Genomic DNA, 71,894 nt, shown 5'->3' with positions numbered 1-71,894 from the left:
GCCGTCCTGCACTCACACATCATCAACGTAGAGGGGGAACTCATCCATCATCTCATCATGCGTCGTTCAGCTGGAGTTTCCCTGCAGAGATCAGTGTGTTAACCGGCACTGGGACACTCCAGCTCCCTCTGATCAATAATGCTACATATGTAAATGTGTTCAGGAGGCATCGGCCTCATGTTCAGGACCCAGCCCGGCTGTGTGTATGACACTAGTCTCAGACTCTTTGTTGCCTTCGGGCAGCCTAATCAACTAAATAACTCTGGATCTGCAAATGTTTACTCCTCCACAGGAGCAAAGAGTCGTAACACGGGGGGGCCCGGCCAGCATCCCGTTGCTTCTGATTAGGAATTCATTACTTTCTACCCGCCTGCCTCTCTGCCCAGTGCACAGGCTGATTAGCAAGCCGGGGAAGGATGGTAATGACGATAACACTGAACTCAATGGCTGTTTTATAGCAGCGGTGCTTTATGATGCTTGTGCTAATTGCCGGTGTGATTAGTGAGGTGTCTGTGCCCTCTGCGGCCGTCCTGTGAACCCGGCGCAGGAGGTGGAGGAGGTGGAGGAGGAGGTGTGGGTGTGCGGCGGATCGGAGGAGGAAGACACGGGGGCATAATCCACTTTTTTCCGGTCCTGTCAGCCCTTTCCTGTGAGCCGCAATAAAGACAAATTAACTTAGAGCCAATCAAAGGATTTTTTTCCCCTCAGTCACTCGGCAATGAAATAACCTTCTTCTAACTGGGAGTGAGAGGAAAAGAGAATTAAAAAAGAGCCTGAGAACAGCTGATTTGATAAAACAAACAAAAGGATCACGTCCCTGTGGCGCTGAAGACGTTTCAGCTGAAAAACCGAAGCAAGAAAAAAGCAAATTATCCAGAAGGCTGTAATAAAATCACAAAAACTATGTTGAAGATATAAATTTATTTAAAAAACAATGGTGAGAAAAAAGTTTGTGAGAAAATTGTACCAAAAAACTCAAACGTTTGTGAAGAAAACTTGAATTTGCATTTGTGTTGATATGTAAATACTTCATGCATCAAGGTGTTTGTCCTCGAACGCATCATTCAGCATCAGACCCACGAAAACACAGTCGGCTGCTTTTGTAAGCTGTGTGTGTGTGTGTGTGTCACAGTGAAGCGTCTCCTCCCATGCCCTCCCCTCCTCTCAGACTGTGATTTGCATAGGCTTCAGGTCGTGTTTGCGTACTTATCTGTGACCTTTCGTGCGGCTCTCAGTGCTGATGTCTGTTTTCTTTTGTCTGTCTGTGTTTCTAAAGATATCTCTGAACAGTCACATACTGTATGTTTACCTTTGCTCTGTGTCCCAAACAGCTACAGCCGCCAAGCTGAAATGATCTGAAATGAAAGGAGCAGACTGGAGATGTAAAAACTTGGCTTCATGCAAATATACAGTTAAAGTTGAGGGAACAGCCCTCTGTGGTCACCTTGGCCATCAGGTGCTGCACTCTGAAACACCTCCATTGATTTTTAGCCGTCTGGGAGCAGCAACAAGCTGTAAAAGCAGGTCAGAGCCTGTTACCCTGTGAGGCTGCTGAGCCATCACACACGTTTTAATTCCGACTCCAAACTTGTTTCTGTAGCTGCTGGAGCTGCGCTCTGTGCTAATGGCTAAGCGCGCTGTGGTTCAGCCAATCTGTGGCCGACCTGTTTATGGCCTGTCCTGTTCAGGCAGGGGTTTGGAGACAGGGTCTGGAGCTTGGTCTCTCCACACTGAGAGGAGCCAGCTAAGGTGGTTTAGTACCTGGTTCAGAGCCCCACAGCCCTGGTGTCTGCCTGTTGGGGTGCTCTGGGCGTGTCCATCCAGGAGGAGGCCCCATGGCCCCCAAGGTCTGGGTCTTCCTGCTTGGGCTGCTGAGACGTAGACAGGTAGCTCTAGATCTAGATCTTCAGGCAAGTGTGTGACATATTTTGTTGGGACTTTCACTAAATGTGTCTTTTTGATGATTTGAAATCCTTGTGGTGTGACTTTCTGTTCTTTCTGAATTCATATCTGGTCGACGGTCTATGACCACCTGTGACAGATCAGTATTATTATGGGTGTTTAACAGATCCATAAAGTTGTTGGATCTGTGTGGATGCAGGCTGTTGTTGTGCAGTGGTTCTGGCTGCTTCTGTTTGTCTTCCTGCTTCAGTCCCCTGGAGATGATAATAATAACGACCAATTAATGCTGGCATAATGTAATAAGTTTCTCTTGAGTGTCATCAGCAGAGTCCAGAGAAGCATCATCACAGTGAGCTGTTACTGAACCTTCCCAGGGCCATCAAGAGGCCCAACACTGGTCTGTAGTATGCACTGCTCTCATAAGCCCATCTAAGTACTCAGAACACACACACACACACACACACACACACACTGAAGTGGAATTTATGATATGATAAGCTCAGGTGATAAAACGCAGGAGGAGGAGGTTGTGGACAAGGCTGATGTGATTTGGAGTAAATCCGTAATTCTAACCACACATGGCAGGGCTTATTGTTCTGAGGAAGCAGGACGACTCCACAGATCCAACTAAAGGAGGCAGCACAGGGCTCAGATGAGATTCTCAGCCTTACCAATTTAGCCAGTGTCCTGGATCAGAGCTAAAGCCCTCTGTCCGCTGCACTGTCCACTCTCCTACGATCCTCACATGCCCCCGGGGAGCCGCTGCTTTATTTACTTACCACAACACAGAGAGATAAATCCACAAACCTTATGTGCCTCTGACTTCCTCCCCTCAGGCACAGCACTGGAAAGCTCTACTCTGACATAAGCAGAGCTGCTTTTATTCCAGAGGAAAGCAAGTAATTAGGAGGCGAGGTTATCTCTCTGAGACGCTCGTCAGCTCTGCGAGCCAGAATGGCAGCCGCGTGTGTTACAGCCAGTCAGTGTCCTTGACTTAATAAGGCGCTAATCAGCTGCATGTTTCTCTGTCCGCTGCGTAATGACATCCCTCATGGACGCGAACACATATCAGCTCCTGCAAAACATCTGCCCCTTCTCTGCTGCCCGTCAGCGGCGCTCTGCCACCCGGCACACAGCTTGATGGATGGAGCTGATGGACATGGCTGCCTGCCCGACTCCGGCCCGACTCCACCGGCACATCAAAGAGGGAGCGAGAGAGGGGGAGGCAGAGGGAGAGAGGGGGAGGCAGAGGGAGGGAGCAGTAACTGCTCCACACTATCCTGCCAGCATGAGTTTGAAGGACAGGAACATGGAGGGAGCTCGATGGCAGCCCGGATGAGAGGACTTCACCAGCGGAGGAACATGACGACCGGACACTGTGAAACACTCATTGATTGGTTTAAGGCCATCAGCCCAGTGCACACTGCAGAATATGACGGTTTGATCCACAGAACCATCTGGAAAATGTTCGGTCACAGAGTCTAAGTCTGTGTGTGGACGAGGCCGAAGGCTGTGAGCTACGAGGCCGAGCGATGGCGTCGTGTGTTTGAGGGGCTGCTCCCTCACATTTGATGTTGGCCTCAGTTCATGTTCATAAGACACATGATCGTATTTATAGAGCGTTTCATCAGCATGTAAAAAACATGCACAACAGTGCATCGCATCAGAGTGTCTCTGAGGTCCTGGGCTGGGATGAGTTCACTGATGGAGGCAGAGTGGAGGTGAACTCGGGGTGAACCTCCGTCCGCTGACCTTTCCAGAGATCGCTTGTAAACTTCCAAATAAAGTGGTTAAAACAATTTGGTTGAACGTCGCTGCAGTAATGTCACAGTGTGCCCCCCCCCCCCCCCCGCGTGGCTAACCTGTCATTTGCATTATGAATAACCAGCCGGTATGGAAGGAGACGTGCCTGCCGGTGCTTCCCCTCTCCTGGCTGCCTGTGAGTTGCTCTCAGTTGTCTCTGCCTTTGCCTGGCAGTGGAGCTGACACACTCTCCATTTTTCTGCCTTCACCAAGTGTCGGGTCCAGTTTAGCACTTGAAGGCAGGATGTGTCCGAGTTGCAGCCTCCTCTCTCTCTCTCTCTCTCTCTCTCTCTCTCTCCCTCTCTCTCTCCAGGCTGTCTCGCTCCCAAGGTGAGTCAGGCCTCGTCACTGCTCCTGTGGAGACATAACCCGTCACATGGTGCTGGTAGACGGCCAGCAGTTAATAGCCCTGTCGTGATTTGTCAAGGAAAATACTCATCTACTATAGAGAGCAATCACTTAGAGCAAGGTTAGAGTGTTTATGGAGAGGAAGGGAGGCGGAGGCTCGGATGGAAATGGTGTCTGAGCCTCGGCACAAACTGACTGGATAAAACCTCATATTCATATTGACGGCTCACAGTCAGGATCCATGGAGAGCTCTGGAACAGTGAAGCATGACACCCTTCAACGCTGAACAGCTGATTTGATCATTTCCAGTCAGGGTTTGACTCACTCACCTGATGTTCGCCTGGTTCTTGGTCTGTGTTGTTGCATCTGAGTCAAAAGCAGGAAGTGCTCTGTCTCCATGGGTAACCGTGACCATACAGCCGTGACGCGGGGTTCCTCAGGGGTCCGTCCTGGGTCTGCTTTTCTTTAATGTTTACGTTCTTCCATTAAAGAATCCCACCACAGCCATGCAGATGGAACCGAGGGTTCTGGTGTGTGTGCCTGGATCTGGCTGTGTTGGAGGTTTTGTTGCGTCCTCCTCTGCTGGACATGTGAGAGACGGAAGCAGCCTCTCCTCATCCATGGTGGTTGTTCTTCATCGGTTACAGTGTTGTGTCGATGTAGAGGTGTCCGGGACGAGCTAGAGGTCGTGTGTGGTGTTTTATTTTGAAAATTAAGCTGACAACAAAGTAGACTGGTGTATTTGTAGCGACAGCTTGGAGGGTCACTGGTGGAACTATGCAGCCTGGAATAAGGTGATCATACACGGCCTCTGAGAACATTCAAGTCACACTGTGATGATTTTTTAAACTTTTTCTTCGGTTTAAAAGATGAATTTGATCCGTCTGTGTCTGACATTGTGTCTTATGTGTGTCCTGTAAAGCACATGCAGTGAATCAGCCTCGGTGTCTCACAGACAAATTCCTGCACATGCCACTGACTTGACGTGCTCGTCCTCTCGTTCTCTCTGCAGAAAGAATTCCTGGCAGCCACGACTGAGGAGGACATCTTTGCCCATCTGGGTCTCGAGTACATCGAGCCTTGGCAGAGAAATGCGTAGGCCTCTGCTGGATGATGCCCGACACGTACAGCAGTGTGTCCCAGCGGCCGCGGCGCTCCGGCTTTTGATTTCCATACACTTTTGTGTTTTTGTTGCCAATATTGTTGTTGTTGTTGTTGTTGTTGTGTTGGATTACGTGCTGATGTATGATTCATAATTCTGCTTATTCACTATTGTCTGCTGGCAAATAAACATTCGGATCTTGCCTGTGTCTGAGTGCTGTAATCACAGGCAGGACAGAAATCAGCGCTGACAGAGGTGACCACTGAGAGAGGAAGACAGGAAACGGCGAGGGGGGGGGGCTTTGTCGAGCAAAATGTTGTAATCACCCTCCTCCTGGCAGGAAAGTGCTCGACGTGAAGCTGAGCCAGGTCTGCGGGGAATAGAGAGGCGGGTAATGAGCTTCAGATAGAGGAGCGCTCCACGCCGCCATTTAGCCTCCATTCAAGCCCGCCCCCCGCCCCCCCCCCCCCCCCCCCCCCCCCCCCCGTCCACTAGAGATCCTTTAGCTGGCGTCCCCCTATCTGAGGACCCAGAGTGTCCTCTCTTTGTTCCAGCATGAATCCCCTGAAATTAGAGGCAATCAGCTGCAGCAGGAAATCGGGGAGTAGGTGAATGAGTCCACGCGGCCGGCGTGCAGAGTGCATCTTCTGATGTTTGTGTACGACGGCTGTTCTTCAGGATTCGTGTCCTCATTCATCCGCTAATGAAGAAACTTCATCGGCCCCTGAGGGCCGCTCGGGTAAGTCTGATTCCACTGATGACACAAAGTGCCCTGCTGTCCACACAACAACCCACTTTCCCATGATGCTCAGCCCCGAGTTCATCCCATGGAGCCTGGACGAGAGCAGAGACGGATGAGAGCAAGGCATTCTCCTGAATCACCCTATTTAAAGATCTTTAAGTAGAACAGTCCGGCACTTTGAGAACTCAACCCAGGCCCGCTCCTCCTCCTCCTGCTCCTCTTCCTCCTCCTCTTCCTCTCTGTCTTTATTTCCTGCTGTTTCAGCCTCACTGACACAAAACAAACTTTCAAGTTTGACCAGATGGCGCAGCGCCCGCGTCTCCTGGGTTTATCTGTGTAGAAACGTTTTTGAACTGAAGCTGACCTCCATCCCTCTGCATCCATCCCGCTCTCTATTTCTCCTAATTGTTTTTCAAGTGCAAATATGCTCTCATTCCTATTTCACATGAAATATTCAGCAGTGTAAAGGGATTTAAAGGCTGTGGCACTCAATTTAAAAAATTTACACGTTGTTTAGATTTAAGAGCAGCACAGAGTGCGCCCGGCTCCTCCGGTTCAGTCCCTGTGCAGCAATCCATTAGAGCCGTATCACAGGTTATTGAGTGGACCATCTTTTGTGGTAGTTACTTTGTCTGCAGAGGACCCAAAATACAGCACACTATGCTGCAGTGTTTCAACACTTGACCCCAGTGAACCCAGGCTTTTGGATGGAGAAGAGGATTTGGAAGGATCACGGGCAGATGTTCTGTTTGGATGAATCATCAGCTGTAATCATCTAGACCTGTGTTTTTTTGTCCCTGGTAAGGTGCAGGAGGGGGGGGGGCAGCGTAGTGACGGTAAAAATAACTAGGGTGGTGAGGTCAAAGGTCAGAGGTCAGGTTCAACTCCACAGCAAACTGTGAGGATCATTTCTTAGAGCTCTGTTTGTGCAGACACACAACACACAAAGTTATCTGCTCTAAAGCTGCAGCAACGATCAATGAGTGGAGGTTTGGACCCTGTTCATTCCAGCTGGAGTCGATTCCAGATTCAATCCTGGTCAGTACTGTTCAATCCAGGCTCTTTGCTGTGCTCCAAGCCGCTGGGTGTCGTAAAATCCAAAATGTGTTCAGGCCAGAGTCGGACAGGGTGTGTGTGCATGTGTCACGATTTTCTTTCGTTTCATGGGTTCTTTCAGTTTTTTCGGTCCAGATTCAGGTGGTTCCTTTGTAGCCGTGTCAGTAATAAACTCTCTGCAAGGCTTTCGTAGTCGGATACTGTCGCTGTGAACCTGGACGTATGACATCGCCAGCTGGATTTCTGTCCAGCCTTCAGTTTTACTCAGACTTTTTTTTGCAGAAGCCCAACTTTAAAACCTCAGATCCAATTTGTGTATTCGGCACTTTCAGCCAATCACATGAGGCCATTTTCCATGCAAATCGCCGCCTTTGGCTTCTCGCTGTCTGGCGAACACGGCCCCTTTTTTCTGATGTCTGCGGTCTGACTGAGATGACAGATGTGTGAATAAATGAAAAATTGCTTGCAGGAATTTGCATAAAAGTCCTTGATTTGCTGACAAAAATATATTTTGCCGTCCAATCAGTTTTCATTTCTCCCCATGCAGTCGTTTCAAATCCCCGGCAGTCCGGCTCCAAAGGCCTTCAATCACGTCTGTCTGACAGCCATTCTTTCCTCTCTGGCAGATCCATCATGACACAAGAGCTTTATGGTGACATCGTGGTGTTATGTGCCAGCCGGGACTCGCTCAGCGGCAGCGGTGCAGCCTCACTGCTGACCTTTCCAAGGCTGGATTACACAGAGGGCTGCGGACACATGCTGCATGTTCTTCACATGGATCCTCACAGACACACACACACACGTTTTAACACACTTTAAACATTTTTAACACTTCACTTTCCAGTGCATCCACCTCTGGAGTTAGCACCACTCAGACCAGACCAGAAAACAGGCTTTGGATCAATGGGGTTTAACGGTGTCTGCAGTCATTACACATTCGAAGCTGCTCGTGTTACTTTAAGTACTGACCGACGTCAGCGGACACGTCACTCCACAAAAGTCCACATAAGGAGGCTGTCCTGATCCTGGGGTTCTCCTTGGTTTGGGTTTCTGTTTCATCCTGTGTTTGGTTATTTTCCTTGTAGCTGTAGGTTTGGTGTGTTGTTACTCTGGGTTTTTGTGGTTCTTGTTGACCTTGGTGGTGTCTGTCCATGCTGTGTTGTGGGTGTGTCTTGTGCTTCCTGTTTTACTTTGAAAGTCCTGTCTTCTTCGTGTTTTCCCTGGTCTTTTACTTCCTGTGTTTCCCTCCAGTTTCGATTACCTGCCCCGCCCTGATTGTGTTCACCTGTGTCTTGTTGTCCTGTGGTCCCGCTTGTTCCTGTCCGGTCGTCTTGTTCGTACTCCTGTGGTTTCACTGTCTCTATTCCAGCCTCTAGCTTTGTGAGTATTTTTGTTTAGTTTTCAGCATTAGTGAACAGTGTACAGTTTCTTTTCTGCTGTACAACGATAATTAGACCTCACAGCAGTATCGGCCGGTCGGAACAGCAATGCAGGAAATTTCTGAAATTTGGCGTTGTCCAATCAGATGTGAGAGGAGCGCTTGTTTTGTCATCCTGAGCAGAAGCTCTTTGTAGGCGGCTGCAAGGCCTTTTGCATCCATGGTTCACCCACAGATACATTACGGTGTGAACTGATATAAGGTCATTGTGCAGCTCTGTCAATTTGTCACTGCGTACATTATGAGGCTGATGGAGGACGGGGATGATACGGGGTCGGATGCATTGACGGGGAGCGCTCGGAGATTAATGGGTGACTCCTAGAGGAGGACACGTGCACCTGAGGGAACGCACATCAGCCGTAAAGCTTCCCCAGAGACGCTCCGAAGACAGAATGTGAAGTGTCCCCTCCCTCTGAAAGTTACATGACAAAAGGTCACAGTGGACAATGAGAGAGTGGAGGTGAATAATCATGTGAGAGGAGATGAGTTTGAGTCTAATCAAAGCGTTGATGTGGTGAAGAACAGCAGCTCCTCCTCACAGATGTGATGTCTATCCTTTCATGTCAGACATCCAGCAGCTGAAAAGGACCAAAATAGATCAGCAGCAAACACTGATGATGTCTGAGCGCGCCTCCTTCAGCAAACTTTCTTTTTATTGTATCAGAAGACAGTGATTTATTGGCTGTGCTGTAGGGGCTTGAATGCAAGTGTAGGGGCCAGTCAAAGCCGATGGGGGAAGGTGACAGAATAAGGACACTGTGTATCCTCGCCTGTCACAGCGTCAACTCAGCCGCAGAGGAGTGAAGCCGCTGCACGCTGAGGTTCAGAAACAAGAGGAGACAGAAGAAAGGTTCCCATCCTGATAAACATTTATTACCGAGCAGCCTCATAAAGCAGAGACTGAGCAGAGGTGTTTAAAGGATCGTCTGCCCTGAAAGACGAGCTGCCGTCAGCGGCACGGTGACTTTCAGTCAGTAGAAGCCATGTGCAGAAAAATCACGAAAAAACAAAAAGGCTCCTTTCATGATGGACGACCTCCATGCTTGATGTTGGAGAGGGCGGACGGTTTCAGGGAGTGAGTGTCCTCCTCCACAGGTGGCAGAGAAACGAGAGGAAGACGAGAGGGATGAAGAGGAGGAGACGAGCCATCTGCTGCAACATGTCAGCGCGCTTCCTCCTGCTCGCTGGCAGCAGAGAGCGGCTCTGTGAGTGTTTGCACAGCGCTGCCTTTCTGTTTGTGTGTCTGTATAGGTATACTATGCGCTCACTGCTTTGTGTACAATGTCTGCAAGTTTGCATCTGTAACTGACTTCAGCACAGGTTTCCCCAAAGCAGTCAGGCTGCAGCAGCTTAAAGGATGAACATTTTCACACAGGGGAAAAGAGCCTTTTAAAGTCAAAAGTAACAATGACTCACAGTTAATGACAGACATGTTCATTTCTGCTCACTTAAAGGCAGGTTTGGTCCTTTTATTCTATGTGTGAAGTGGTGGTCACTCACAGACACCTCTGTGTTGTACACAGCTGCAGAGCAGCATCAGCTGGCCTCCATCCCTTCCTATGGGCACTCTGCTCTGAGCCTGAACACACTGTTTTACTCAACAGTGTGGACATATTCTCATCTTCAGATGGCTGTTAGCGGTGCACCGGCGCGATGCTAACATGCTGCACTGACAGCTGTGAGTGCTAACAGCAGAGTCCTGAGGAGCTGCGATGTCGAGGACTAGTCAGCTACCAGCAGCAGATTCTGAGGAAGCCAACAAGGAAGTGTTAAAAGCTGCAGTTCCTCCGGTGGCCTCTGGGGCTCCGACCTGCTGTCGCTCTGCAGACGACCCTGCAGCATGCTGAAGACCTGACCCTCTCTCGTGGTGTGTGTAGACCATTCTATGTGTTCTCATCCGTCTCTGTGAGTCCTGCGGTCAGTCTGTTCCTCCCCCCTCCTGCAGAGTCCCTCTCCCTCCAGATCCCAGATGTACCAGCCTCCACATCAGGCTGCTAATGAGGCGTCGCTGTTCATTCTGTGGCTCTCTGAATGGAGGTCCAACCGTTTAACCCCGCCCAGCACGCCCCGTGAACCTGGGTATTTTTAGGCTTCACCTCATTTCATGCTGAATAAACACCCACGCCTGGCCGCCCTGCTGGGCAGAGTGAAAAATGGAAGCAGGAAGTGACAGGTGCATTTTTCCCCTGATTGACAGCTTCTCTGTGGGTCCTGGAGGGAAAGGTGTTGATTTACAGCTTTGATTTTTCTCATTAATGTAAACCTCTGTTTCTCTCCATTGTTATAATTGCATCAGTTTGAACTTCGAAGTGCATATTGATCACTGAACAAATGAAAAAGAAGCAGCAGTCAGACTGTTTAAAATAATAAATAAATAAGTAATAAAAACAAACTTTGATCCATAAAACTTAAAGACGGAGTTCCCTTTGCTAAGACCCCGTTCACACTGGGCTGGACAGGATTCGGGCCGTATCTGGATATATCTGGATTGATTTCAGTCCACCTCTCGGAGGTGGATCTAGCTGGATTGGCTTTCATCTGGCTCAGGTCTGAAGGCAACTGCAGCTACTGAATCCGGCTAGCGACATGATACTTCCGGTTCACAGGGACAGTGTCCGGGTCGCGTACAAAAGCCTTTTAAACAAGCCGCATTTAAACAACCGCCGAACTACGACAGCTTTGCCCCGAGTTTATTTTCCACAGGAGAATAAACTGCTTTTTGAACCGGAAAAAACGAAAGAACGAGCGTCACGGGACAAAAAAAATCACATACGGTCCTACTGCGCCCTGAACGGACTCTGTATATTACAAGGCGCCACCTAGTGGTTTGGGGGACAACAAACACGTGTGTGTGTGTGATAGCCAGATTTGAAAATAGGTCTGAACGTATCCAGTTTAAAGGTGATCTGGATTCAATCCTTCTCTAGCTGGACTGACTTTCTCCCGTGTGAAGGGTGTGTCCTGCAGAGCCGCTGGTGCTTTCTTAAAATGGACGGCGCCTTCACGTTGGCAGCGCTTCTTCTTCCCTCTGAAACAAATCTACAAAAACATCCACAACCTGACCTTTCTCTGTGTGATAAAGACACAAACTGTGTTACTGCAATCATAATAACGATCTGCAAACACCTCCACTGACATTTCTATACTTCTATATTTATTCATATGTCCCTCTACAAAGTGATGAACAGAGTTAATGTGAGTAAAGTAATCATCATCAGATGAATTTAACCTTTTCCGATAAACTCTCATATGAGCCGCGTGCACGTGTACATCAGTCACATTAACTTCTTTGTTCTTTTTCATTCTTGGACTTCGTTGATGTGTCATGTGATCCATTCTTCTCCTGAGCGCTCATTGTGTCAATCACATTGATTGCAGCCTGGTGTTATCAGTGGCTGAGTCCCAAAGCAGCTCTAATTGTCAGTGTGGCACAAAATGAGTCTCCGTCCTCATTTGTTTGACATCATTTATCACGGGAGCTCCCATCGGCTGCTGCGTTTAACGTTACTGTTTGCTGAAGTTTGAAAAGACGTCTGTACCTGTTCCTGCAGCTCTGAGAGCCGATCACACAGTAAACGTCGTATTGTCTGTGGACTTGAGAAAGAGCAGATCTGAGGCAGGCTGACAGGGTGCAATCATTCCAGGATCAGACAGCTGCCTCCAAACTCTCACCCACTCACAGCTCTCACTGCCTTCATCACGCTTTATTCCTGTCGCCTCTCTTCTCCTTGTTGCTACCGATTAGCGTAGCAGCCAGAGCAGATGATGTTTGGCTTGATGCTGAGCGGTAATGTGGTCTTTGATACGTCGGGTCTTCAAGAGGACGAGTGAACGTCTTCTAATGATGCTTTTCTCTCTTTGGCTCTCTGTGCAGCCTGGACGGCATTTACTAAGTTAAAGCACACGTTCTCCTGACTTTACGGGCTTTTATGTTGAAAGTGTTGACGGTCCTCACTGACCTGGTTTTTTACTGCTGGGATTGTTCTTGGGACGGCTCTCGTCCATGGTGACAGACCAAGTCTCTCAGTGTTTCCTGACCTGTTGATGATGATGAGTTAGCAGCTGTAAGATGGAAACTGTTTGGTTGGTACCATAAAGAAAGGTTTTATTTTCCAGTCAGTGAGGGAGGACGGTGGAGAAGCTGGATCGGACAGGGTGGAGAGGAAGAGCTGTGCATCATCAGCAGAGTGTTCTCTTAAACAGAAATACAGTTGTCTCTAAGTGATGAAGGTGAGCTGCTGCATTTTGAAGCAGAGGCCTCAAATGAAAGGCCTACAGGGACGAGGTGAGGCCCTCCGAGCTGCTGGGAGGCGACATCTGTGCAGACTCCAAATCAAACAGAGGAAAGCTCGGCGTTTCTCTGAGAAAACAGACACAAACTTTCCTCTTCTTCACGTCTATCTGTCATCATAAGCGTCACAACAATGCTCCGACATTACGGTCCCTCCACTGTGGGCCTGCCGACAGCTGCCGGTGATTCACTTTGCTTCATTTTGCTTGCTGTTAACAGCTCATGGGATGATAACAGCCGCGCAAGCGCTTTAATCATATTCCTCTGCCTTCAAGAGAGATATTGCTTTTTCTCAGTTTATTGAGTGTGTGTGTGTGTGTGTGTGAGGCTGGTCGGTGTCATGGGTGGCCGGAGGACATGCATCATTGATCTGCTACTCGGGGCTTCCTGTACACATGGTGGCATTAAAATGATCCATGGCCTCTTTCCCGGGCTAATACCAGTGATATTGAGATATCAGACTGCTGCTTTCTGTTCCTGGCAGCAGCGAGGCACACACCCACGCCGGCAGAGCCAACACACACACACACACACACACTCAGACACAAAGGCAGGAGGAGAGAGTTCTTCCACAGGGGCTGGAGGTGATAATCTAATAGGGACATTTGTTTTTGTCTCCCGCTCGCTACTCGCCTCCTCTCAGCTCTTCAAGCTCTGAAAAAACAAAAGCTTTCGCCGCCGCTGCCTCTGTGGTGTATAAATAACAGCCGCACGACAGCAAAACAAGTGTAACACACACCATCTGGCCCTCCACCGAGGTGTCTGCCTCATTCACATAGATGGGCAGCAGCAGGGAGCAAGGGGGAAAATGGCGTCTTCTCCACACCTCAGGAGGAGAAGCCAGGAAAAGGCTTCAAATACCACAGAGTGCAGGTTCCTCTCAGAGCGGCGGACCTGAAGGTGTGCGTTCTGTCGTAGGTATAATCACTTCTGGCTACAAATCAAGTGACTCATTATAAATCTGTCCACAAGCAGGATGTAGGCTGGGAGCCCACACACGCTGCTGCTTTCCATAATAAGCTCCGTAAAAGGCTTTCACTGCTTTTTATTTCCCTCTGCCGACAGCCGGCTGCGTCCGTCTCAGGGTGAGACGTCCAGGTCCCCCTGACTGTCCTCTCACTCATGTCTCTGATAGCTTCCATGAAAACTTCGGATCAATTCTCGGAGCGCATTACTGGGAGTTCCTCATCCATCGACGGGCCAGGAGGGAGATTCATCAGTGTAACCTTTGGAACTAACAACCTTGTTATTCCCCACAAAGCCAAACAAAATGAGAGTGTGTCTGTGCTGGAGGCTCGTTAATAAGAGCGGCACCGAACAGACGCTCTACACCGCTGGTATTGATCATGTGTGAAGACGGACCTGAGCAGTCGATACACACACACACACACACATGTTTTTGTGTTTGCATCCTGCAGAGGAAAGAAGCTTCCATGTTTTACACATAACACTCTCAGAGAGGTTAAACTGTCGGCAGGTGGCGTGTTCCAGTATCAGTGCTACCTGCAGTTAGTCTGTTTATGAGACCACCAGGACGTCGGTGCATTATTGATTGATTGATTGACAGTTAACTAACTTCCATTCATTGATCATTGCTGCAGATTTACAGCAGATCATGATGTCTTAGATGATAACTTTCCTGACCTCACAACCACCTGACCTCTGATGTCATCACCCTCCATCAGACCTGATCAATAACACACCAGCACTGTTGTGCAGCTGGTGTTGGAGACCTAGATGTTCCTATGGAGCCATGAAGGATACCAGGAGCTCTGTATGAAGCACCCATGTGTGGTACAGCCGCGCACAGAGTGACACTGATGTTAATGAACCATCATCAGTCCTTCCTGCTCCGCAGCAGGTTTACCCCCGAAGGACCAGGGGCAGCGAGGAGGAGGAGAAGGGGTTAATGTTTGACTCCAGGTTTGCACTGTTTATTGAGGATTATGAGCGTGCGTGAGACCAAACGGTCCATGTGTGAGGTCTGCCTCCACCCTGCTGATCCACCATCACTGCAGCTCTCCACAGCCTCACATCACGTCTATAAATACGACCCTGTAAACACACCTGAGTGCCTGAGATGTCTCTATAAGACAGAACGTGTGTGTGTCTGTGTGTTAATGGCCTGATGAATACATGAGCAGCAGAAAGTCTTCATTAGCACAGTTACTACAGCAGTATTAAGTGGATAGACGCGTCCTCAGAGGAGTCAGACTGCTGCAGCTCAGATGATGTAAATTGATTTTCACACTGTTGAAAATAAATCTTAGCATGTTTTAACCCCAGAAGTAACAAGCACGACTCATCTGTGTCACTTACACTCCCTCTAAATTACTGACAAGATTATCTCTGCTGCCACAACGTTATTTATATCTATTTATCTATGTGTGTATTTATGTCCTGGTTGTTTATTTTATTTACCTTTCCTTACCTTAGCTGGGAAATAAGGCTGACATGTTAAAGACTGCAGTTCCCGCCGCAGCCTCCAGGGGCTGGCTCCAGAAGTGAGTCCACCCTCCTCCATGTTAAAATGACCAACAGAAATAAAAGGTGTTTACAGCCTGGTTCAAAGGCTGTTTGGATCAAAAGCGGCTGTTGTTGTAGGAAGAAGTGTTTTTAAGAAAGAAGAAGAAAGTGGAGGCAGCTGGAGTCAGGGATTGTTTTGAAGTCATGTCGTCCTCCGCGGGGCTTCGTCAGTCCTGCTGCTGTTCTGGTGGGAACTCTGTGATTTAAAATGATCAAGACCTCTGTGGGTGGATCTGAGTCACATGACTGAGATCCCTGTTTGTTGGTTAATGGTCAGTTAACCCTGTGCAGGACTAGTTAACGGCCCACTGTGAGGGTTCCCCTGTGTTCCCGCCTCTGTGATTGGTTGCCGCGCCCTGATGGTTTTCTCCTGTGTCACCTTGTCTGTTTACGTCCTGTTCTTCCCTTTGTCTGTGCCGGATTGTCTCCCTGTCTCCCTGTTGGTTGCCCGGTGTCGTGTGAGTTCCTGGTTTGGTCTAGTTTCTTAGTGAAGGTTTTAGCTTTGTTATTTCTGGGTTCTGGGTTTTTGTTTTTTTTGAACAATAAAAAGCTCAGCTTGTCAGCTGGACCCTCTGCCTGGGCCTGAGTCCTCTTAACTTACCATTCCTGACAGTGATGTCTTTTTGTGGAGTGGTTGTTTCATATAAAGATCGGAGCATTCCTCACTGCACTGTCCTGACGAGCTACACTGCTCTGTTCCTGGGAGTTCTGTCCTTGGGATGAGCCAGTCTTTGTCTCTGGGTGGAGCTGGGTTTAAAGTGTACTGGAATCTGATGTGTGTTGAAAATCGCAGCCACAGCCACAGCCACAGAGCTAAGAATAAAATTCAACCCTGCCCGACCTACCTCAGCTCCACCTCTTTGGCTGTATCTGGTCTAACCAGGAGTTTAGGTGGATGCTGCCAACATGGCGGCAGGTGGAGCCTCCGACACAGAGCTTCATTTTTCAGACGATGCTCAATTGTTTCTGGATTTATTGCTCGAATCAACACATGGAAAACAATTTAAATCACTCAGCTTTGTTTATTAGAATTTAATTGTTGTGCTGTATGAAGCACATTCTGCAAAACAACGGATCACATTACACCAACAGGCCGCCATGAAATGAGGTCCTTCATGAGAAATGCCTGTTACCCTGTTTTATTACATTTCTGATGAACAGGAGCTCCCAGTGAGGAGCAGCAGCCTCACACTCTGTTTATCTGATGTTAATGTGAGACAGAGGCCTCTTCAGCACTCACTGTCTGCCGTGCCTCAGATTCAGCAGCAGTTAGCTGTGCAAGAGGAATAATTACATCCCTGGCGCTCGCTCTGACAGGCTTCGAGCTGTCCACAGCCGTTTGTTAGGCCCCTTCTGGGCCTCTTGATGACACTTTAAATGAAGGTGAGAGGATGGCAGGCTGTTTCAGTGTTTAATGAATGTTCAGTGCACTTTAAGACTGAATAGTTTCGAACCTCTTAAAGGTCCTCGGCTTGCTTGGACTTAATCTTGATCAAATTGCCGTCTAGAGTCATTAAAATCCCCGAAGTAATCACGTTTTTAATCACCATATTTAGCCAAATTTGGGCGTCATAGAATGTGCCGCCATCATGTTCTGATGTTTCCAGATTCCAGACAAACTGATGTCTGGAATCTGTGTCAGTCTGTACAAGGCACAGCATGTACACACTGACCACAGTGACATCCCTGTCTGTGGCTTTAAGGGTTAAACTTATCCCAGTCTGAAACTGTGTTCACAGTTTGCAGGACAGTCGCTGCACCGAGCCGGGACATCAGATGTCCAATTTGCAGCGGATGACAGGCGGAGCGGCGTCTCAGGCGGAGCGGGCCGGAGTCTCTGGGTCAGATCCCTGTTTTGACTTCTGCCAATCGCAGTTGGAGCAGATGGTGGACTCCACATACAGACGGAGCGCCGTCTCAAGGGACATGACACAATATCTGGCACCGGAGGCGCCACGTTGGAGCGGACTCCAGATTATTCTCACTAAAGCAGGTCTGTAACATTACTTCTGGTGACGATTACATCATCTGCTGGCTTAACTAATCCCAGAGTACGGACTGAAGGGAGTTACAGGGTGGTTAGTTAGAGCAGAGCCGGTTCATCCACGCCTTTCACTTCCATTCACAATAACAGATGGTGTATAATGATGCCATTATTAAACATTAGCGGAATGCACACAGTGAATAAAGATAAACTCTGGATCTCATTACTTTCCATTACATTCAATCAGCTGTTCAGATTACGTTTAATCTGTCGCCGTGGTGATGAACGAGCTGCTTTCATTCATCAAGCAGTCATTTTGGTTCCGGCTTCACTTCGCTGTCTGTCTGATGAAGACAAACCAGGGCAGACCAGGAAGACCATGCATCATGTCTGCACAGAGGCGTTTCCATGGAAACGTGCAAACAGATGGCGGTAAATACTGCGGCTCGGCAGAGCTCGTCTCTTTTCACATTGTTAACAACGCACACACAAACTCTGATGATTCATGCTTATTTTTTACCTTAATAACAGGATCTACTTTAAGAGTTAAGAAAGCCTGAAGTTTAACAAGTAGTTTAAAGAAATCAAATGTTTTTGAATATCAGTGTGATTGTGGAACAACAGCCCCGTGTTTATCACGACATGTCTCTGTTGAAGCACATTTCCTGTCTGAAAGATTTGTTTATTTTGAAGATAAGTGGCTGAGAAGTGAAAAGAAACAGCAGCAGTAAGACCGGAGCAAGGCCGGGATGAAGAGGAGCTGCCTGAAGACGTCTGTCAGAGGCTGAAGGTCGGCTCCTCTTCTCCTCACTGAAAACAGGACGCCTCGTGTATGACCCTGTTCATTGAGAAATCAATCCAGCTAGAGCGGGATTTGGGCCGTATCTGGATATATATCCAGATAGATCTAGACCTCTGGATCTAGCTGGATCGGCTTACATCTGGCTCAGGTCTGAACACAAATGCAGCTAGCGAATCCCGCTAGCATTGTGATACTTCCGCTTCACAGGGACAGTGTCCGGGTCCAAAAGCCGTATGTAAACTGTTGAACTACGACAGCTTTGCCCAGAGTTTATTTTCCACAGGGCTACAAAGGAACAAACTGCTTTTTGAACCAAAAAAAACGAAAGAGCGACACGGGACAAAAAATACGACGCATGCACACATGTGGTCCTACCCTGGGCTGAACAGACTCTGTATATTACGAGGCGCCCCCTAGTGGTTTGGAGGACAACAATCAAGCCGGGTTCAGCTGGATTGTGCGCGGACATGTGTGTGTGATGTATCCAGCTTAAAGGCTATCTGGATTCAATCCCATTGTAGCTGGATTGACTTTCTCCAGTGTGAACGGGGCCTATGTGGGCTCAGAGGCCGAGCAGGCGTCTGCATGTGACTGCGTTTGAATGCCTGCTCAGCAAACGCTCCTTAAAGGTAATAACAGAAGATTTCTCGAGGCTGATGACTGAAATGAGCTCATCAGTGTAAGAAGGCTCCCATTATTAGGACTATCTCCACTTCCTGCCTAATGTAGTGTGGAAAAGTGTAAATCCAGTTCCAGGCGCGAGCGTTCATCCCTCACAGAGAACGAGCATCTAACGCAGAGTGTGTTGTTGTATCATGTGTTCATGCTCATGATGAGAAGAAACAGCAAACATTTGGAGAGGCTCGCTCTTCTGTGTGATGCCGTCTTCAGTAAGCTCATCAGGAACAAACACCAGTCGAACCTGTTAGAAACGAGTCTCAGAGCGGATTTATTGACGCCACTTTGATGTAAACACTCCTCTCTGAAGGGTGTTTTCAGGATTTAGTCAGAGCTGTTTCCTCTGTGTAATTATCGCAGAGCCTTTCTACATCTTGCAGATTTCTGCTTCTTTAAAAGAAGGAAAGATAAACAGTGCTGGAATTAAAGATGCTTTCTGCTCGCATCCTGCGGCCTGTGATCTGAGGACGCCTCCCCAGAGCTTCACACACACACACACAGACACATGAAACAGACACACACAGACACGCTCGGCGTCTCGTTTGGCATTCTGCTGCAGTTCGGATGCAGCCAGGCCTTGGGACCTTGACTGTCCAGGAGTGCTCCGTCCATTATGATGCCCACATCATTAAATCTTGAAAATGCTGTTTATGAATAATTCACAGCTACAAATATGCTTCTGCAGCATGTTATTGTCATTATATGTGTATTTATGTGCAGTGTGGGTCAGCTGCATATGTACCCGGGTCATGGTAGAAGGTTGTATTTACATGTGGTGTTCATATTCTTCATCTGCAGAAACTTCAGATTTCATATAAACCCTGACAGGATGTTTATTCTGGGCTTTACTGTGAGATACATCTTGCTGGAAGCTATTTTCCTTCAGTCGGTAAGTTCACGTAGTGTTTTGACCCCGAACCACAGCGCCCCCCACAGAACCAACAGGAGGCTCTCTCTGCTGCCCCCCCTAACCTGCAGACAGAAACCCCCACAGCTGACCTCGACTGGGAAGAGCCAGGCCTACATTGTTGGACTTGGTCCTGGTACTTGGTGGTGTTCCTCTCTGAGGAGGCCCTTCTTGGTCTTTTTGGAGGTCGGTGGTTCCTCCCCCTTCCTGCTGAACTGGATAGGTGGTGTTGGGCTCACATTGGTGTGGCTCTCTTTCCGTCTCTCTGGTTCTAGATGTCAGCCGGTGCTCTGATGAACCTGTCCTGCTTCCTGCCAGTGTGTGTGCGCCCTTGTTCCAGTGGACCCACCTGTGCAGGTGTGTTGGGGTTGGAAGTGTGTCGCACACTGATCAGAGCTGGACAAAGATGTGAAAGGGCTCCAGTCTCCAGAGTTCAGGCTCTGCTTTGGGTCTGCTTTTCTCCAGGTGACAGATTTTTAGGTCACCTGACTTCTACTCACTACTCACATAATACTCTAATATATGCAACTTGGGGTACTGATGACAGCTGCTTTTATTTTGAAATCTCTTGCTGTTCGTCTCTTTGTTTAGGTGTTTGGTCAGCTGATCACTCAGCTGTGTTTTCAGTAAACATGGCTGCTTTATGATTGATTCTTCACGTTTGACCCCTGGTGTTTGTGTAGATTTAGATATATGTGGATGTTTGTGGGTCTATGCTTCCTGTGCTCACATGACCACAGCTAACACCTCTGATTCGCGCCCTGTTTATAGAAGAAAGCGTGAAAACCTTCAGCCTATATTCTCACTGTGGTTTTGGTTGCACCGGACACCCGGTCCGGAGCAGCCGTGCAGTGTGGGCGGTCTGCAGGCGACACGCCGCCGCAGCGCAGCCGAGCTGAAAGAAGTAAAAGTTTCCGTGTGTGTGTGTACCCTGCATCAGAGGAGATAAAAGCGTGTTTGGATGAAACTGTTTCATGTGACTGTTGGAACAAAGCAGGATTAATCAAAGCACAGTGTCGTGACAAATCTGCGTGTGTGTGATCTGCTGGCTGCGTCTGTTCTCCTGACAGAACAGGAATGAGGAATTGTTTCAGATTGGGATCTGACTGACGTTCTCTTGGCTGTGGGACATGTTAGAAGAGTTTTTATCTCGTCACTTAGCAACTGCACTTTAAACCTTTACCCAGCATATGCTCTTTTACAGAAAGGCCCAAAATAGAAGGAAAAAAAAGAGGAGCAGATATTCAGCTTGGACCCGTCTGTATCTGGGAGACGATCCCAAACCCAGCTTTCTTTTCAATGAATCAGAGCACCATTCATTTTTAATGGAAGACCTTCAAAAGAAAAAAATGCCTTTCTGTCCTCGCCTCTTCTCTGTTTTCAAAGCCGGGCCGGGGAGGAACGGAGAAGACGAATAAATTAGCTGCAGGATTGGATTTTTGGGGGATGGAGCTGAGTGTATTGAACCCTTCTGGATCAGGACAGATGCAGAGAGCTGTGGAGGACCAGGTGCAGGAAGGCGTGAGGAGACACGGCCAGAATCAGCTGCATTATGTTGTACGATAACAGCGTTTGACCCGGAGCTGTGTGTGAGGCTCTGAAGCTGAGAGAAGCTCTCTGGCAGTCTTCAATGAGCGCCGCTGTCCCATACACTCCAACACAGGCCAGGCAGCAGCAGGTGTAGACGCCAGCAGACGTCAGCGGTCAGTCCTTTCAGGCGGCGAGTCCCTGTGGAAGGGGAGGGAGCTGTAACCATGGTAACCAAGATGTGATGGTACACAGCGCATAAAACAAAAACAAGTGGAGGTGAGACTTTGGATTTTTGGACTTTTGCAGTAACCGTGTTGTGAACATTACTGTATGATCACAGGGCTGTTGATGCCTCTCTGTTATCATCCATCTACCCGCTGCAGACTGCAGCTGCTGCTCATCTGTTAGTTCAGCTTCTTCTGCTTTTGTTTTCTTTGTTTCTTGGTTGTGCTTTATTTTTTCTATTTTTCGTTTTTTCTTAGTTCAACGTCCTGCTTTATGTTGGTGATGCTCTCCTTGTCTGTTTATTCATCTTCTTGTCTTTTGTCCTCGTCGCCTTGTCAGCGCTGCTGTATCATGTAACGTCCCTGTGGTCGTACCTGTGATCGTCCCCATGTCCACCATGTGGCCGTCTTTTTTACAGTTCATCACTTGTGCCTTTTATTTGTTCACTTTTTCTTGGATTTTTACATTTTTAGTTTCTATGAAGCTCGCTTTTGGTTTTTATTTTCACATCCATCATCAGATGGTGTTTTTAGCTACTTCCTGTTTTATTGTGAAAGCACTCACCTTTGTTCTCGTGTCAGACTTCACTTCCTGTTCCTGATCGCTTGCCCCGCCCCTGACCTGGCTGTAGCCTCTGTGAGTGGGTGATTTTGGACCATGAACTGTATGTAAAGATGGCCGACACTGACTGCCCTCTGGTGGCTGGCTGCAGTATAGGTCACAGACCTCACCTCCAGTCGAGCGTGAACGGATCAGACACAGCTTCAGCTCTCGACCTCGGCTGTGCAGACTCTGACTTCAAGATGGCGTCTTTTTTCCAACATGGCGTCCCTTCCGTACAGTTACTCGTGTGTTTTTCATGATGATCCATGGCGGGTGTGTTTAACGGTGCTGTCACCATCAAACACTGAGCGGGTTTCTTGAACTCTCCTTCCCTGACGTCTCTGCATATAAATCCAGCTGCTGATTGCAGAAGAGAGGACGGCCCTTCCTGTGTCGTCGCAGCTGTCACACCCTCGGCTCAGGCGGCGGCGGCGGCTCTCACTTTTGTGGAAATGCATGCATTAATGCTGTAAAGAATATGTTGTGCTTAGACATGAATAATTCAGCACTTCACTCAGATAACGTGAATGTTTTCTGACCGTTAGCCTGAAATGTCTGTTCTTATATAAAACACACATTTTACAGGCACTAAAAAATAAGAATGAAATCCGAGATGCAACAGAAGCTACACAGTACAAGTGTAACATCAATAATACATTTAAGAGCTGGCAGAGGACGATGGGAGACGTGGAGGCATCATATATGCAGGTGCATTTATCTCCTGGAGGTCATGCACAGTGTCAGCTGCTGGATCGGTGCGGCGTGCTGTCAGCGTGAGACGCCTGTTTCCTTCAATAAAAGATGAGAACTCTCGCCAAATGCGTTCGTTTTGATTGCAACGTTCAGGGCAATAAAACAGATGTTTAGGCTTCAGTTAGAACGTGTGTGTGTGTGTGTGTGTGTGTGTGTGTGTGCGTGCGTGTGTGTGCACGTGCCAGCGAGCTGCAGGGCAGGAGGTTCCTCAGAGTAACGAGCAGTGATATTAAAGCGCTCCTTATTATAACACCCTACACAAACCTGGTTAAGCTCCTTTTGTTGCATGAAGGCAACAAAAAAATAAACCTAAAAGTTCCTTATAATTACAAAAAGCACCATTAATGAAGAAAAATGAGAGAAACGTGTGGAAGGTGGGAACCATAGACTGGCTTCAGTGCAGCTCTGCTCCTGATTTATGTGAGTATTGAGCTAAATGGGCTGAGTGCAACGTTTCCCGCCGAGGCTCTGGCTCATTGGAGGATCTGCGTGTCAGACGCCAGACAGGTGGGCCCTCTGCTAATTGATGTCCCCATCCTTCCTACTTGGCTGAGCATGGATCGTCATCTCAGCGGAGGAAGCAATAAATGTGCGAGGATTGACAGAGCAGCAGCACTTTGGGATGAGACCGTCTGAATGGAGGTGCTGAGGGATTTCTGCTGGAAGGTAACCTGACATTATAAACCTGGAACAGCAGTGCTGAATAAACTATGGCTGTGTCCCAATTCAGGGTCTGCATCCTTCGGAGGACGCAGCCTACGCGGTCTCAGGAGGCCGCGTCCTCCTGAGGATCCTCCGGAGGATCCTCCACCGTTGGTAAATGGGACGGTCTGGCCTTCAAAGCACTTCCTGATTGTGGCGCGACGTCATAAATTTTGCCCCGGGAAAAACAAAAGCAGCGACAGCGACACAACACGGACTAGACAACAAACGGGACAACAGTGTGGATTTAGACATTTGGAATATTTTAATATATTTATTTGTTGTTGGAGGAAGAGGAGAGGCGGCTCCAGCGGCAGCAAAACCGGTGACGGCTCATTTTCTTCAGGCTGGGAGAGCGCAGTGGGGAGGTGACGGTAAGCTGCTGTTTAACCATATTATTGATCATAATTAATATACCAGTTACTGAGCAAACGCTAGATATATAACCAGTAGATAGACAAATATGATTAAATGTAATTTATATTTGATTCAATCGTAAGACTTGATACAGTGTCTGTTTGTAATTTTAATACTTTAAATAAATAGCTACATGTGTACGAACCCTGCAAATAACCCTGAAACCACTGCTTTAATGTGTCATTAAGCATCAGGTCTGTCACTGCACCAGAGAATTACTGCTGGGTGGAGGAGAGTGGGGCTCCCTGCAGGACCAGCTGTCTGTCCTGGAGGAGGTGTACTGACCATCATCACCTTTGGAGGGTGAGGATACATATTTTATAGCTTTTCATATTTTAAGCTGCTTTGGAAGCCGCTCTGTGGAAGTTATTATTTTTATTTTTGCCCTTTTTAAAAACATCTTTAGTAACATGGCAGCCGCCGATCGTCAGCTCTGCAAACCCTGATGGACGATGTGGTGGACAGAGGAGACAGACACCCCCCTCCCCCAGATGATGTCCCACTCACAGCCAGAGGACTCCAAGGTCTTCACCGTGGCATCATCCAGTCCAGCAGCACCAAGGACTCCTGCTCAGCCAAACATTTATATATATGTTCTTTGTGAATAGGATTTTCTGCTGATCTTTTATAAATAATAAACTGTACATTTTCATAATGCCCACTGGTAAATAGTTAGAAATGTTCAAACTGTGTCTTTGTAAATATTGTACATAACACAACACACACACAATAAATGATTTACTGTGGTCACTGAGAAGTTGTTCAAAAGTTTACTTCAATTATAAATAGGTGATGAAACACATAATGTAACAAGGTGAGAAGAGTTTAAGAACACAGAGACAAGAACGATTTAATATCATCCTTTAATTTAATAAGTAACATTTAAATAACACAGAACATAAAATCACTGCTGTCCACATCCTCTGTATGAGCTGAGGTCTGTCCGTTCTTTCTCTGCTCTCCCCCTCTCCCTCTCTCTCTCTCTATCTCTCTCCCCCTCTCCCTCTCTCTCTCTCTATCTCTCTCCCTCTCTCTCTCTCTCTCTCTCTCTCCCTCCCTCTCCAGCCTCATCTCCTCCGTTATCAATTGTCAGGTTTTCTTCTGTTTCTCTCTGCTCCTCCTTCAACAAAATGCCAACAGGCAGAATGACCGTTTGATATAATAACGATAATATTGCTCCTCACGTGAACTATACTTTATACTGTACTACAGTACACAGTCCAGAAAACAAACCATTCAATCAAAACGTTTAGTTTACAGCGCCTCGTATCAACAGGACGTCATGTTTGTAAATATAAAACTCATTTTTTTAATGCCGCTGTCACTGCTAGCATTTTAAAACTCTCGAACTACTGCTCTTTACTTACATTTAAATGTGAATTCGGCACTCCTGCCGCTGCCGCTCGCTTGGTCCGTCATTGTACTATTGGACAAAAAGTAGGTCCGCAAAGCATTGTGGGATATTTAAGGCCACGAAGGATGGTAGCGATGCGTCCTCCAAATTCAGGCAAAAGGAGGACGCATTTGGAGGACGCATTTGAAGGACCCTTCGACTTTTGGCGAATTGGGACAGCCTTCGCGCAGCTTTGTGACGTAAGCGGCCTTAAAATGCGCACTCCGAAGGATGCAGACCCTGAATTGGGACACAGCCTATGTGTGCAGGCGGAATGTTTGATGTGTTTCACCTTCCCCTCATGACTAATATTCAGAGATATACTACAGTCCAAACCACAAAGACTTTCTATGACGTCAGATCGATCAATCAAAGAGGTCATGTGGAGACAGAAAGGAGAGGCTAGAACCCAAAGAACAGGCTTCATACAGTCAGACATGGTGGTGGCAGGATGATGCTGTGAGGAGGACTCAGTCAGTCTGGACCTGTGGATCCTGTCAGGGTGGAAGAATCATGAAACAAGAAGACTGTCTGAACATCTGAAAGAGACCCTGAAGCAGTCTGCAGTCAGACCGGGTCTGGGTCCTGGTTTTCTCTCCAACATGACGACGACTCTAAGCAAACGTCTCTTCTAGTGAAGAACGACCTCCAGGAGAGCAAAGGGTTACTGACTGACCTGCACAAAGACCTGACTGAAACCTGCCTGAAGGTCTGTGGAGTGGACTAAAGACCAGGGTCCATGCAGGAGACCATCAGGTCTGGAGGAGCCTGAGAGATTCACCACAGAAGAAGAATGGACCAGGACTCAGACCTGCTGGAAACCAGACTGTCATCAGACAGGAAGGACACACAGCTGACTGTCAGCATCAAGTCATAAAAATATAAGCTTTCGAAATAGTATGTCTCCTGTCACAGGCTTTTATTTTGTAACTTCCTCTTCCTGTCACCTGCCTCACTGGTGAGGGCGTGGCTTGCTGGACAAAGCAGGAAGTGAAATGTTTGGTTTTGGGGAAAAAAAATCAAGAAAAGACTGTTGGAGCTCTGGATACACCCGAACACACACGACGCACACAGAGCGGAGCACGGCGGAGGCCCGGAGCAGCCACAGGGGACTTTCCAGGTTTCATCAAACGCATCCACCATGAGACACACGTGTCTGTGGTTGAATTTCTCTGATTTGATCAACATATTATGATGCTTCCATCATAATGTTTGATTCTTTACTACAATAGAGCAACTGTTGTCATGAATACTTGATAGGACTCACAGTGTGTCCTGTGGCAGCAGGAGGAAGTGCTGGTTCTGTTGGTGGATAGCTGTAACAATATGTGTGGAGAATATTCAGAAGGTTTGAAACTCACCCTCAGAGTGGCGCATAATTTATTAAACACATGGAGAGAAGAATCTGCAGTGCAGCCCCGTTCTCTGACCTTGTTTTCAGGCTCACATGCATGAAATGTGGACCAGCGGTGATTGCAGAGCAGAGTGCATCTCTGAAGGGCTGGGAGAGCATTTAGCCCGGGTGAGCTGGCAGCCCACAAATTATTCAGGGATGGATGAAGCGCTGCGTTCGCACCTCAGTGTCACGGAGAGTTCACAGCCGAGCTGCCCCACTCAGGTGGACTCCCAAACCCCCGCAGATCACCTGAGGGGTTAACAGCACCTGCTAATTTGAATTTGACTGAGTGGGTGTTTGCATGAGTGCCGTCAAATTGTTTGCTGGTCAGAGTGCAGAAGCTGTGTGTGCGCTGCATTTTGCATTTTGTTTGTGTGCATGCATAGAGAATATATGCATCTTATTTAGGATACTACTGCACAGCCGGGTGTCACCAGAAGGTCTATGAATAATACACCACTGTCTGAAGCCATGTTGTGTGTTGCTCTATGCAGTTTTAGTGTTTTGTGTGTCGTTTGATGCCACTTTAGATTCCACAGACTTACATAAATACACCATCATGATGGTTTGTAAAATGTGTTTACAGTATGAGTGCATGTGTTTATTTTACAGCACTTTCCCTCAGTGTGTGTTGAATGTTAGCATGTTAGCTCTTCCTGTCCCCTCAGTGTGTGTTGTTGTTGGTCAGGTCTGTGGTTAACAGGAGCTCAGCAGGTTTTTCTTCTACCACACAAACACACAGTGAATCCACTGATGACTGTTCACTGTCTGAACACAGGCTACATGCTAACAAGTGGCTACATGGGACTACATGAGGTCATTAAAGGTCATCCAGGTGTTTGTGCTGTAGAAGAGGTCAGAGCGGTGAACCTGGTGGTGCTGATGCTGTGGTCATGTGACTGTGCTGTAGTTAGCTTAGCATTAGCTTTTAGCTTCTGGTGATCATATGTAGGCTTGGCTGGTGATGTAATGGGCCCTGTGGCAAACGTGAGCTGTAAGACTGAAGAAACAAAAACAGTCATCAACAAAAGGGGGAGGACGGTAAAAAGTCCTGGTGTTCCTCAAAAAAAAAAAGTCTGCGTTCCCTGAGAACATGTGCTGCTGAACAGTAAGCACTGAAATACAATATAGACTCTTCTAAAACCAGTGGGAGCAGAATTAGGATTCTGCTCTGCATCGGACCCCCCACCACGGGTGGAGGCTGCAGGCAGAAGCTGAACCGTTTTTTGATCTTAAAGCCAGAAAGATCTTGAAGTCTCTTCTTTTAGGGCTTTCTTTCAAGTTTTTGTTTGTTTGCCATCATCGGCCATCTTGTCCTCGTTAACACTGTAAATAAAAGGAGTGTGAAGCAGCACGCCGTGCTCCCGGTCAGCTGACCTCCTGTCTGTGTGTGGTGCTGCTTCCTCTGATGCTGCAGGTGTATTTTAAGCCTTAATTATTGCTCTTATAAGTAACAGCACTACACGAGACGGTGAGTTCAGTGAGTGACAGCTCTCACAGCGTTTTAGTCAAAGAATCACAGCAGAATGATTGGAGACCGGCACTCATGAACACAGTTTCTGTGACTTTGTTGGTTTTTAGTGAGGTTTCCTGTTGATAAGAGCTCAGGGAAGCTTGATGTTTTCAGTTTTTAATATTTGGTAGCAAAGCTAGGGGCGTCCACAGCGTCCACCGGTAACACCTGCCACCTGCCAGGCCTCACAACTGACCCCTGATCTGGACCTGCTGGGTTGTGGACCCACATAACCCCTCCACATTCAGGTCCTGTGAACTCTACCAGACCTCAGCTTTGCCCCCGGGATACATAAAGGCTTTCTTCATGGAGCTTTTTGTGGGTTGTAGTTATCACCCCAGACCTTTTTGCTGCGAGAGGCCCTAACAGGAGGCTTTAGCTCCAGAAAGCAGACCTGAGGGTCAACAGACCTCACATGTAGGGTGAGAGGAGGAGGGACAGGAAGACCATGGCTGGTGCCAGGAGTTCAGAAACACTGAGGTCCAACTTGGCTGTTGTGATGGAGGGGGGGGTGAGGAAGATAAAGTTTTTAGTTTATCAGTCTCTGTTCCGTCTCCTGGGAACAAAATGAGATTTGTCTGCAGGGGACTTATTCTCTGAGATCATGTGAGGGGTTCAGAAATCAGCTTAGAGGTGAACCAAGCACATACACATGGGTGGAGCCCCTAAGGCCAACCCGGTGGATGGGTTAACATCTCCTCTCTGGTCCGGGAGTCTCTGCAGAGTCTCCCAGGAGCTGCTGGACTCATGAAGGTCTGGGACTCTCTGCTTCCCTCTTTGCTACTACAAATCTGGATTAAACTTTGGATGGATGGACGTTTCATCTTCATGAAGCTCGGAGTGCGTTCTGTTTTCTCTTTTTGTGAAGAACTGAATGAAGAATCAAAGACTGAAGCCTGATGAGGCTTTTAAGTCTAATTTTAGTAATGAACACATGAGTGCTTTAGTTGAGTCAACAGCACTTGTAGTTACACAACAGCACGCCACTTCAGATTGTTTTGATTTGTTGTGTAGTTGAGGGAACAATCACTCTCTAATCAAGTGGATTATAATCCGTGGGAGTCGCTTTCATGGGAAATGAGATCGACTCTACAATCAGTTCCACAGCAGGCGCCAACCAGCGGCGCGCATCAACCTTTCAGCCATGGCCTCTGCAAGCGGCACCGAGTAATGACATGAACAAAACTTAAAGGCACGTTATATTCAAATGAGCTGCGATACTCGAGTACGTTTCACCTCGGTATTGATGAGGAGCAGGCCACAGCACTGCGTGTCAGAGCTGTCAGAGCCGTTCAGCTGTGAGGGTGAAGCTTCACAGCTCCATTAACCTGACGCAGCACATGGTTCTGTTACACACGGCCGCCTGAAGCTGCTGGAAGAGGGCAGGAGCCTTCACACACAGCTCAGCAGCTGATTGGATGATCCGCCTGTCCATGATTGTCTGAACTCCAGCCAATCAGGCAGTGACATCAGCTCCTGATGGGACGTTGGTAGACCTGAGCTGCTGTGCTGTGATGGAGCCACACTGAGGGCTGCAGCCGGCAGGACGGATCCTCATGAAGCTAATGGATCCTCCGGGGGGGTCACTGAAGGTCACGTCGTCCCAGAGAGTTCTCATCAGTAAGTCATCATAAAGTGCAAAGATATTGGAGCACATAGCAGATATTAATTAACCCTTTGGGAGGCATTTTGGAGTTCAGGCTGTTGTTAAATGGGCTGGGGGCCCCTGTTTTCGGTATTATCATTCGATAATAGGGCCACTTCAGTGTGACCAGTTTAAACCAGATGTGTAGTCAGGGTGGAGGAGGGCGGCGACCCGGTGCACAGCTTCTTCAGTTTTAAGCACTCAAAATATAATACGTTTTTTTTATATATTAAATGTTTGACGTAAATGTGACTGGTGTTGGTGTTTCCTGTGTCAGAGTGACGGCCTGCTGTACTCGGTGCATTGTGTAAGTCCTGGTGGGGCACGTTAGGCCGTACATCAGAGGTCGATGTGTGTGTCGGTCAGCTGAGTGGGTGAAGTGTTAAACTGTGTGTGGGCCACTTACAGCGCATGGAGCGGCGCTTATTTTTGGACACTTTCCTTCTGAAAGGTGCATAATAATGCAGCAGCAGGCAGATCCATAACTCATCCAGCTTCAGTCAGCTCAGCGCGCTGAATGAACGCCGCCGAGTGTCGTAATTGAACTCTATCCTGTGTTAGCTGCTGAAGAGACGCCGTCACACGCAGCAGGCCTTCCAATCCAACACATCAGCTCTGCTCCCGATCTTAAAGAAAGTGTTCCTTAATGTGTCTCAGCAGGCTGCTCGGCTCTCCCTCTGTCATCACGTCTTCTGAGTACAGTTCATGTAAAGGTGCTCTTTATGTGCAGTGAGTGATGGTGTAGAGAGGCTCTGTGAGTGCAGTCCACCTGCTGTACTTCAGTCTGAACTCAGACCGTCACAGAGTGAAGTGGTGGTGCTTCATGGAGCCAGGAAAACACAAAACAAGGACACATCTGCTTGATGGTTACGTCCTCTAGATACGACACTGGAAGGTCTGAGCATCATCCCATCACTGGACACAAGTCGCTGCAGAGAGTCTGTGCAGTGAGTTTGGAGGATGGACAGTGGCAGCAAGCTTGCAGCAGCTTTTCATCCAGGAGTCCAGAGATTGTAACTAATTTAAATTATACTCTATAGATTGACTCACTGCTGTATTGTCATCAAACCTTACAGCTGTAAACAAGCACATCTTTTTAGCCTAATGTGGACTCCACTGTCAGGCAGATGAGTCAGACGTTAACACTTTGGCCCCGTTCACACTGGAGAAAGTCAGTCCAGCTAGAGTAGGATTGAATCCAGATCGCCTTTAAGCTGGATACGTTCAGACCTATTTTCAAATCTGACAATCACACACGCGTGTCTGCGCTCAATCCAGTTTAACCCGGATTGTTTGTTGTCCTCCAAACCACTAGGTGGCGCCTTGTAATATACAGAGTCCGTTCAGGCCGCGGTAGGACCATGTGCATATGTGTCGTGCATTTTTCCCCCCGTCGCTCGTTCTTTCGTTTTTTTTTTCCGGTTCAAAAAGCAGTTTGTTCCTTTGTAGCGCTGTGGAAAATAAACTCGGGGCAAAGCTGTCGTAGTTCGGCGGTTGTTTACATCCGGCTTGTATGACGTTGCTAGCGGGATTCGCTAGCTGCATTTGTGTTCAGACCTGATGTGAGCCAATCCAGCTAGATCCACAAATCAATCCGGGTACGGCTCGAATCCTGCTGTAGCCGGATTGATTCCCCCAGTGTGAACATGGTCTATGAGTCTTTTAAAAATAAACTAGTCAGCAGGACAGTTGTGAAGTTTGCCTCATTTCTATAGCCCTTCTTCTTCTTCACTGCCTCTTTGTTGATGCTTTGTTATCTCAGCTTCATCACTATAACCTATAGGGAGTCTAACAAGTGCACTACATGCTGACACGCTGTAACTCCCCCCGGCTCTGCAGCCATCACTCTGTCTAAAACACGCTACGCTGCATAAAGGCAAAAACAAAACAAGAACCGACTCTTCCAGCCAATGAAACACCATCACACTCTGTTCTCCTGCGTTGCCTGAGGATACAAATAACTTCAAAGATCTGTCAGAAAAAAAACACATTTCTCCCTAAAAGTTCTCCCTCACTTCTTTTTTTAGTTTCTTTTATTTCCAGGGATGAGGGCAGAGCCGCGGCTCTCATGTTTGGTGATTCCTCCTCACTCGTGATTACTGAAGTGATCAAAGTTCCAGCGGACAGCTTCCAGCTGAACAATCTGACTGCGAAAGACAAGAAATAAGAGTTCACCTGCGGCAGTCTGCGGCTGCAGCGTCAGGACGCCGTGGCCTGATAATCCCACAGACTGTGTGTGTGTCTGTGTGTGCACATTATGTGCTGTGCATTGTGTTTTTAAATAACAGGCCAGACAGTGAATTGTGGGCTCAGTGTGAAATGAGTGATACATGTACAAGTAGTCTACGTTCTCCCATAATCACAACTTTATTGAATCCAGAGCGAGCTGTCAGCGCGGCTGTTTGCCGAGCTTTTAAAGCAGATAAATATGCAAACGCTGCATCGGCAGAAAAAAAGCCTTTACATGCCATTAAATATTTAGATGGTGGGCATAAAATAGTTACAGCCTATGTAAACAATGCAGCGCCATGCATTACATTAGTCCTGCAGGTCTTTTATGAGTCCTTTCATCCACTTGTCTGCTCTCTTTCTCTCCATCATCCTCCCTGTTATACTGATGATGATGATGATGATTATAAGAAGAAGGCTTCAATCCCATAAATACTCTTCTTCATAATCAAAATGCCACAGTACGACGTTTAGCTCTTTTAGACTTAGACTGAGCTTTACTCATGTTTCTTGGATTTCGAAATCTTTGTTTTTTGTTTTGTTGTAAATATGATGGGATGATAGGATGTCCCGATCCGATCATGTGATCGGAAATCGGGCCCAATTACGTGATGTCAGACCCGATCGGAATCGGACGTTACCTCCCGATCAGGACTCGGATGTATATTTAGTATGGCTGTCAAAGTGAATGCGTTTCTGCAGATTAATCCATCATAATGGACATCAGCTAGCTAGCTGATGATAATGTGAGCTCGCCTGTTAAAACGCCTCCAGCTAACATCGTATTTTTAGTTCAGGCTAAAACGACATCATCTTTTATGTTATTTCACAACGTTAATCTGCAGTTTTACCGTCTTACTGGTTGTTATTACATCCTTAAAGCAAACGGGGTTAAAGGTCTGGTACAGATAGTCTGTCCACTTCCTGCTCATGTTCTGGAACTGGCTGCAGTTCACCTAGAGGGCGCTGTGAGACGCTCCTCTATGAAGCTAAAATATTGATTTACACCTGCTTCTACACACAACCAAACAAGAACACATTTTATTTATGTTTGTGTAACATATCAGAACTGACACTGTCTCCAGAGCGCCCCCTATGAACCAGGCAGTTCAGAGAGTCAGACTTCTCCTCGTGGTAGCTGTTAGAATAAATCCAGAGAATGATGAGTTTAATAAACTCACCTGCTGACTCATTTATTTTAAGTAGCTCAAACAAATAAAGGTTTTCTGTGTAAAGTTTTCTCTTTTTTTGGCCTGATTGCAGTAAAATGTCATCATGTAATGAAACAGATGTGATCAGTGCAGCCGCGCTGACTTTAAAGCAGACACTCAACAACAGTGGAGGAAAAAAAACGAGTATGAGAGGCTCTGCAGGGAGCGAATATTCTGGAAGGCTCGTACATGAATTAATTGGCAATTAGCTTGTAAGAAAGCACAGAGAGCTGGAAGCAGGCAGGATGTAGCTGCAGCAGGAAGTGATGCTGCTGTAAAGTTGCCCCCTGCAACCTGTTAAGGTGTCAGCTGTTGACACAAATATCAGAACACACGTGAGTCGGCTGCGTCACATCCAAACACGGTGTGTACATTATTATTATTATTCTTATTCTTATTCTTGCTTTGAGGGTATTCCAGATACAAAATGTGTTTTTGCTAACACACACACCCCCTCCTCTTCCTCCTCTTCCTCCCCCTCCTCCTCCTTTGATTGACCTACTTTTCAGGATGCTAATAAGTCAGGAAGGAGACGTTTGGTGTAGCCCTGTCGGATCTGCTCACAGTGGGCCTGCTTCACACTCCTGTCAGCCTCTTTATTGTTGACGAAGTCTTTTTTTGTGTGTGTTGAGGACTGGAAGCCGTGTGCAACAGAAATATGCTGAAGGATGTGTGTTTTTAAGAGGAGAAACAAAATGCTTCTGGCAGCCTGCTACATGGGTGGCGGGTTCAGGAGTGAGCATGCAGCAGGAGGCAGGCCTGCTTTATGAAGAGTGTTTCTACCGACAGGAAGGCGGCTCACCTCGGCCACTTAGGCTGTCTAAAAATATTTATCATGCATTGTGTGGACGTCCTCCCACAGCAGCTCCGCTCTGAGTGACCGACGTGGCACAGTTTGTCACAAAAGATAAACTGGGAGAGTGAAAAACAGGAAGAATCATGAGTAATGACACTTTTTATTACCCGTTACATAAAAGTGACTGTAAAATGATAAATAATGATTTTTGCATGATTGGAGTTTGTTTTCTGTTCCTTACAATGACTTTAACAGATGATTAGGGCTGATTGAAAAACATCTTTACTTTTTTCAGTAAAAACTTAAAGTCAGAATTTTTATTTTTGATTTTCTTTATCTCTGAATTTCAGACAAAATTCGCAAAATATTCTCAGAATTTTGTATTATAATATATATTTTGAGAAAAAAGTCAAAATTCTGACTTTAATCTCAACACTCAGCTCAATACTTTTGTCCTTAAATTCTGCCCCAAGTCTCACATTTGTCAGAAGAAAGTCAGAATTAAAAACTCGTTCTCATTTTCACGCCTGTCATGTATTTGTGTAAACACAGACCAGATGTTCAGCACCTTGATCTGTGTTTCTGGGCCTTTTTCCTTCCTAACATCCATCAGAACATCAACATTGGACACGTTGTTCTTCTCTTTTAGCACCACTGTGGTTCCTCCGTGCTTCTATAGATTGAGTCTGTTTTTGCAGCATGTAGAACCTCTTTCAGTCGCACATGACCCTTGATGAATCAGAGCTCGCGGTGTGAACTTACTGGAGGTTGTGTGAATCATCTGTCATGGGGTCAACATATAAAAGGTTGTGGCGGTCAGAAACTGAAGCTCTTCTGTGGTCACGAGCAGCATAATGAACCTCAGCAGCCATGTTTCATGTTACAGTGACACACAGAACCTCCAGTTCCAGATGTCACCTTGCTTTAATTTATGTTAACTGAAAAATATATTTAAATGTGAATTGATGCATAAACATGCTCAGCACTGTGACCATGTCACGATTAGAGCGGATCATGTTCTGCATCTCTAATGAGCCTGTTTGCAAAGCATCTCTGAATCATTACAGAATGAGCTGAAATGTGTGTAACACACATTCCGGGTGAAAACGGCGAGGCGAGCACAGGCGGCGTATTCTCAGCGCGTGATTCACACGGTGGCAGGTGCTGCATTGTCAGCTGTGAATGTGTGAACAAAAGCACAATTATAACTTTCCCCACATCACCTGCTCCAAATTAGCTCGGCCGATCCCGGGCTTCGTCGGCGGGCCGGACACAGACAGGAAACGACAGCTTGGAAATGATTTGTGTCACACCAGGACTGAATCATTTCAGACCAGACGCTTCTTCTTTGTCTCTTCTGTCATTTAGCATTTAGAGGAAAAGAAGCGCTCACAGACTGAACACTGAGCTGTAATGGTTACAGACACGAAAACAATCCGGGTTTCATGTTTAGACTGAATTTTAACTTCATTACAGCATCTTTGAGAAAAGTACAGTGTCATTGTCTACTCATGGCTGTGGTTAAAACAGGATGTGTTGGTAGCATTGATCATAATAAATGAAGCAGATCTCTCCCATCTTCCCTGACACATTTCACTGCACTGTTTAGTGATCATTTCCGAGGCCTGGAAGTATCCACCTTTCTAAGAATAGAAGAACTTTATTCATCCCAAACTGGGAAATGTCACTGTGAGCAAGCAATACACAGGCACTCAGCATACTCAGCATAGATCTGTAGAGGTAAAGAAAACAGTCTAAACATTATTTACAAGAAAACCGAGAGTAGAGTGTGCAACTGAAAAGCTAAACTCTGCAAAATCTGTTACAACAGAGAGTTATCAGATACAGTCCTATTGAGGTAGGAAAGATTTCCTGTAACGCTGTGTTCTCTGTCCAGTACAGGGAGGAGAGGGTGATCAGGGTTATCTATGATAGATAACAGTCTGTTCAGTGTCCTCCCCTCCACCACTGCTTCAAACGTCTCCTGTCTGCAGCCAATGACAGAGCCAGCTCTCAGGAAGTAGAGTCAGCTGCAGGCCTTCACAGCAGAAGGGTGCTGTGGTCAAAGAGACCTTCTACCCAGCGATGATAACATTAGGAGCCCATGCATTTGTTCACTGGTTACAGGATCAATAAATAAGGCCACACATTTACCTGTGTTTTATTGATTCTTTTCCTTGAAATTTTGGCTTGTAACTTTTTACAGTTACTTTCAGTCCGGTGGAGTGGGAGGTCACAGCTCTCTGTCCCGTCCGCCGGCCAAATGAAGTATTTGATCGCCATGTCAAGGACTGGTGGTGCATCCGCCTTGGTTGCCATGGTGACTGAGTCACTTCACAGCAGGTGCAGGTTCCTGCTCACATTTCTTCTGTTCACAGTGAACTATCACAGTAAATGACCTGGAGTGTTGGCTTTCCTTCTCTGATGACTGATCAGCAGACACACAACATGGAGCGTGAGTCACGTGAAGTCCTGCTTTGGATTTTAGTTTAGACGCTAATGTTCAGACATAACATGTAGGAAATTGTTCTTTTGCAAAAAAAGGCACTTGCAGTTTTATTTTTAACTCTTTAACAACTGTGCTGTGCGTTACCTGCTCAGCACCGAGGACAAAGTGAACCAACACAATGTGTTCAGGCTCACAAGGACAAACACACAAAATAAATGTGTATGTCACATTTTTTTTCACAGTCTGAAAAAAGCTACTCATGTGATTTTCAGGTGAAGAAGCTTCCTAACCTCAAGAGAAAAAAATTCCTGTTAAGTTATGAAGCATTACTGAGGTCAGTCAACTGGAGTGTACACAAATACGACTGTGAGACAGTAAACCAAGCATCATGTAGTACACTGATTTATTTCACTGCTTCTTCCAGGAAGAGGTGACAGATTCCAACTCCAGAAAATGTCATTATGAGCAGTTTTGTATGGGGCACTTTGGAGACAGTCCAGAATGAATGTGGTGTTACTGAGCCAAAAAACATGTTTTTAATATAAGAAGATAAAATCAGTGACATCACACATCACGAGCCACAGCATCCTCCATTCTGATTGGATAGAGCAGCAGCAGAGCCCCTATAGAGACAGTCCTCAGATCTACTGAGGACTCCAGCTGCCATCGAGTCCTAATCTGAACTGACCAATCAGCAGCCGCTAGCAGGCTAAATTACTCTAATTTTTAGTTCAAACAGTAACGATTTTTCTTTTGTTTTGTCACAGCGCCCTCTACAGGAACTGCAGACTATTTCAGTACGCTGGCACGAACAGGAAGTGGGCAGACTCAGGAGAACCAACATGGCTGGTCACTGCAACAGGTAAGTGTTCATGTTTAAACTGGTCATGGGTGGAGCTTTGCCCTTTATGATGTCATAAGGGGGCTGCGGACCTGAGTGAAATTTTTTTTTAGTTAATGGACATAATGGAGACACAAAATTCATAAAGAATGATGTTTGTTTATTATGTCCCCTTTAAAAGATGGATAATTCACTAACTGGTGATTATGTGGATGTTGCTGTTTCCATAGTAACAGAGAGACATCACTGGTTTGGAGTAAATTAAAACATGTAAATTCACAAATCTGACACAACTAAATAAGGAAGTGATTCTAACAGTGTGTAGAGAGAGTGTCAGCCAAAGTTACATCCACTCCATGAAACTATACTTTTCATGTCATGAATAAAAAATGTGATGATAAATAATGTAAAGACAGGATCTCTGGGTTCAAGTGTTTGGGCCCTGGCCATGAGGTCTGAAGGTTCTGGAGTCTCTCTCAGAAACACTGAGGGAGGAAAGCGGCAGCGCTGCTGTTAAAGATAAAAAATAAGTGTCAACCAAGAGCCTCTCTGATTCCCAAACGTTTAAATAAACATGAAGCCAGAGTTTGGCAAAAGACCCAGAGCAACATTTCATTGTGTTTACTCAGCCAATAAAAACTGGAACACTTTTGAACTTTTTAAAGGAAATTGATTCATTGGTAACTCGAACGCATCACTAAACAAATCTCTGCTGCCAAATTCTGAGCATCTCGCCTCATCTTCTGCAGGATTCAGGACGCAGAGGGTCCCTGCAGTCAGTCACATCGCACTATTAAAGGAGTCATTTCTGTCAACATATCTGCTTCATATAAGACACGCAGCGCAGAGCCCCAGCTTAATTTGTTTAGAGTTGGATATGTTTTAGTCACATCAACCAGAAAGCATCAATATGTTGACAGTTCAGGGAGATCTCAATCATAAGTGAGCTCCAGCCTTTAAACAGATCAGCCTGTATCAAGACATCACATCTGCTTTTAGTGGCTCCTGATAGAACAGTATCAGCACAAGCTGACGCAACTGGCTGGGGAATTATGAAACTACGCTACGGCTTCGTCTGCTCAATGAAAATTTCATCAGTGGGAGGTTTTTCCAGGAGCGGGATGGGAAACAGATTACACAACATGCAGGAGCAACGACAAACACAGCAGAAGACACACGGATACAGCCACATGTGATGCTCGGTGTCTGAGCTCACGGTGATCCAGTGAAGGCCACATGTCTTAATGAATGTTAAGTGTAATAAAATCCTCTTTTTATTAAATAATAGCCTATACTGCACATTCTCTGCCCTCTAAAAAGTTAACAGCATGAGCTTAAATGTTGTCCTTATCCAGCAAAAGATCATTGAGTCAGCGAGAAAAGTTCATTTTGATCTCCAGACGCGGTGTCTGAAGGTGCAGGTGCAGGTTATCACTGCTGCGCCTGATGAATTATCAACCACACAGCGTAGCCTGCAACCGCTCCTCTTCCTCCTCAAAAAAGTCAGGTCGGAATCCCCGGCGGCCTCAGATTTCCCATTTCCTCACATATTTTACACCCAGCACAGCACAATATTTTATTAAGAGGCACAGAATTTTAGTTTCCACTCCCCGAGCTGTTACCCCATCACTTGAAAGTGCTCTTTTGTGCTCAATTAGAGCTAAAACTGCCTTTTTATTCAGTCCCATGTCAGCCGCAGTGCTGCTGACGAGGCTGTGGCTTGTTCAGTGTCCCTGTTTCCCGGGATTAAAATCTACATACAGCTGCCATCTTTTTGTCCTACACCATACATTTTTAAGCCCTCAAATATGATCATCTCTCCCTCTCTCTCTCTCTCCCTCTCTCTCTCTCTAAAGGTGGACTGAGCTGCTGAAATATAAATGCGTCCTTGCTTTGCCCTCTCATGGCATCCAGGTACAGCAGCCAGGATTCTGAGACAGCGTCCTGTAGGAAGCGGGGTCGATGGGGATGTTAGACACACACTTCTGTTATAAATGGGGATTTTTGGATTCACATGTCCCTCCCAGGCATATCTGACCCTTTCTTTGTAAGAGAGCTTTGTCTTTTTCAGACATTATGTCCCACCTGTGAGATGATGGGTCTGTTTTTAGACTTACTACAGGCAGATGTTAACACAGGTAGACACATGTTTGGCAATGTGGCTACTCTGTACGGACAAAAGCCACCATGTGTGTCTGCTGGCCTCCATGTTGCTGGTTCCTGTCCAGCCCATTAAGCATCTGTAAAGTCTGACGAAGGGTCTAGAGGTCAGGACGGACGAGTTCTTCCACATTAAACTGTGCAGACAAACACACAAAGTAACATCTAGCATTAGGATTTACACCTTTGGTCACATGGTGTGTGCACATGGGTTTCTGCCTAATGCACAAAACCAAAGTGGTTCTCAACAGTGTCTCAGACATACTGTGCATAATGTTCAATAATATAATAACACACCATGGCACAGCACAGACATTCCCATGCTATAGAATTCGGCATATTATCAGAAACATGAATAACTGAGCGTAAGATGCAGCTGTTTCTGTGGAGGTGGGAGAATTCACTGGCATGTTTCAGCTCTATAATGATAATGATGATAATCCTCCAGAAAAGCACCCATTTCATCACATTTTCTCCCATCTCAGCACGTTACAGGCGCCTGATTCAGACACCTATAATGGAACTCTGTACACTGACAGCAGTGGAATCTGAATGGCGATGATCCCATCCATAGGAAGAGGAGGGGTCACTGAAGTGTTTGATAAGTGTGAAAATGCCTGGAGTATCACTCCACTGGAGAGATTGGAAATTACACTGCTCCATGCTGCACTGAGAACTGTAATTCTTCTGTATGTTTTTTTTATTATTATTTTCAGATGAGTGAATCCATCCATCAGGTTTCTTGATACTTTACCAGGACCCATCATATATATATATATATATATATATATACTCCTTCTCACCTCTGATGAGCCTTCAGAGGTGAGAAATTAAGACTGCTCCATACCACAGCCCACCTAAACTCCAAATACAGGCAAAGACACGGAGCACAAATGAATCTGAGGCACATGGACAGCTGCACAACCCGGAAGCTTGAGCTGTGTGTGTGTGTAACAAACATAATTATGTGTAATTTTACTTACCTTATTAAATTAAAACAACTGAGTTAAAAAAAAGAAGTTGTCAAAAAAGGCAAAGAGAGAGCAAGTTCACAGCACAAGGGCTGTGAACTTGTTTGTACTGTAAACCTTTTAACAGTCTATGGGGATGGATGGTCTGAACTGCAGTTTGTAACACTTCTGCACAGGCTTCATGTGTTAGAAGGTTGCTGCTTCGTAAAGAACAGCGGTGTGAAGTTATAGACCTGTGGGCCGAACTGCTGTATGGAAGTGTTTGGTGTCTCTTTCATTTCTAAAGTCTACAAATAACTGTAAAACTCTATAAATAATTAGTTAGGCAACACATAGGCTTGCAGTAATGGAGAAAGAAAGAAAAAGTTCAAGTTGAAAGTAAAGAATATTTATTTAAAATCCATTTCATGAGATTTCAGGAGCCTGTAGGGTTGTTTTTTCAGCTTCCTGTTTGCTCCTGCTGCTCAGTAAGAGCCTCAAATGCAACCAAACACACCACCGTTGAAAAGAGAAAACGATTGGCTAAAGGCTAAAGCCAGGCTTGATTGACAGTTTTGATAGCCAATAAGAGCACTAGCCTTCCAGTTGGGCGCGCTTGGTGCTATCCAGGTGTGTTAACTAAACAGAAAATGATGGCGGCGCCGCCATTTTGACGACAGCAAGCTAAGTAAACACTTCCCCCTCCACATACACCATCATTGTTGCTTCCTGGAGAAGTTCAGCTTGACAAACAAAGCTAGCAGACGGAGAGGACGTGGACTTTACGCGACACTCTGGAAGGATTTTGTAAAGAAAATATCTTCTGATTCGTGGACTTTTAATGGAATACAAACAATCGAGGGTAACGGGACTTCAGGACAGAGGTAGGGAGCCGCCATGTTGGTTTTACATTCTGGGGAATATGACTAAATATTCCAGTGGTTCTTATTCCGTTCCATACGTCATGGAGTATATAAAATAATTTGAGACATGATTCAACACTTTGTTTTGTGATCATAAGGATGTGAACATATCAGGAGCTGTAACCCAAACATGTGGTGATTCTCTGGGGATGGGTGTTCTGTAGGAGGAGGCCTTGGATCCACTTCACATGTATAATGTCCCTTCAGAGTTTATGTTGATGCTCCTGCAGGCTCCGGGCTCAGGGCTGGTCTCACGGGGACAGGGTTTTTATTCAGGCAGCAGTAGACTCCTGTCCTGTTTGCCTGATTAAAACAAAATGAAATGTTTCACACACAAGTTTTTTATATACATAATAATGATGGCTGTACTTAATACAACTCGGAAGACTTTTATTTATAGGCTAATAAAAGCTGCACACGCAAATAAGTGACGGGCTGAGCCGCGTTCCCCGCTGGGAGCTGATGATCAGATGAGGATTGTTGTGTCAGGAGTCTGAACTGCGGCTCTGTGAGGATGAGGACCAGCAGAGCACCTTGCCCTGATCATCTGACGGCAGACGGCTCCTCCCCGCTCCCTCCTGTCTGCTACGCACAGCAGCGGCTCGGGCTCACACCTCTCTCTGCCCGCGTTTCCAGCACAGGCTCGTCTGCGAGAGCCGGGGACGGGAGAGGAGTGATCCGCTGTGACTGAAGGAGGACTCCGTCCCCCCCCCGGTGTCTGCTTTCACATGCACCAGTGATGAGAGTGGCCGAGAGGAGACACGCACGCTTTTCTTCTGTGTGGACCCGCGGTGCGCAAAAGTGCGCTTCAGCATCATCTTCATCATCCTCCGCTCCCGAGATCAACCCGAACCCGAGAGGCGCGCTGAGATCCTCACCGAACCCCCCCGAGCGAGGTAACAGCATTTTCTCTACTTTATGAGAGATACACCCCGACACAGACACACACACACACACACACACACAAACACACGCTTTTATATGCCACACTGGAGTCTGCAGCGTCTGACAAAAGAATTCTTTAGAATTCACAGATGATTAATTTATCAAATATTAAGAGAAGAAATCCACTTATCGCCCTGCAATGCTTCTGAACATGTCTTCTCCACCCGCTGTTCACATTTAAATCCCCAGTAATAGAGTATTGATCAAACTAATTAAAATGCTACATCCAGTAAATTAGCTTTACAAGCTCCCATGAGCTCGCTCCTCCGTTCATCCTGTGAGCTGAGATATTAAAACAACTCTTCTATTGCACTGAAAGTTTCGATAAGTTTTAAAATAGACTAAAACAACATGCACAGGAGTTTGACTTTTTATTGCAGACCGATGACTAAGCTCCAGTCTCAGGATAGACTCAATCAGACAAGAGCAGCTAATGATAATTGCCACTCTCCTGCTCCTGCAGAAATGCAGCCTTGATGTAACATTGTTTACCTCCTCAGCATCGTATCTTCTGTATCAGACAAGTGAAATTCCAGCAGCCACATTAACGTCAGAGGATGCAAATTGCCACGGGCTGTGCAATTCACCTTTGATTATCTGAGCATGTGGGTGTTGGCTTGTGTGAGCTGGTGCCTCTAGCTGCAGGTTTCTCAAAGGCATAAGCTGGTGTTTGACTAGAATAAGTTCTCTGATGAAATGTAAATGAAACATGCTGTTTATTTTGTTTTTAAGGCTGCAGCCAGTCCTATCCCGTGGCTAAAGGTGGGCTTTGATTTGTGTTTAAGTTACACTCTAATCTTTTGGAAGGCTTGAGTTTTCCGGGCTGAGAAGCCATGCATGTGGTGGTGCTTTCGTTCTCACAATCCTGACAGGTGGAAGCAGGAGGCTTTTATTTGGACCTTAGATTTTTGGATGCAAGACACAAAAATGAGTTAATTAATTGTGAAGAACTCAAATGTTAGGTCTTATACTGAGAACAGTAGGATACAGAGTGAGTGAGTAAAGGTGAGTGTGAGGAGAGAGTTTCATGTGGTACGGGTAGAAAAAGACGGCGCAGGAGGAGAGAGAAGCTGTTTTCTTTTCTGCACAATTTCCTGTTATTAGGTTTTTGTTTGATGGAGTTTATCCAGCTGGCTCCACTTGAGCAGAGAGGCAGGCGGAAGAGAGGAACAACAAAGCAAGAGCGCATTTTAAAAGCAATAGAAGGTAACAAGAAAATGGGATTAATATTTGATGAGGTTATGTTTGCAGAATTAAAAGATGGAAACTATTAGCTGAGGCATGCAGGATATTTGGTTAAAAATGCAAATTAATTCCAGAGTTTTGCTCTGCCTTTTTTGTGGGGGCTGGTTGGTTTGCCCTCAAGATAAAACTGCTCCACAAAGGAATTGTCTGTGATTTAGAAAACAGGCGCTGCAACTATTTTGATAGTGGATTAAGCCATCGATGAGTGAAGGTCTAAGTGGGTTGTAAATTGCACGGTGAAATGCTCTTGGACTTCGGATGATTTCCGATGAGATTGTGTTTCTGTTTGCTAAGATTTTATGTCATCAATTAAATTAAAATATACTGTGTATGTCGTTTAATCTATTACTGTGAGAATACACTCTACATTCGAGGTAGCAGGTCTACATTTATTTGCACTATACATTTGGACCGGCACTGAAGTTTAGATCGCAACCTTACTGTGCCTCCAGTGCAGGTATCCAGCTCTTTCCTTGTAGTGTGAGCGTTCCCTGTGCTACTTCATGGATTTGCATGTTAGCTCCCACATGTGTGTTTTGAATCCTGGAGCTACAAATTGACTTTTAAGGTCACACAACTTCTTACTGCAGTGTTTTGTCAGTCAGGTGCTAACTAGCTTTTTTTCTTATACAGTGTGTGAGTAAAAAAACATAAAATAGCGAATAGCGAGTGTGAGGGAGCTGTTAATGGCTCAGCAGGTGTTGAATTATTATGAATGAAAAGTAACGTCTAGAGAGAGAATACAATTTCAACAGCAGTATGAGCTTTCTCCAAATGTTATGCTTGTTGTAGAATATCGATGTAGCGCCGCACGTTCTAGCAGTTCTGGTTCTAAGTTTTGTACAACACGGAGTGAAAAATGTAAAAAAGCCGTTTTTGATTTTAAGTCCCTGGTGCACTGTCAGAAGTGGCTTCTTCTTGTTGCCATAGCGACCGGGTTCCCAAAGAGCAGGTATCATTATTTCACCCTGTTAAACAGAAGTTGTCAGCTGTCGTGTGTGTGTGATGATTGGCTTTGATACCGGCTAATGGTCGCTCTGTTCATCTCGGAGCCTCAGGACGAATTCGCCACGCTCTCGGCTGAGCAGTGCGTGTGTGTACATGATGTAAAAATGTAGCTGTTGCTGTGACCCAACAGATTCTCAGTTCTGTTGGCCTTCCTCATTTTTGGTATTTACACGCATGTGATTAGGTCACTTTAGTACAGTCATCCGGCATTGTAATGGTAATGTCACACAGAGGCTGATGGGCTTTTTTTTCTTGTGCTTGTAGAGTTGGCTGGATCCCCCGTCTGCTTCCCTCGTGGACTGATTACTGATCAGACTAGCATTTCATATCAGCCTTGTGGGGGGAAATTAGAGGATTAGCAACAACTTCATGCTGATTCCCCTACGTATCTCCCAGCCTTCCAAATCCTGTGGAAGCCATTGTTATTTTAAGTAGCTTGGCAATTGAGCGTGGAGCAAGCTCTAATTCTCCCAAGTCTTGGGAGCTCCAAAATGCTAGCAGTTTGGAGCCACGTACCCTGCTATTCATGTCCTCTCATGATGTGAGAGTGAGTAATAACTGAGAGAGGGCCGTGAAGCTGGCTGCCAAGCCCTCTTCACTGCTATCCCTGGTTCATACATAATAGATAAGTCACTGTAACTTACAGTACAGGGGCATAACTAGGCTAATGCCCAGATTTGCATATTTGTGCCGAATTCCATAATTCATGAGTGCGCAGCAGGCAGCGATCCACAGTGCAAAGAACCACCTTGGTCCAGATGATGCACAGCTGCTGATACTGTACACCAACAAGCAGGCTCACTTCTTGGGAGCTGCATCTTCATCATACAAAGCCCTGGACTCTGTACCCAGCCTTCAGGAAAGCCTTATTAAAAGGTGCGAAGCAGACAGCAGACTTTCCCCTGCCGTTCTGTAATAATAGGCTACGCTAGCGAGAGGGACAGCCGAGGGTGACAACACCTTCCTTTTCATCAAGTGGTTCAAGAAAGCCTCACTCCACCATCATTGCCATCAAGCGCTATGAAGTAGATTTATCATTTGATGACGGGCTAAGTTATTTATTCATTACCCTTGTTCCCTGCCTGCCTTGGATGAGTAGGCACATGCCAGCCGCATCCCTCATTACTGTGCCATCCATCCTTTTTTTTTTGTTCGTATCGATGTATCACACCCATGTCTTGTCATATTTGTCAGATTAATGGTATCTGTTTCTTCAGAGAGATCATGACCCCGTCATGTGGAGTGAGATTTGTTTGGATTCAGATGCCTCCGCCCGGCCATATGTATCAATTTATTTTGTGTGGGCGTGTGGCTGAGGAAGGGAAAGTAACAGATCCTGTTATGAGATTTTCTGTTTGTGAAATATGTTGCACATGTGTCTGGGGGCCTGAGAGCAGAATATTTAACACTTTAATGAAATGATCTCTTTGTATTGCAGCGTTTGACTAGTAATTTAGTCAGTTTTAAAGGAAGCTAAATGTGGCATTATTAAATAAGGTGTTGATATTGGCAGTCCTTGGAAATAACCTCTGCGTGCACATGTGCTCCCTGCGCGCCGTATGTTGGAAAGGTTTGCCTCATTAAATGTCTTTACCCTGTTTTCTGATGCTCACTCACACTAACTGTGAGTGAGAATGAAATGGTCACAGTGCCACAGGAGACATGAAAGCCAGGTTAAAGTCTGCAGCAGGTTACAGCCACAATCGACCCCTTTAGCCTCCTAACGTCAGATAAATTAGCTCTGTGTGGCCCACGCACATCAGCACCAGGATGACGTTCTTGCCATCCAACCTAAACATAACTACAACTGCCAAATGTGGCATGTATTTGTGTTATGTTTTGCATTTTGAGGGTTGACGTGTCAGCAGTTTGTTCCCTGTAAATGTGTCATCTTTGCTTTGCACTTTAGCTGGAGCTGTGTCTCCTTCTTTACACATCACTGGTGGTAATATTATAAAGCAGCATATGAATACTCATGAGAGCAAAATGTCAAGCATTGGTCGGCCCACGGGCTCGAGCTTGTTGCCACCACCAGAAGCAACACTTGACATTTGTTCTAAGGGCGGAGAACTGAGTTTGTGTAAATGTGGAATATGATCTTGAGGAACATTGATTTAGTCTCATTGTGCTCGGACAAACCGGTCTTTGATTTCTAAGTTAAGCACAGAGGAAATGAAATAACATCAAAAGCTGCGGCCCCCGTTAATAACCTAGTGTTATCAAAAGCAGTGTTAATTTTGTTGACGAATCATTTTCGTCATAGTTTTCGTTAACGACCTTTTTTTGCTGATAAAAACGAGACGATAACTAAATAAAAACGCACGGTGCCAGAAACGAAGGCGAAATGGATTGACACTTTCGTCAACGAATAAAAACGAGACGAAATTATTGATGGAGACGAGATCCAATCAGAGCAAATTTTGTTTGTGGAAAGGGAGGGACGAATCAGGAGACGGCGGCAGAGAGCCAATCAGAAGTGCTCTCTCTGTGTAAGGACGTTGCGCCGCGATGCTGGAAGAAGGCGTCCTCATGCATGGTCACACAACACAGGAGAAGAACAGACACACAGACACGTTTAATTTCAAGACAATCAAGACGGTTCAAACCGTGCGGAGCGACTATCAGCGGTAAAAACAATAAACCTGAAGCGACGTTTGCAGACGAGTCATCTTAACTTCCGTTCAAAGATACACGTGACAAAATCTATAAATGAAGACACCGCTGCTGATGGTTTTACAGCGTGCGACCTGTTTCTAAGTTGTCACTGAAGTGTTTTGCTGTAGTTATGGAGGATTCATGAAGAAGGTCATGACTGAACAGTGTATTCAGGGAGAGCAGCTCACTGTTCACTGCTGCTTTTGTGAAAAGGTCATAGTAATTAAATAAAGAGGTGTTTGTTTCAAATAACACAAGTTAAAGCTGTGCCTGTTTTTATTGCACAATCAAACCTTAAATATTTCATGAAAAAATATATATCATAGAATTTTAGTCGACTAAATCCACGGCAGATTTAGTCGACTAAAATTATTTGATATTTAGTCGACTAAAACTAGACTAAAACTTTAAAAATGTTGATGACTAAAACGTGACTAAAATCAAATGACATTTTAGTCACAAGACTAAAATAAAAACTAAATCCGAAATTGCTGCCAAAATTAACACTGATCAAAAGCTTGTCGCAGGAGGAACGCCCGGCCACCAACAGGTCTTTTAACGAAGCCTGACACACACACACGGATGTACAGTAGGCAGCAGAGAAGGCTGACCAGTGTGAGTGATGTGCTGCTGATGAAGGCTTCAGCTGGAATCTCTTGAGGCTGAGCAGGCGCCGTCTGTGGGGCCGAATGAGGCTGTTCATCTTGGTTTTTTGGGAGGGGAGAATGCCCGCTCACCTCCGAGGGGAATAATGCTCATCTCAAACCTGAAATGGAACTCTGAAATATGCCTTCCATTTTCTGTTTTTGGCTTGAAGGCAGAGAGGATGGAGTCACTAAGTGTTGTTACTATAAGTCTGAAATTAAAAATATTCATGACTGATTGTGCCTCTATAGAATAAACAATAATTCAACCCGATTGGCAGCTGTTGATGACGACGTTTTATATAAACCTGTTTGGTCCTCATCAGGTTGAAAAATGGTGCATTTTTTGAACCCTCTGTCTTTTCCAGATATCCTCAGCTGGCCTCTGGAACTGTTTTATGCCAAGAAGTAGTTTTACTTTTTGTAAAGTGATTCAGCAGAATCAACTGAAATCCTGTGCTATGTAATGCAATTTAAATCAGTTTCTTATATTTTGATGCAGCGGCTTTTATTCCCTATAAACATTATTGCTCTCACACTTTTTGTGCCAGAGATCAAGTAGAAAAAGACTGAATAAGTATATAATGTGTATAAAATATGCACCCAAAATGAACACTGAGTCCTGCATACCTGAGATTTAGAGAAATATGAGTAGAATAAATGTGACCCTACATGTGTAAAAGAAAGAATTAAAGTGTCCACGCTGCAGTAAGTCGGACTGAGATGGATCGGCTGCTCAACCTGATAGCCTGTGGGAGGAAGCTGTTTAACTTAATCTGTCTTGCGGTTCTTGTTCAGATACTTCAAAAGGATTTGTGGCTGTGAGGGGTCCCTGACATTGACGGGTGTCGGCTGAAGGAATTGGCTCTGGTGCAGGCCATGAACAGATGGGCCTCTCTCTACATGACTTTGGTGTCAGTAGTCCCATTCACACAGCCTGATCACTGCGGTGCTGGTACTGCTGTGATGTGCCTCACTGTTCTGAGTGGAAGGTGTGTTGTCGGAGCACTTTGTTGCCTCTGAGCAAGCATGTCCGTTGGAAACCTTAGACTGGCTTTGTTTGGTGAACAAGGTGGGGTAAAGATGGGGTCTTTACGGCTTCATTCCTCTGTGAAAATAGCCGCTGCTACATGATGGTTATTGAACCTTTGAGTGTGAATAAATAGGAACAAGCTTCTCGCCGTGCCACCCGTCAGTCAGTGATGAGCCATGTTGAGTCTTATGTGGGAGGTTCTGACTGTTCTAGTCCACCTGGGCATAAGGAGAGGCAGCTGGTGATGTAAGCAGGAAGCTCACAAACTGAGGCAGCACCTACCTGACATTCCTGATTTTGCTGCAGAGTCTACTTTTATGGAGTCAGCCCCCAGAGGCCACAGGAGGAACTGCAGTTTTTAACACATCTTCCTTTCTCAGCAGCAGTAGTAGACTCTTGGACTTGACGAGCACAGAGAAGCAATATCGATAATAAAGAACTTTTCCTGTGTAAATTCCTCAGTAAGTGATGGAACAACTGATTTATTTCTCACTTTCAGGCTGGATTTGTGTAAGTGTCTGAACCCTGCTGTCATGGTTTGTCTCTGGTTTCTTTCTGTGACATTGCACTGACTGAAATCTCAGTAAAATTAGACCAAAACGACTGTTACAGTGTGCAGAATCATTATCTGGGGATATAAAGATATAATCAGCACGGATAATTTGAAGCTCACTTAGATTAGCTTCTTTTTAATTCCCTTTTCACGTTTCTTTTTCCTTCATACCACATTTATACACTCAAGCTAATCTTGTAATTACATCATTTGTTGTTTCCACAAAGCTACAGTATGTCTGCAGCAGATGCTCTGCGTGTTTATCATTAAGTGTTTATTGTTTGAGCAGTGATAATTAGTGTGAAAAGATGACGATGATTAATTCTGATGATTGATTTCATTAATAGGATTTGAGAAAACAACACACTGCCTGACGAGTGTGGAAAAAATTACTGTTATTATTTGTTACAGTTTTTCATGTATGTTTTGCAAATGATGGGTTTGAATCAATATCCATGTGTTGCTGTAAATTGACCCACTTGTGCAGCTTTGCTTTATTGTCAGGTAAATATTTAATGCCTAGCATGCTGACCATATGTTCATTTTATGCGTGGACATGTTGCTTATATTTTACTCTCCCATCAGACAGATTTGTCTACATTTGTGTAGTAGATTATTCATCACACAGTCACTGAGTTTTTACACTTAATCTGATCATACTGAATTTTTGAGGTTATTTTTCTGATCTTTTCTTTGAGCGGTTAGTGCTGAATGAGGGAGTAAACTGTCCCATTTAGGAGGACCTCTGGAGGCTGGCTGAGCCAATGAAAAACAGTCCAGAATCTGGACCTCACTCTCACAGTGACTTTCCATCATATGGCTTCCACTTTCTATCAGGTCTCCTCTAAAAGCTGTTTCTTGAAGACTAGCAGGCTGATACATGAGTGGTTTAATCAGCAGCAATTTTCATTTGATGTAATTTTCATGGAAACATGACAGAATTTCTCTGGATGTATCTCCTGACGACTGAACATCTTTTGGTTTGTTTTTCATCATGGTTTTGTTGATTCTCCTTCTATCTGATCAACACGAAGTTGATGTTCCCATAAATGTTGCAGAAAGTCAGAAAATACACCCAGGGCGCTCAGGTTTGAATCTTATCAGGTGCGATTACAATTCTGCTCCCCAGGAGGCCTCTCGAATGCTCACCAGTCCCTCACCTTCCCCTGAGCACGGAGGATGGAGAGGGACCCTGGTGAGCATTGGAGAGGCCTCCTGGGCATGGTTAGTTATTAATATCTGATTTATTTCAGTTTTTTCTGGATTTGTTCTCAACCTCCAGGGCCCACCTCAGAATGCTTCTTCAGTTTTCAATTAGGCCAAGTATTTCATGGTTGGATTTCAGGACTAGATGTAAAAAAAGAAACATACTTTTATGGGGTTTTGGTTACCGTGGTTACATCATAAAAAAAAAAGAAAACCGCCAAGGGCTCATCTTGTCTGCGCCTGCAGCGAAAAGGGCTTCCACTGAAGTCTGTTGGACAAACTTCTCATTGAAAAAGGTGCTACAGTTGTCGTATGTGAGGTGAGGGAGTGAGAGCCACATCAAAACCATTGAATTAAATAAGACAGCTTGGGCTTAAGTTAGCTGTTGGGTATTTGTTTTTAATAATTTATACTACTAATGAATAAATAGAAAACGATATGACACAAGTGTCTAAACCACTGGTGGTGCTGTTAGCGATGGTGTTTTGTCCTCAGATGGTGCCCAGAACAGCACTTTGCATACTTGCTGTGGCTGTGAGACGTTTATCTGTCAGGGCATTGATGGTTTCTGGAGCAGTGGATGCACATGCACTGGCCGTGTGATTTAATGCAAGAAGCACTTCACATGGGAAAACTCATTGGCCAGCAAATTAAACCATTACCTCCCCAGTTGGAGTTAAATATGGAGAAATGACTCATTTATTGTCTGATTACGTCCTAATACAGCCGTCTAAACAACGGCAAACGCTCACTCCCACCAGTACATTTTGCTGCCTCGCATGATAAGGGTGGCAATTGCTTGTCGGGGTCACGGTGAAGTTTTTATTAAAAGATGCACGCTAAGAAGTCAAAAGAATTCCTCTGTTGGGATTCATTATGAGATGACTCTCTAGTCTGAAGATTTGTCTTCATTATCCAGCCAAGCACCCGGCAGATAACGCCGCCTCATTTGCTTTCCGAGCCTCAATTTTCCCCGAACGATAATGCAGTGTCTCTTTTGTGTGGCTGCGTGCATATTGAAAATGTGCATGCAGGATTACAAAGGTTAATCATCAATTTAAAGCTAATCGTGGTTAAATACCAATAGAAGCATGGTCTGCGCTCGAGACAGATATAATCAGGCAAACCCCAAAACAACCCTTCATCTAAATGAAGTGAAAGATGGCTAATCTAGGCTGTACAGCAGGAGGTGATGAGGGAGGATTGCACCACTCTGCTCCACTAATGTTTGCTGAATGTCGATTCCATGTGGCTAACCACGAAAACTATACCGCAAAGGTTTCACATGAGCTGTTTAAACTCGCTGCATTGTTTCCATAGAATTGAGACGATTATGGAGTCACTTATTGACCACATCCGTCCACCTCCCCCCGCTCCCAAAGGAACAATCTCTGTTATTACCTCAGGCACCTGGAAACAGGTCCTGGCCCGGTCTTTAAAGGTTGAGCTATAGTTCCTTTTCCTTCCTGCCACCTTTCATGTTTATCAAATATGTCGCTTAATGTCACAGGGTTGTCAGAGAGAGGATGATGATTTTTGAAAATGGTGTAATCCTCATTGATTTAATGCGACTGCGATTGTGCCTCCTTGTCTCCTCCATCATTTTTCCTCTAAACCTGGAAATGGATCTCTATAATGTGCCTGGATCCTCACTGGAGGAGCTGCACAGGTGGATCCTGTACATGTATGCAGTATGAACATTACACCTCATTGTAAATTCATTTAAAAGTAAGTTGTTTTCCACATTGAGTATCAGATTCCAAAATCACATTTTATACATAATCAAAGTGAAGACAGTACAGTTAATAAATAAATAAATCTGTTATTGACTACAACAGATGCTGTTCCTCCTCTAAGTTTATTATACAAACCTGAGGCGTCATATCAGCCTGTTTCCTCCTAACAGCCTCATCTGACAGCTGGATTCATATCATTCAGAGAGAGAACTGCTCACATATACACATGCCGTTTGACAGCAGTAACTTTATTAATTATTGCCTACACTTAACCTCCAGAGACGGGATGTAAAAGCAAAGGGTAGTGTGCAGCTTTCGAATCCTTCCTTCAAAAAGCCGAGCTGTCACCCGCTCGTCTCCATCACGCTGTCAGGAAAGGATCTGATCTGTTTTGCCGAAGTTAAAAATACAAATATTTCTTTCCAGGATATAGACAGTGAGTTGTAATCCTTCAAGTTGACAACAAGTAAACTAGTAACAGTGGTCTAAATGTGGATTTAATCCCGTGGTGTCAGATTAAGTTCACCAGAACAGGAAACAAATGAAGGGGGGGCCCCTTTGACTCCGGTGGGTGTTTAACAAGCCAGAGGTCAAAGGTCAAGAAAGACCACATTGATTACATCATGCTTGATAGGGCTGTATGAATAATCAAGAGAAGGTCACACCCACAGAATGTATCCAAATAAAATCAATCAAGGACAGTTGAAAACTGAAATATTCATGACGTCGCTCTGTGGCAGCCGTTCTAAAAGAAAAGGAAATAAAAGTTATTTTTATTATTTATTATTTTTCTCAAACTTTTTGAGTAATAAGATAAGCTCAGCATGAAAACATTGCATATTCCATTAACCTAAGCCATTTCAACTCTCTTGGGCAGGAGTTTACAATAATGGGAAATAGAATCAGCTCACCTTAATGGCACAGGCAGTAATTCCATTGACAAGGTAGACTCCTTTAATAAAGATAAGCCCCCGAGAAAATCAATAACCTGAACTAATTTCGAAAGGACTCAGACTCGTCTAGACAAACACGGCATTCAGACCTAACCAAACATTTTAAAGGGCCTTCTGCATTGATGTTGCTTTGAGGCTGTTTTCCCATCTTTCACTACAAGACACAGTAACAAGTCATCCTGCACACGGCCTTTCCCCGATTCCTTTCATTTCCCCATTAGGCTCCTGATACCGGGTCCACAAACTTCTCTAATTAAGAATTCGACTCTAGCAAATGCAGCCATAAAATGGGGCTTGCTGCAGAATGTGGGCCGATAAAAGGAGTTATTGGGCCTGCGACCTCCTTCGCCTCTTCTCTCCCATAAACACTTCAGTTGGTTTTACAGGGCAGTGGAGGCGGTGTTACGAGCAATAAGCCAGAGGGGAGTAGTGAAGGGGACTGATGACTAATTCATGAACAACAAGAGGGCGCAGATGAAACTGACAGTGAGAAGTCCTCATGCTGGAGGTTGCTATGTGGTCCTGATAAGGCTTGATTAATCCTCTTTAATTTATTAAAGCTATGTGTTGGAGTTTATTTGAGAGGAGTAAAGAATAATATTCATCACTACCTTCACTTATATACACTCTCACTACATAGAGGTGCCCTCCGGCCAGTCGAGGAGGAGAGCTGAGGCCCAAAAATATGATGCTACATAGTTTCTGCTGGTATCTGCTCCTTTTGGCTAATTGCTAATATTTCTCCAACTAATTGCAGAGAAAAAAAACTTCTCATCCTGCAGATGAATGAAGTTATTATTATAACTGAGTAATTGAACTTGTAGTGTTGTATGTTTGAGAAACAAAGCTGCGCTCCGCTATGAAAGTCACCCTGCTGAAATGACATGATGTTTTATTCCCTCTATCCTTCTTAACCTGATTCTGTCACATACCCAGAACCGCACACGCACGGATATTGTCATTAAGTTGCAGACAGCTATTTAAATGAGCCTTAAATCTTCGCCCAACTGCTCTGTTTTTCCTTTCACATGCATTAAATTCAGTTAAAGCCGAAGCTGTTTCTTTTTTATATACCTGTGCCTCATCTCAGTTTGTGCATGCTCTGGTGATTTTAACTGATGGCAAATCCCACCTTTCTACGCAGGCTGAACACCAGACGTGTATGGCAGGATTGCGAGTGCTATGTTTGCTAGAAAGAACAAGAGGAGAATGTATAAAGTATGTGTGGTTAGCGTCCCTTGAAAATGTCTGTAAACAGAGCCATGCTGGTAGTGGAATATCACTCTAAAAGCCCAGCTGGCACCTGGAGTTTACCTCTGCTCTCAGGCAGGTAACGGTGGACATTTTGCATTGAGGTGAAGGTACATAGGCTGCGGTGTGGAGCAGCGTTAAAGGCAAGCGCTGTAATCAATGTAATGATATAACGAACAGCAGCCTGGTGGTGCTGTGATGGTTTACATCCCTCCCCCATCTCGGCCCTCTGAAGCACTTCCCTGACGGAGAGGCAGTGTCTCCACACGAGGAAATGGAGCTGGAGATTGTTATTATAGATAAACACTTCTTTTACGATCTGGTTTGCTCTGCAAGTAGGAAATTACAAGGATGTTGCTCAAAGTTGAGCACAGAGGCAGCTGGTTGTATTGGCCAGAGTGTGTGCAGCCGATGGTGTGTGTTTTCTATTCATTTGAAGAGGCTCTTAATTTTGTGACCTAAACGATGTGGGAGATTGTTTGATAATGAAAATGGTTAACTGCAGATTTCATTACTTTCAGCCTCTTGTAAGTGCTGCTATACATGCTATACCTTGTTTTTTACTATTGTTAATATGACAATACAAGCAGATTTCATCCTCTTTATTCTTCTTATGAATTTGTGTTTCGACTTGTATCCTCCTTTTTATCATTTCGCAGAGGAGATTGTCTGTAATCAGGAAATACGATGGCATGACATTTGGCTAAATATGACATCGATGCCATGTAAATGTCACTGGTCATGAAGCAATGTAATATATTTAAATGGTGATAATGTTGGTGCACAAATATGTAACTTAACCTTAGGGTAATGTGGGAGGAAATGTATGCAGAGCTGTGTGCTGATAAAAGTCTTTCTCGCCAACTCCGAAAGGTCATGTTCTGTAGTTTTTGTAGATATTTAAAGCACCTTGCAGTGATTCTAAAGATGGTGAAGAAGAGTTTGTCAGTTTGGGTGCTCCATGTGCCCATCAGGTTCCCAACATCATTTTATCTGAATCATGATGTTTTTACACTGGCACTGTGATTTATGCAAAGATGTGCTCACAATTTTTGTAGTCTGTCTAAAAGCGTAGAAGTGTTTTTATTCTTCCTGTTCATTCTGCAGATTAACAGAATCTTTCCTCATCCACTTCCAATGTACTGTAAGTAATGAAGGATAAAAGCAGGAAATGACTGTAACTTTGAAGGAGAGCTGCTTCACATTAACCTAAAATAAAGATGACGGCGGGTCCCTCTTTTAACTGCAGTGGGAGCATGGGACAGGAGCACAGGTCCTATATTGAGGTCCATATCGTGACCCTGTCCTTTTATGACATGATTTCTTAAATCTCTCATGTCTGATACGTTCATTAAAAGAACGTATCAAGTTCAAACCTCAGCATTGATAAATGACAAACCCACCTCGGGCCGCATGGCTCAATCCCTCTGATAATGTTACAATCAATGGCCGGCATGTGAAGTGACAACTTGAATTACTTATGCAGATGAGGTGGCTCGATACTGTGAAAGCTCCAGTTCAAGGTCATGTTTCTGTGGCCGAACGACGTCCCAGAAAAAATACGTGGCTGTCTCTGGCGGTCCTTCCGCTCCTCATCTGCATATCTCACAGTTCTGCTTGGCTGATTTGTCATTCACACGTACTGCACAAACAAAACCAAGCTAATGTGACACTGCTGGTCATCTGACTGCTGCTCCCTGACTTTCACAAACTTGATCACACTATTCTGATCGTCGGTGAGTAACTCCACGTTTTTAATGCGGCCTGCTGGACTATTTTTACCTCAGCATACACTTTCCGCTCACTGTGTGCTCAGCGTGGCTACATAGTGTGCTTCTTCTTATTTATTTACTGTGCTGTATGCCAGCGGTATCCGGCTGTTTCAGCGGGGAGCTGCGCCACCGGCACTGACACATCTAACTGTATAATGTTCGACCTCTGATGGGAGAGGGAAAAAAAACACAGGACACCCCCGTGGGAAACATTTTTAAACTGAATACATTATTATCAGCTCGCTAACTGCAGCCTAGTGTTGAATCACTTCAGTGTTTGGCATCAAACGGCACATCACAGAAGGTCCAGATACTAAACCTCCAGTTCTGCAGTACTGAATACATATTTGTGATGGCGGGAAAAACACTGGCAGATCTGTGGCATGTGCCTTCCAATAGTGTGCTGTGGTGCCAGAATGTGAAAGCTTTTCCAAGATATGAAGAACTGCACACAGCAGCTGCAGTGTGTGGAAGCAAACACAAGATATACAGGTGCCTCTCCAACGACTGTCCTGGCAATGAATGTAGAATATATGAAGGTTTTGCTTTCCTAAGTCACTGATGGAAAACACGGAACCTCTTCCAATCTTTAGGGATGTACCAGGAAATTGACTTCCTCCAGGAAAAATAACCTTTAGTGCACACACACCTTAGTTAGAATAACCTTGACGTGTTCTGTATTCAGTTCTGTGTACGAGCTGCAAAATTGATGCCATTTAATAAACAAAACTCTCTAAACATTGTGCGTTTTTCTCAGATGTGATATCTTTGTCAGCACCCAGCAGGCCTTCCCATAGTTTTCCTCATTAAACTATTCATCACATCGGCCTCATCAAAGATTAAGACTATCCTCACAGTTCATTACAAGATGGCCTGCTTTTTATTTGATGAAGTAATTCATCCATAATGTATGTGTATATTGCAGGAAGCCTGGGAGACTGGAAAGCAGTGTTGTGTGTTCCAAACACAGCGAGAATGAAGTCGGTGCATTTGTTTTGATTAAGCCGGCGTTTCTCAGTGTTCCCTCTGTGATGAACCGCTCAACAATTACTTTACAAGGAGGAGATCAGACTCATTGTGAGAACGAGGAGGGGTGTGATGGGAAAAGCTTGATAAGAATTACAGTGGCATTAAATTGGCAGAGCAAAATTAGCTTCATCTCAGCGTCGGTGATGAGGAGGCTATTGCAGTGAGGGGATCTGGTGTGAAAAGCATAGGTGCTTTATCAGAAGTGGCAGGCTGAATGAGGATCATCAGGCCACTCTCTGATTGAATTCCTTCTCATAGCCCTGGTGTTGTTTCTGACGGGCTGCGGAATGCTCTCCTGAGTGAGTCAGCGTCCCTGGGATTGGTTGCCTCCACTCATCCAAGGGTGATGAGCAAGTCAGCCTATTTTATCTGCGAAAACGCCTTCTGGGAATCCAGACAATGTCAGCTGATGCTTGAAATAAATCTCAGAGCATTGACAAATGTCAGAGGAACCCTCGGCCAGAGTGTGCACAGGGCTGACGGGGGCTGCCTGAGCAGCTGGAACTGCAGTGGATTTCTGCACAGGTTGTTGTTTTTCTGCAGACGTGTTGACTCACTGAAAATTCCAGTATCACATAAAAGGGGGCGAGGATTTTGTTGATATTAAATCTTATTTAAGATTTTGCTACTATAGCATAAACATATATTTGTTTATCAGTTGCAGGCCTTCGTCATGTTGGGCACACAGATGGCCGTGGGCAGAAGGATTGGTAATTGGATGAGGCTGCTTTACACACTGAAGCATTCTGCAGGGAGAAAAGATTGCAATGCTGAGAAAGTTTAAGATAGATCGCAGTTAAAAGACTGTAATTAGTGGCTGAGGCCATGTGTGTCTGGATGTACCAGCAAATGACAGATTACACCCTTTTCAAGTGTGTTAATGAATGGCTCTGCTGACATGTGGGTGTGGATTAGGTCATTGTCTTACTCATACACTCCAAAAATAGCCATATATTGCTTACCCTCAGAGCTGCAGTCTAATTTCCTCTCAAAAACAAGAATTGTTTCTTGGTGTGAATGTTGCTGTGGTGTCTGCATCAATATATTAGAACCAGCTGCAGTAGCTTCTCCTCCAGTTTCTCTAAGACTAAATCCAACCAACACAATGTGAATACAAACATTTATAGCTACTGTAGCTTAAACAAACAAATAGCAGCCATTTTTCTGGTGTAAACATGTATTCACAGATGATCCGATATTGCGAGCAGAACTCTCTCTTCACAGTCTGTACCCATACATTTAGTCTGTGAGCACAAGCTGTGTGATGAGCACATGCTCGGCTATCCCCACACGCTCACATAGACTAGCCGTCAAGCTAACCTTTGGCAGTTACGCACATAGACTGTATATAAACATGGAGGACAAGATATTTTGCCTCAATCTTTAAAACATGCAGTTGGGGAGCGACGCCATCCATCAACACCTGTGCAACCAATTAAAAATGCACAAATATCGCTAAATGGTGCAGCGGTACAGGGCGTCTTTGTTTCCACTGCAAACCCAATGTATGCAGAAAAATGTAGTCCACAAACACTGGGACGTTGCTTCACTGGCATGGAACCGGGTGCACAAGAAGTTGCCTAAAATGATACCAAGTTAGTGAGAGATCCAGCAGGTGGCCCCAGAGGAGAGACTGTGACACTGGCTGCAAGTGATTTAACTTCTGCTCATTACTAAGTGTTAGTAAAACTGCTCCAGGGCAGCGTTTATTCAAGTATATGTTGATTCTGGAGGATACTGCCTACATTACAGAAGCCTGCATGTAATTATCAACTGAATATATTTACTTAATTAACAACAGTGTCTGTATCAGCTTGCTGTTTTTTCTGTTGTTTATATGAAATGTAGTGGACTTCAGGCCTGTGAAGGCTCTTATTCATCCAGAGTTTAAAACTGAGCAGGGTTTTCTGAGTCCAGCTGCCCTTATCAAGTTTGAGAAAAGAGCATCAGATACATCAGGACAGTTTGTCTGAATGTAGAAGTACCAACATTGTAACCTTGGATTTTCACACTCGGAGTTTGTTTCTGTATCTTAGAAGTGTTGGGTCTGTCAGTCACTGGTTAAAAAACAGCTGTGTTGAATTGTTGCAGATAAGACAGCGTTGCTTATTTTACTTTTCCTGAAGGTTTCAGCTCTCTGCTTTCCAACCTGTCTTCTTGCTAGTAAGTGGTAAGTGGTAGTAAGTTAGCACTTCACAAGTTGTGTTTAAAATCCCTACGCTGGCTGATGCAAAAGCATTTGATGTTTTCGTCTGATTACCTCATATCTCCTCAAATTAAAAGGCAGTGTTTCATTACTGTGCCGTGTCTTTGTGTGAGACGTATCGCTGCAGAGTTAAGGTTAAAAAGAGAAGAAAAGATCAGCGCTGTCCTCAGTGAGCAGCTGAAGCTGAAGTCGGTGCAGGAGAAATGAATAAAATGAGCCAGGAATCCCACTGTGAACCAAAATGCATCCATAATTTAGAACCGGCCCTGTATGTGGGAGTGAAGTTTCAGTGAGTTACAGTTGGATGTGTGTGGGAGGAAAATGCATTGTACTGGTTTTTTCGGGCTTTTTGGAGAGAGAAGAAGAAGAAGTGGGAGCAAAAGGGAAAGTGCTGTGGAAAATCAAATGAAGGCACATGTGTTACCCCCGCCCTGAGTGAGAGGTGTTGGGTCAGGACATGTTAGAAGAGATCATCTAACAGAGACAGTCAACAAAGATCCAAGAGGCTGAGGTGGAAGAAAGGAGAGGAAGCAGACCGGAGGCGAGAGGCTGAGGAGCTTTCTGCACTCTGTTGTGTTTCTGTGTCACCCGGACCCTTCTATTATAACTAAGAGTGTGTTTGTACCAGAAGGACGAGGAGTAATATTGATTAATACTTCCTCACTTGAATGAATATTAAAAGCCTCCCTTTGTAATCAAGCCTTATTGCAGTAATAATTATTTTGTTCTTATGTCTCTAACAAGCACCCATTACAAAAACAAAGCTGCCCTGCTCCATACCTGCTGCCCGCCACACTTAATGGGAGGGGTGGGGGGGCTGAAGGCGGCTGGGTTAATTAGTGGGAACCTGGCTTCCTGTGGCGCCGGGAACCTGCCGAGCCCTCTTCTCAGCCTGGTGGGGATGTAGCACTCAGTTTGAAAGCCTGGATAATAGTCGGACAAGTGCAGGTCTGGTGTGTGCGTGGTGGAGCCCCTCTGTATCCTGGGTCCAAGTGGGAGTGAAGTACAAGTTCAACATCTGAGCATTTTTAACTGTGCTTCACAGTTCATTTTCCATATGATCTTATTCATAATCAGGGTCAAAGAGGAGGCCGAGGAGATCCATAAAAAGCAGGGAGGCATCTTGAGTACGGCTGAATATTCAGAGAGCAGAATACATATTATGATAATCCTATTCATGGCTGTATATTAAAGCCAGAACTCTTCTTGTTAAAAAATCTGATAACTCATAACTATGTTTTTGGCCCCAACCCCCCTCTGTAGTTCATGGCCACCGTGTATGACAACAATATAATCGTGTTTGTGTTGAGCCGATAAGGAGGCCTGTGGTGCTGGATGTGGACAGCACACTTCCCGTCTTTCTTTGCCCTCACCCTCCTCAACTTTTCTTATCTCTACTCTTCATGTTATTCTTTGTATCAACCCATAACCCACCTGTATTCCCACACACATCCACACACTGAACTATAAGCGGCTACATTTCTATGGTCATGATGAACAACTCGCTGACATGGTCACAAAGATATGGAATTAATGACTTAAATTAAAGAGGACTCACTCACTCGGGACATTCTTCCTTGATTTAAACAGTTATTTCATAGCAACGACTGTGATTCTGGTGTTGGTCTCATGGCAGCACTGATCAGCGTGTCACCTCAGTGCAGTGTTGGTTTTTTCTTTAATCAAACGTAAGAAAACCTCTCTGCCACAGGAGCATTTTCATAGTTAATGAGGTCAGCTGCACTCTCACTTTCAGTGTGTACACTGGATTTTATCACAAAATCGGTGCAAACATCGGTGTCCTTCATATTTCCACTTCCACCTGCACTTTACCACAGCTTGATATCACCTTCTGGTCTGTCCTCACCTTCACACCTGATTTGAGGATTAAGGATTATGTGTCCCCACAGAACGCCTGAAAGAAATGAGCACAAGTTAAGCATCCATTGCCCGAGCTGAGATCTAACTCTGGAGTCTTGCTGTGAAGTGGCAGAGACACCACACACTGCTACATTTATTCCTCCTCCCTACATGCCGTGTGGGCCACACTCCTTCACTGCCAACCCGTGCTGTGTAGCCCTCCACCAGCTCCTCAGCGTTCAGGAGATATTCCTGGTTAAGTGGTCTGCCAGAGAGTCTGTCTGCCACGTGCTGGACGCAGAGCTGGAAAGATACGCGTCAAGTGCTGAATAAAGCAATAAGGCCCAGTGGAAGGTGAAACAATGGCTCCTTCTAGGTGGTGGTGTGCCGTGAGAGGAGTGGGGAGGATAGGATGAGACAGAAAGCTCGTCTGGCTGCTTGGCTGTTAGCATTGGACTTGGCAGCTCTCTGCCAGGGAAGCGCTGACAGGCCGGAGCGCCTGTCACAGCACATAAGTGCCTCCTCACACAGCCCGCGCCCTGCAGGGCAGGTCCGTCTTCTGTGTGGAGCCCAGGCACACGGATCTTAGCGTGAAGCGGGGGGGCATGCGTCACAGCCTTTATATGGATGAAAGCGTCTGTACGGTGAGAGAGAGGCCAGGTGACATCACAGAAAGGTGCTGCTGAGCACATTGGCTTAATGAGAGGGACGCTTGATCAGCTGGTCAGCTCAGGTCTGTTCTGTGAAATAAAGATAAAAATATAGATTTAAAAAACTAACTATACAAGCTTATAAACAAGAAAATACAGCAATTAAAAAAATATCTATATTAAAAACTAAAAAGTAAATATAATAAATTAACAAAAGCTAGAAATAGAATGTGCATGTCTTATTTGGCATGTCAGAAATCAGCTGTTTAACTGTTTATTTTAAATAAATCTGATATAATGAAGTATATATATTTTTTTACTATATTTAATGAAATCACATATGCATGTGTGCATACTCTCATTTCTTCATAATTATGAGTCATTAAACTACAATTAAACTCCACAAAGTCAGATGTAAGAAGAGATTTCCTCTGCCATTTCTTCATATATAGGCCACACAACTGACTTCCTGTATTTTTATCTATTAATTATTGGGAAGGTTGGACCATAAAACACAGCTAAGAACAGATCTTCTGGAATGTGCTGCCTCCCTGCTGCTATCAAAGATCAGATTTATTTCATAATACTCCCTTTCCCCCCTCTAAACCCCAACAGATGTCATCACAGTGAATGCCATCTGCAGGAAGTGAAAACGTGTCTGAGTGACCTGCATGTTATTTGAGTGCTGAGCATTTCGTCGGCATCTCAAATAAAACGTAATGTGTGTGTCAGTGTGTGTGTGTGTCTGTTTAGAGCTCCTCACCATGACCTTTGCTGTTGGAACTGGCTGTTTGCATAGCCGGGCTCTGTTGTTTTGGCTTGCACAGGGTAAGCAGCCTCCCTCTCAGCTGGTTCTCCTTCTGAAAGTATCTGTACACTTTGGGTTTTTTTCTTTTTAATTAATTCCTTGACATTTAAAAAGAAATCGCTCTCATGGCAGCTTACTGCCTTTTTTATTAAATCAGATGTTATTTTTTAGTTAATTGAAGGCAGAGAGTTTAAAAAGTGTCTATTGAAGGCAAATATGAACCGTTTTAATCAGCCAAAAAGATGAGGCGGCAGATAAGAACTTTCCCATGCTTTTAAAAAGGCTCTTTTTCAATATAATAAATCACATTTAACACCCTAAATCCTTTCTGTTTGCTGGATTTCATTGCTCTCCTATTGATCCGTCTTATGCATAGGCATAGGAAATCAAAGTCCCCCAGAAGTGGGAACTCATCTGATTTCCTCCCATAAGCGTGTCTTGATTTCCTTGCTCTGTGTGGGCGGGGGGGTGCTGGGCGTATTGATCCAGGTGAGGGATTTTGACCTGCTACAGGAGGACAAAGCTGCCCGCTCTTCTCTTTTGGCCTCCAGCCACACCTGCACATCTCAGACACATTTTCTGATGAGCCGCCTGGCTAAATGTTTTTCAGACAGAGAAATTACAGCATCAATTGAAAGTGACTTTATGGAGTGAGAAGAGAAAGCCGGTGGGAAGATGAAAAGAGACTCAAAGAGAGATGAATTGAGATTATCCTTTTGAGATGATACACTTATAACAGACATGGATTGTATTTATGGCTGGATTGGTTTTTCAGGGGGAGGAGGAAAGTGTCATTTCGGTATAATACAGACATCCATTCTGTTTTATATGCCTGAAATCTGAAAGCCTTTTCTTCTTTTCTCCCCTTTGTTCTTCTCTACAGATGTACTGTGGACTGCCGACGATTTTCCCTCCAGTTCAGATTCAATGGCAGACAAAGGCTGCTCTCCTCACTGAGCTCAGAGTGACGGATCAGGCCCACAGCTAAACCGCCGTCTGCTCTCCCGCTTCTGTCTCCGTTCTCTGCTCCACCATGGATTGTTTCCTGGCGTCCACCTTTCTTCTGGTTCTCCAGACCTATGCTGCCCCTCCTGAGGTGGTCCAGGCAGGATTTAACATGGACCTCATAGACCTTGACCTTGGACTCCCAGCCAATGTCTCTGCAGAGGTGACGGCATCTCCGCCCCCAGGAACCAGCAAACGAGCCCCACACAGTATCATCATAGGGGTACGAAAAGGGGGTACAAGAGCGCTGTTGGAGATGCTGGACATCCATCCTGAGGTCGCCGCTGCTGCCACCGAGGTGCACTTCTTTGACTGGGATGAGAACTATGCCAAGGGCTTTGAGTGGTACCGTGAGTTGATGCCGTACTCGTATCCGCACCAGATCACAGTGGAGAAAACTCCGGGCTACTTCACGTCAGCTCTCGCACCAGAGCGTATCTGTGCCATGAACTCATCCATAAAGCTGCTGCTGATCTTGCGAGACCCGGCCGAGCGGGTGATCTCCGACTACACCCAGGTGTACTTCAACCGGCTGGAGAACCACAAGCCGGTGCAGGCCATCGAGAACCTGTTGGTGCGCAACGGAGCCCTGAACATCCGCTACAAAGCCATTCAGAGAAGTCTGTACGACGTCCACATTCGTAACTGGCTGCGCCACTTCCCTCTGGAACAGATACACATAGTAGATGGGGACGCTCTGATCCGTGACCCCCTCCCAGAGCTCCAGAAGGTGGAGCGATTCCTCAACCTGCCGCCCAGGATAGTACCCACCAACTTCTACTTCAACCAGACCAAGGGGTTTTACTGCATCCGCAGCGACGGCCGAGAACGCTGTCTGCATGAGTCTAAGGGACGTCCTCACCCAGCCGTCAACAGCACCGTCCTCCAGCAGCTCCGCTCCTTCTTACAGGAGCACAACCGAACCTTCTTCAGGCTGGTGAAGCGCACATTTGACTGGCAATAAAAAAAAAAAAAACTCAACAGACTCAGCAGAGCCACCACCTTTATCTGTGACGAGGACAGAAAAGGGGGCGCTTTAATGCACTTTACAGACATTTAAAAACCCCTTTGAATAGCCTCCTAATATCTACTGTTGTGATCTCTGGTTTCAGCAGAGCAGTTCTATATTTACAGGATAAGAAAAAAAATTATGAAAACTAGAGGCGTAAGATTAAAGTGAAGAACCTGCAAGCTTCATAAGTCGTTCTCTCTGTGCTGGAAGTGCTCAAACTGAAGTGAAAGCTGAACTTTTTTCCTCCTCTTGTTTGATATTCTTGTTCTTGATAATAAATTGTTCTGCTTTCAAATGTACAGGAGAAGGTCACGTTTCTCTCTCTCATTTCATTCTGGCCATGAAGAGCGCCCGGGCCCTCTAACCTGTGTTATTTAGGGAGCATGCTGAAAAAGGGAGAGGCGCTGGAATAAGCCTTTGATTTGCTGTGGTGGAAGGTAGACATTAATGCAAGGAAATGGGTACCCTGGAGCAGCGCTTTGGTAGTACAGGAATCACTAATAGCTTTGGACATTGAAGGTAGCCTGCGCCTGCAGCTGAATCAGTCAGATCTCCATAGTCAGCGAGCTGAAATCCGTGGAGCTTCTGTTGCATTTCGCCGCTGCGCCGTTCAACAATTTGCTCAGGTGTAAAAACATAGTCAGTAAATTATATGCCTAACAGGCTGCAAATCATTTACAAACCACGGCGTGTCTGTGCAAATGCATTTCTGCATCTGAATCGCACTTTTCCCAGAAACATCCAGTGGTTCCGTACACAACAGATAGACACGGCTCGTGTTTCTTTCATTGATTAGGCTTTAAACAGCAGCCAAAGCTACAGCTCCGCTGGGATCTGATATTCTCCTGATCTCCCCGGTCTGTCTGCCGGAATAAGCACTACAGCTCTCCCGAGGCAGTCACTGATGCTGCACTGGATCCATATCCAGAGCAGAACATGGGAGGAGGGGGGCATAGCTGTGGGCTTCACAGAAATATGCTGAATATTTATATGAGCCGTGTAGTTCATGGGTGATCTGGGGTTTTGAATTCTAATAAGTTTTGTTTGATACCACATTCAGTGCAGTAAGTGAAGTCACCCTTTTCTCTTCTCCCTGCTGCTCACCAGGGGGCACTTGGACCCCGGAGGAACTCACCAGGGAACAGTGTGAGGAAATGATTCCAGACGTGGACGCTCTCTGTGGGTGCATGCAGGTGAGGGGGGGGGGGTCTGTGACGGTTACCCCCGTGACCCTGCCCGACGCCTGTCTGCTCCGTTACGCATCAGCCGGCCGCTCAGCTGGAAGATAACGAACTGTCCTGCGGCACACAAGCACACATATTACCCATCATTCCCAAGGTGTTACACTGGCACGCTGTTTCCATTAGGCAGGTGGGCAGGAAGGACAAAAGGGCATGCTTTGTTTACAATACGAGTACACGCTGAACACATTCCCATTTATAGGCTGTGTTTGGTGGAGGCAGAGCTGCGCGCTGCATCTGTAGCTGTTTAATCTTGGACTCTGAGGAGCTGCAGCAGAGCAATGGGTTGTTTAAGGATAAGATATTTTCATCAGTGAATCCCCTGAAGTTCATATCAGTGCAACCAGTGCATTTTTTATGTAGGACAAGCCAGTTATCAGCTCATTGTAGATGATATATCTATTGTATGCTACTATAAACAAAAAGTGCCAACAGATGCAGCTCCACCCACTGCAGCTAACGGCTAACACCAGCATCCTACGCCATGCTCAAATTAGAGACTATTCTCACTCCTACTCCACAGTCACTCTTGACAGTTTCCATTCTACACCATCAACAGTTGCAGCCACTCGTCACATCGGAAACCACCACTGTCCCCGTGTCTGACGCGCTCCTGCGGTCATAACTCGACTACATAACTGACGGCCGCAGATGAGAAGGGCTCACCTTTGTTTAATGTTGATAAAGTGTGTGTCTTAAACCAAACCACATGTGTAACATCAGTGACAGTGGTGCCACAGGGGGACGCCAGCCTCCTGCTGAAACAGTGTCAGGTTTCTGTAAAGATCCGGGTCAGGGTTGAACCTCTTCCTCTCTCTGCTGTCAGCAGAAGCCATTACAGTTTACCGGTTTAAGGATGATGCAGCCCTTTTATAGCAGCTTTAATAATAACCTTATGCCCAATAGAATGACTAACTTCGTGCTTATGTTGCTGTTAAATTCACAGCTATTCCACACAGCTGTGCACACAGGTGTGACCATCTGGATGATGATGCCTCTGAGCTCTCATCACTGCGAAGGTATTTCTGGAAAACCAGAGAGGAAGAAGACATCAGCCGGCGAGGCGTCGAGGTGTTTGTGTTGTTTTCTATATATCAGTGGCTCAAATGCAAGAAGCCTGTGGGTAATGATGCGACTTATATCTCCGACAATGCCAACCCACCGAAGGCCTGCTCGATCAGGAAAAGAACAATGATCGTAAATGTAATGAGATCAGGGAGCCGAGATGTTTCCCAAAATACACACAGGATTAGCATTCAAACAAAGGGCTCAGGAACGTGCAGATAAATGTGTTTCTCACACATATTTTAAAGGCTCCCTGTTTCCCCCTCTGTGATTACTTATTCATTTGTTTGTTGATTTATTTTTCATTGCCTCGGGTGCAGAGGGCATGCGTTTGATGTGCTCCCATGGCAGTCTTTACTGTAAAGGAGGGGAGGAAGGCTGCTGCCGCTGCTGCATTCAGGTCAAAGGGAGGAGAAAGAGACGTGTCTGCTTATTTTCAGCTGCGCTGTAAGAGTCTCTGATTAATCCTTGGAGGCGATGGAATAGATATAAAACCAAAGGTGAGATCAGGGCTGAGCTCACTGTGAAAACTGGAGACGAAGGAGGAACTTCCACATGCTGCTGCTCCTCCCTCCAGCGCTCTGTCAGCTGACCTCTGGCTGTTCTGCAGGAGACAGGACGTCAATACAGAGTCAGTGCTGCAGACCTGCACTGCTCCGCCTAACTACACCACTTGTCTAACTTCATCCTTCACATTTATTGTTAAAAACATTGATAATCTGTGTAATGACCTCCTTATACTCCACTATATGGACAAAAGTATGTGGACAGTCTGTGTGTGCTCGTCTGGCTTCCTGTCCTGCACATTCAGCATTTGTAAAGTCTGATGGAGGTTAGTGAGGTCAGAGGTCAGAACAGACAAGTTCCTCCACACAAACTGTGAGGATCATTTCTTTGAGCTTTTCTTGTGCAGACAAACACACAAGTGATCATCTAAGTCCTCATGATCTGCTCTAAAGCTGCAGCACTGATCACTGAATGGAGGTTTGGACTGTTAGTCTGAAACAGGAACATGTTCCAGTCACTTCCTGGTCTGGTTTGTTCGTCAAATGTCAGATTAATCGTGGACAATCAATCAATAATGCAAACAATCATCAGCTGCTGATCTAGCAGCACTGAGACTAACACCTTTAGAACCTGACTGCACATTTACTTTTGGTTATGTATGTTCCAACGGCTCCTAATGCTCGCTGCTTCTGCTGTTGACTCTGAGGTCATTAATCCACATTTAGGACGCCTCTGTAATAGACTTATATCGCGCAGATTACAGTGGCTGTTAGTTTGCAAACAGCTTAGCAAGCAGCCAGCGTTCCTTACGCTTTGATTCGATGCTAAGTGCTTCATCAATCACAGTCCCAGACAGATCATTAGAGGCTTCTAGGATGACAAGACCAGCCAAAACATCTACAGCGGATTGTTCCAGACCACCCCTCAAACCTTTAATTACGCCTGAGGCTGGCAGTTATCAAAGACGGGCCGTGATAAGTGACTCACTCAATAGTAGCCATTACTTAAAGAAACTTGTTAGTGTCAGGGTTTTAAATGACTTACATTATAGTGTCAGAACCAAAGCAGGACGGAAACGCTGCAGCTCAGAACAGCACAGGGCATCAGAGCTGCTGCTTTTGGCTTCACATGGAAGGGATGGTTACAGCACCGACTCCCCTCCGTCAGCACGCTTTCAGGCAGAGACCTGCAGCCATATGTGTCTGCTGGCCTCCGTGATTCTGGTCCCCGTCCAGCACAGCAAGCATTTGTAAAGTCTGATGGAGGATGATGAAGCAAACTGTGTGTTTATCAGAAAAAACAAACGATCTCCACAGTGTTCCTGACCTCAGGGTCACCTGACGTCTGACCCCTGATCGCCCTTCATCAGACGCTACAGATGATTCTGACAGGAAGTAGCAACATGGAGGCCAGCAGACACAGAGAGGCTCGGCGTCCACATACTTTTGTCCATATTCCACATAGGTTTATAGACTGCAGCTATATGCTTCTATATTTTAAAGGTGTAGTTGTTTTTATTTATGGTGGCTGCTTTTCAGCATCACTTCACACTCGGTGCTCCATTTCTCTGCTTGTTTGAGCGCTGATGCAGCACACAGCGTGTGTGTGTGTGTGTGTGCACATATATATATGTACACCCTGCACTGACTCTGTGTCTGCAGTCACTTCTCTCCCTCAGCCTGTTTTATCCCTCAATCCTCCCCAGCAGCTCTTGTCTATTCAAATCAAGGAGCTGGCGGAACGGCGCCAGAAGGCATTCCACTCTGGAATATGAAATGTACTCTCCTTTGGGTGTACAGTGGAACCCTGAGTCCCCGCTCTGATTCCTCCGCAAACAACAACAACAACAACAGCCATGGCAGCAGGCATCACATTTCACCGCTGGCTTCCAGCAGCCGGGGCCCACAGGGGCCAAGTGTCACACAAATGCTATTTCCAGCAAAAGCAGAAAGTGGCAGGAGGGACCCGAACCAAAGCGAGAAGGTCTCTGTGAAGTCTGTCAGTCTGCTTTGCCTCAGTTTCTCCGTCAGCTGGGACTCCGGCTGGATGCTTAGCGTCTCTTTCCTTCATTCATCTTCTCTTTCTGTGCTCGCCCGCTTGGCTGCAGCACTTCAGGGGGGAAGGTGACATTTTGACTCTGCTAATTTTTCAACGTCGTCCCTCATCACTGTCTGGATTTTCATTGTTTTCAAGTGTGCTCAAAGGGTGGATGAGGTCCTTATTTTTAGAACATTCATTTACATTATACAAATGAAGTATGCTTTATAAGTGACTCGGGCACCTTCCTATTGCTAATTCATTTCAAAGCAGCCCCCGTGTGTTGCTCCATTTTGCAGAGATGAGAAGATAAAGTGTGTTCAAAGGGGGAGTGCAGACTGCGAGGGAGCGATAACATCAGCTCAAGTCCTCTGTAAAGTGAACAACCCTCCCCTCGGGGTGGCTGCTAATCCAGCAGCCTCATGGCAGCGTGAACAGGTAAATAAGCCAAACTGAGGGAGAAGGGAGTTAAAAGGACAAACAGCCTCTCAGAATGATTAAAGTACCTCCTACATGTGTGTACATTAGCTGAGCTGTGTGTGTTTACAACATACAGAGAGACTTTTGGAGTAAGAGATCACAAACTGAGCATGACATGCAAATTTCATATCATAGAGAGCGAGTAATTATTCAAATGTAGCGTGCTGAAATGGCCACTTAATGAAGCCTGCAGGGGGCAGGACACTCTCCCCTCATCTGATCAGAGCTGCAGCAGAGGTGAGGCTCCATCAGCGCTGCAGGTGGTGCACATTTTGCTAAAAGGAAAGAAAAGAAATTCTCTGCTCTGCTGCTGTCAGGTGTGGTGACGGCTGTGACATCTTCTCTGCCGGCTGTGAAATATAAAACCTCAGCCTGCAGGAAGCTGGACACACTAAACTTTAATCTCTCTCTTTTTATTTGGTGTCATCACAGAGCACTTTGTCATGATGTTTATGGGATTTTTGGGGGCATTTTTTTAGTACTTGTAGTCGCTGATGCTATTTGGAGCTTCTAACACTTTAAACTGCAGTTAGAGTCGTATGTCACTTTTTAAAAATGGCTGAAATAAACAGATCATTCATCAGAGAAGTGTCAGTCGCTGGAATCCACCCAGAGGCCGCCGCTGTCATAAAAAGAAACTTTTTTATATACCTATCAACACCGAGCGGCAGCCTCCAGGGCTGAGAGATGACGGCAGGAACTCATCACCGTCTGCAGACGAGCACAATGTTCCTCATGAAATGGGTTTAATGCTGTGATTGTGTGTGTGGTTGGGTAACCCTCCTAGACTTTGGTGGCTTCATTGGTCCCAGGATCAGATGACACTGACCCCTGTTTGATGCCTGTATTTGGATCAAACCGGAAGTTACGGTGGACTCGGGTGCCACAAACAGCTCAGCACCAGGATGTAACATTAACACGGAGGTGTGTGTGAGGATTGGCTCGCTTTTAGAGCCCCTAGAGGCGACGGGGGGAGTTACAGTCTGGTGTTTTTATTTCAGTCAGGATTCAGCCTGACCTCCCCTGACAGGAACGGACGGCTCGGCATTATCATGCACATAAACATGTTGTTCATTTCTGCTCCTCTGCACAGAGCTCATTGATTCAGAAATTGGGAGCATTTTGCACACACACACATCCACGCACAGTTTTAATGAGTTCCCCTCACCTCAGCCGATGGGAGGAGTGTGTCTGTGTGTGAGAATGAAGGCGTGTAGCTGGTCAGCCTGAACGCAGCCTTGTTAAAAAGTCAATTAAAGCGAAACAAAGAAGGAGCGGAGGGATAAAGAATTGTTTCTCCTCGCAGCTGTTTTCTCTTGCAAGGCAGCGAGCAGCCTCAGCTCGGATTATTTATAGGCAGAGCTCGGCGCTGTGAAGGGAAAGAGTCCAAGATTATGACTTTCTTTTTCAGCAGAATTCAACATCAAACCCAGTTGTTGCAAGCGTACAATTTCACACTTGCACTCCAATCTCCTCCTCCGGTCCTCGTGAGAGACGCCTTTGTAAAGTGTGTGGAAATGGCTGCACTGAGGCAGAGTTTCACAACACACGGCTGTGCAGATCATCTTTAGACAAACACACACTTTAGCTGATGAAGCTGCACTTTAGGTTCAATCAACCATGAGACACGTCACAGGAGAGGGCAACACAGACAGAGTGGACATGTCAGTCAGTCAGG

At 45.6% G+C, this 71,894-nt stretch overlaps 3 protein-coding genes across 6 annotated transcripts in view; all 3 read left to right on the top strand.

Moving 5' to 3' along the window:
* Positions 1–5,357, top strand: part of LOC114446924 (DNA nucleotidylexotransferase-like) — a 67,907-nt gene extending 62,550 nt beyond the window's left edge. For both annotated transcript variants that reach the window (XM_028422838.1, XM_028422839.1), the window contains one exon: positions 5,066–5,357. In XM_028422838.1, coding sequence (XP_028278639.1) covers positions 5,066–5,152 — 87 coding nt within the window. In that variant the 3' untranslated portion in view covers positions 5,153–5,357. The remainder of the gene's footprint in view (positions 1–5,065) is intronic.
* Positions 5,358–41,089: 35,732 nt separating this feature from the next.
* Positions 41,090–65,029, top strand: LOC114446928 (heparan sulfate glucosamine 3-O-sulfotransferase 1-like). Of its 3 annotated transcripts, XM_028422842.1 has the most exons (3): positions 41,090–41,276; positions 41,952–42,211; positions 63,753–65,029. In XM_028422842.1, exon 3 carries the CDS (start codon positions 63,903–63,905, stop codon positions 64,836–64,838), a length of 936 nt encoding a protein of 311 aa, XP_028278643.1. In that variant the 5' UTR covers positions 41,090–41,276; positions 41,952–42,211; positions 63,753–63,902; the 3' UTR covers positions 64,839–65,029. The 3 variants fall into 3 exon arrangements, with proteins under 3 accessions (XP_028278643.1, XP_028278644.1, XP_028278645.1); XM_028422843.1 differs by lacking the exon at positions 41,090–41,276 and having other exon boundaries at positions 41,916–42,211; XM_028422844.1 differs by lacking the exons at positions 41,090–41,276; positions 41,952–42,211 and adding an exon at positions 62,809–62,889.
* Positions 63,903–64,838, top strand: LOC114447673 (heparan sulfate glucosamine 3-O-sulfotransferase 1-like). The gene has a single exon (XM_028424064.1). The coding sequence runs from the start codon at positions 63,903–63,905 to the stop codon at positions 64,836–64,838; it is 936 nt and encodes a 311-aa protein (XP_028279865.1).
* Positions 65,030–71,894: the final 6,865 nt, after the last annotated feature.

Source organism: Parambassis ranga, chromosome 15, assembly GCF_900634625.1.
Source record: "Parambassis ranga chromosome 15, fParRan2.1, whole genome shotgun sequence".
Lineage (NCBI taxonomy): Eukaryota > Metazoa > Chordata > Actinopteri > Ambassidae > Parambassis > Parambassis ranga.
The sequence above is the reverse complement of the archived record's forward strand: the minus strand, read 5'-3'. Positions and strand labels throughout refer to the sequence as shown.

Coding starts and splice junctions, on each gene's coding strand:
- LOC114446928 (XM_028422842.1), top strand. CDS start 63,903: ATGGATTGTTTCCTGGCGTCCACCTTTCTTCTGGTTCTCCAGACCTAT.
- LOC114447673 (XM_028424064.1), top strand. CDS start 63,903: ATGGATTGTTTCCTGGCGTCCACCTTTCTTCTGGTTCTCCAGACCTAT.